Source organism: Phoenix dactylifera, chromosome 11 (assembly GCF_009389715.1).
Source record: "Phoenix dactylifera cultivar Barhee BC4 chromosome 11, palm_55x_up_171113_PBpolish2nd_filt_p, whole genome shotgun sequence".
Lineage (NCBI taxonomy): Eukaryota > Viridiplantae > Streptophyta > Magnoliopsida > Arecales > Arecaceae > Phoenix > Phoenix dactylifera.
Genome location: NC_052402.1, coordinates 9,464,916 through 9,537,004, shown reverse-complemented (window position 1 = coordinate 9,537,004; position 72,089 = coordinate 9,464,916). Strand labels below are relative to the sequence as shown.

The following is a 72,089-nucleotide window of genomic DNA, read 5'->3' as shown; positions in this document are numbered from 1 at the left end:
GGTTTCTTTTAAGGCTGGTCCAAATAGCATCAATCTTAGTGGATCGACATCCCTAAATCAGAAGATCAACATACGCAACCATGAAACAATAATTTAGGTTGCTGCTTCACATGGCAGCGCAGGTGAGAATGCCGGCTGAGGCTCCATGAAGAGAGAAAAGGTCATAGAGACCAGATTATGGCTAAGATCATAATTATGCCAGTAAATGATGAGGGGATCTATTATTTTATAATTTGCTCAAACTCCTATTCAGTTGAGTGCTTGAAATGAAATCCAAATATGCCTCTGCAGATGATACCAATGATATTATCCTGGATCGAAGACACAAAGCTGGTAATTAGTGGCTCACATAAGCTAAGAGCTAGTAGATGCTCAGATCATACTAGAGAGAGGCGGATCCCACATGAACAAGCAACTTGGTACATGCCCTGGTAAGGAACTTATCATACTCAAAATGGGAAGTACAAGTAATTCATTAAGGTTCAAGAAGAAAGAAAACACATCATTACATGTTTATGATGTCTGAATAAAATAGCACTTTAAGGGGGAATTTCTCGTGCAATAATGGTTCACATAAAAGATTCTGGTGCTTGCTGACCAACATGAAGCTTGAGTTGCACATCATCCTCTCACTGAGTTGCAGAAAATACTTTGAAGAACCTCCTAGAGGTTAGTTTTGCACCTCCGTCTCTTTCTTAACCAGGTATCTGTTTAAAAAACAGTCATAACATGAATAAATGCCAAAGACCACAAGACCACAAAAGAACTAGCAATTTTCTTAAATTTTCATTCCAAGAACAGAGAAATGCACATTTTCAATTTATTGACCCTGCACAAAATCACTAAGTTAACGATGTGAATTGATTTATTTCCTGACCAGATTAATGTATCATCAAGTCGGTACCTAATGTTAAGCATTTTGTAGCACTGTATATGAGATACACATTAAGAGGTCACCAATTTAGACCATTTCAAATTAAGGCTTTTACCAAAAAAACAGCCTGTCATGCACCTAACACCCTTTTTTTGTCAGACATGATTATGAATATCAATGTTTGTTTGATGTAGTAGTAAGCAGTAAGATATGGGCTTGCCGGGCAAAACAAACCATGAATTAACAAGCAACTACAAAGCATAAGATGATGACAAGCAGAGTTTCTTAAAACTCAAAAAACATCCATCAATAAAAGTACCACGTAAGAGGCTACAACCATCCCAAGGCTGCTATACTGAGTTGTTAGCAGGAGCCTAAACAAGATTCATGTCATAGCAGTACCAAACAACACAAACAATAATCCACGGGTACCACAAAACCCTGGTTCAATGTGTTAAGCAATCTCCCAAAGTAAACAAAATAGCAACTTATCTATACGAGGTCAAAGAAGCATCCAGGTAAAGGCCTTTCAGTAATTTTCAGATACAGAGCCAAGTAAATTCCCCAGAAAACTTCAGAGCAACGTTCTTACCCTTGGGCTTTTGCCCAACGAGAAAGCTGATAAAGCTGAACAGATTCGTTAGAGACATGGCAAGCTAGAAGCAGGTAATTTCGTGGCTGCACCATCCATGCAAACCTCATGAAGAGCCCTGAATACACACACATGGCTGCGAAACCAAATTGACAATTACTCTAGGTCAGCTAATGGAAAAATGAAAAATCATAATCTTCTAACCCAAGTAACTAGTTAACCTGCAGTCATGTTGCCAGAGATCATTTCTGGAGGCTTCTGCATATCAACCAAACCCTGAAAAAGCAGAGCCACAAAAACAATTTCACAAACCAATCAAGTTATACAATTATATAATGAACAGGTCAGAACATGAATAGAAAAGAGATAAAGGTTTTCATCATAAAAGAACAAAAAAGAAAGAACACATATGGTTGGAACACCAGTACACAGTGATCAAGAATTAGTCAAAAAACTATACAGTATGAGCAGCAAAGTTACAGGGTATCTTCACAATTGACAGCCAAGTTGAATGATTTCAAAAGCAGATATGACCGACTTGCATCGAGTGAGAGCCACCACAGTCAGCTGTCAGAACAACTCAAAAGAATGATAATTTTAAACAGCCGATTGGAAGTATCTGACTTCACTGTGGTGACAAACTTCAAATTAATTATGCACCAAAAAATGAAAAGACTAATGAATTTTAGCATAAAATTTTCTCTTTATAGCTATTTTCTATGTCCCGCATGATGCAAATAAGGTCTATAAAATACAAATAACTCGTTTCAGTAACATTAGACCTGCTGAGGATAATAGTTACTTTTCATCCATATAACATGGAAAAATGTATACCCGATACACATAATACAACAAGCAAATGGAAGCTCTCATTGCATATTTTTTCCCAAATATTTATTTCTAAGTAAAATAACTTAAAACTTTTATTTTTTTCTTCTTTTCTTCTCTCTTTTCATATTCAGCCTATAATTTGGTTTCTGCAAATGTAGTTCCACTCTTAGTGACTGACTAATTACTTGTTCAATTAACTAAATTTTTTAGAGACGAGTTATTTTTTTCATTGTTTTTACCTTCTGCAGAAGAATTTATAAAGTTTGACCAGTAGTTTATTATTATCATGAGTTAGGCTGGTCTATTGTCGTAAATATGTAGGGCCAAACACTTCAAAATTTTTTAACATCAGATTCAGATTTGGACAGCTCAAATTTTATAAGAAAAGAAAACAAAATAAAGGAAAGAGAATTGTTTCTAATTCCACGATGTATCCCTCCCCCACTCTGGCTTTTTGCATCTAGTTTGCACCCCACTCTCTTGTCTCTCTCTCTCTCTCTCTCTCTCTCTCTCACCCCCTCTCAATAGACAAATCCATCAACCTCCTATAAACAATCAACCAATCATTGGCACCATTAAACTCCAACCAATTGTTGCCTGACTACACATACCTACAGAGAACTCCCCACCCCCTACCCCTTCTCTGTTCTCTCTCTCCCTCCCCCCCTCTCTTTCTCTACCCTGTGCTCGAATACTGCCAGTGGTATCACTCGCTACAGCCCACTGTGGCCAATATCCACCACCTCGAGTGCCTGCCAGCAGACATCGTTTGAATATTGTCTTGGGTACCATCACCAGAGTCATTTAAGTCACTGTCTAAGATATATCTTCTATTTGAGGATCCTACCCCAACTCACTGACAGGCAGCAGCTTTGCGCCCCTCCCTCTCTCCTCACACAACTTCTCCCCCCATGAGCCACTGCTCTAGCAGTGCACTCTCTGCCCTTCGGCGGATCAACCATATTACCAACTGTCATCACACAAAGAAAGCTCCCATTCCACTATCTGGCCATTACCTGTCTCTCTTTGCCCCCAAGTCAACCAACTGCCACTATTCACAGACACCATCACCCCTACCTATAGCTGCCCTGTAGTGCTTGATTGCTTGCAGAGAAGCTTCCCCACCTTGGCTGAGTTATCTCCCGGCTAATTGAAGTGGATCCGACCTTTATCAGATGATCGGTGATTCAGCTACTGGTATCGATCTTCAGATGAAAGAGATGGATGAAGAGGGAAAAGAGCTTGATCCAACCACAACCTTCCATTGCTCTAGCCAGGGTTTGAAAACTCCATTATGGTTTTGGGCTAGGTATGTGGAGTTTCGGTGACTTTAAAAATTTTGCTCCAAGTTTTGGAGTTTCGCTCAAAAAATCTATAGAAAATTCATAAAAAAGAAAAAAATAGGAAAACAAAAGAAATCAAGAAGATTATTCCAGAACATTTTAGATATAGCTTCTTCATTGTATAGTTTCCACAATATTAGGCTGAATTAGATATTTGCATTTACGTCAAATTTATGTGTGTATACGTAATTGACTTCTCGAACTTAAGTTATTTGAGAATTCATTTTACTCAGTCGAACTAGAACTCATAAATATAACGAATTTGAGCATTTCTAATGTTTTTGTGTTTAAGTAAATATTTAATCATATGCCTCTAGTTATAGATATTAAATTCATTTTGAAAATGTTATTTTTATGATATTTTGAATCTAGTTGTTTGCGAGCATTTCTTCGAAGGCCTCGACCTCTCAAAGGTTAAATCTATTATCTATCTCCTCTTTTTAAACTAAAAAAAAAGAGAAACTTTTGAAAATATATATTATATAGCCTATATACTTAAATAAGGCATCTAAGGCTAGTTTTGACTGAAATTGGCCAAAACTGGAATGATATTGGTCAATTTCGACAGAAAGTAACTGAAATTGCCGAGATTGACCAAAATCCAAAACTAAGGTTCAACTTCAATTAAACTTAAAACCTAGGCTATAGTGTCCTCTATTAGCTAGTGCCATAGAAAAGGGAAAATAGGAAGTGGAAAGAGGAACTGAAGAGGATATGTTAATTTAGCGGTGTGATCACTAGCATCAACACTATCTATGTAGGAAGATAGGCAGTGTTACCTAGACGCTCAGCATGGTGCAAAGTGTCCAAGTGTCCTCAAGCGTCAGACATGGCAATCTCCAAAAATCTAGGCAAGGAGACATAATATATAATATATATAATGTGTGTGCGGGCGCATGTGCATATACACAAGTATTAGTATGTATCTATATATATAGTGTGTTTATGTCTCTTGAATCTTATGCAACAAAAGAGAGAAACTTATATGCTATTTAACAAATAAATTAATGGAATAGCCATGAGTTTGCAAGTTGTTAATTTATTTTCTAGGTTCATTTAAATTTGTTGAGATACCTAAAATGATAACCAACCATGATATATGTGTATTTAAAATATAATGATATTTCGCTTAAAGTGTTCATATAGGATATAGCTGTGATAACTTTAAATACATAGGGATACTTTGCTTAAAGCATCCATAAAATCTTGATAACTTTATATTAGAAATATAAGAACATTTCGCTAAGTATCCAGAAAGAAAAACTTAAGGACACTTCATTGCAAGTGTGTTTAGCACTTAAAACTAAGAGCCCCTTGCATGACACTCTAAAAAAAGTGCCAAGCATCAGAAACCTTGTTCATTTCAGTAGGACACCTCAAAGTGGAGCATCCAATTGTGTCTTATCATGTCCTACCATGTCCAAGTGTCCAAAAGTGTTAGACACTTCTAGATAGGTTAAAAATGGAGTGTCAAGATAACCCATTACACAGGGAAGCCACCAATGAGGTAGGCTCTATAGTAGCAAGAGGAGGGGGTGGGCACAATAAGGGAAGAAGGAGAATGAAAACCACTTGTGTGAGATATGAATACAGGCAGTTTTGACATTGTAAAGAAATTATCTTCACACAAATCTTACAGCAAAGCCAATGACCAAAAAAAAAAGTTATGAGTATATGAAGCCATTTGCTCTTTAAAGCAGCCCATCCTAACTCAAATTATCATTATTATTTCAACATTGACAAATAAAGTATCTATTTGGAAATAATGATTGCATCTAATATATGGCATTGCCGGTTCTTTTGAATCTTTGATACTTGTATTCATCTGAACTAGTTTAGGTTTAGTTTATAATGTGTTACCACCCATAGTCTAAAAGGACTTTGGAGGATACAAGTTATAACCAGACATATCAATTTGCAAGTGTACAATCTAAAAGGCACATAAGTAAGAGGAATAAGCATCTCAAAAATGCAAAGTTAGCCCATAAAATGAACTAATTTTCAAACAATTGAATATTGCTTGATATATGCTTTGAGAAACCATGAATAAATTACTGACAATGTAGCTTTAAATTGTTACAAAATGCAGATCCAAATCTTCTATGCCTCTACTTGTCAGGAAAAAAAACAGCCATCAGTTTATAGCTTTGTCTAATGGAAGCAAAAACTAGTTGTATGAATCTGATAGCCAACAAACAATACAACTTCAAAACAATTCAATGTTCCAATCCAGTAGCTTACAATGCCTATAACCCCATCTATGCTGCACAGACTTGGTTACCGGAGCTGGATGTGAAAACATGTCTAAGTTCCAAATTCTTCTGTTTTTTAAGGATTTCTTGTTATTCATACCAATGTATCTCACCACATTCACGTAAGGGGCAGGTTTTGGTAGATGGGTAAGCCAAAGTGTTAGGGTTACATAGCTCTCAACCAACAATCTACAAACAAAAGTCCATAAAGTAATATAATGTGCAAATATTAAATTTAGAGTATTATTTATTTTTCAAGGAGCAAAGAATAAGATGATGTCATGCATTTTTTTTCTCACTTAAAAGTGCTCATTTTAATACAATGCCGCAATTTTTTTTTCCTTTGTCCAGTCTTTACAGAAACATGCTGAGAATAAAGAAAGAAACTATAAAAATATAACCAACACGAGAAGTCAGGAATCATACAGCTACAACGAAGCCCCAATTGGCAACAGGTCCCCAGAAATGAGTTGTCTTGGGGCCCACAGGGCTGTTCCAAAAAGCTTTTAAGGCCGCCATTGCAGTAAATGAGCTTCAATACCTGCTTGTTATTGCGATTATAAATTTAGAAAGAGAACCGACATCTTAACATTAGAACCCTCTAGAGGCAGAGACAATGTCATACACAAAACTTAGCATCCAAAGGCCCTTCTCTTAGAACCAGGACATTGTTTCCTCAAGAATTGTTATCTGAATCGTTGGTAATGGATAAGCTAGTGTAATGCACAAAACATGTAACATAAGATTAAAAAACATTTAATAAAATGTTAAAAATGCATTATAAATTAAACTTCACTTGATCAAGCAAATCTGTGACAATATCTGGAACTTGAGTGTGATGTGTCAGAGTAACACAGGGAGGGAGTTTCCAGGAAAAGTTCAGTTAGATAAACTGAATGCATATCGGGATCCGGTAAGGAGCTAGTACTCTACTAACATCGTGTAAAGCTTAGGAAATATATATATATATATATATATTTAACTCAAGCAAAAAGTTTCACAAAGATAATTAAAAAGCACATTAAAATATAAACTTCATGCAGCACGGATTCTTAATATAAACAGCAGTATGACAATAGCTTCAAACATAACTGATTAATTGCATGAAAGCAGGGTACTCTGAGTTACAGGTGATGTGATGACATATAGATATTGTGCCTATACGAATGGAACAGTGCTTCAGTTAGAATCTTTGGCTTCTGAGTTGTGTCTCAAGGATGTATGACACCCTATATTGAAATTTAGCACCTTCCTCTTTTTACACTCTTCCAAATCTAGGGGAATTTCAACAGTTGTTTCCTAGCTGCATGAACATTCTGCAACCAATAATGTAGTGTCTTCTGTCCACCAATGGCCTTCTATGTTCATGCTAGGCCCCTCTCTCTTACTTTAAATTACCTTGGTCGATAATCAGGATTAAAGCTTAGCGGCGTGACATTAGGTTGAGAGCTGACTATAAAACTGGCTCAATTCTTCCATGGAGCTTCATCACTTAAGAGTTTCCACGTTTTGACAGCAAAAAGGTCTTGGATAATGATAAAGACGATGATGATAACAACGAGGATTTTTTCTTTACATAGAAAAGATTTACTGAAAAGACATATCATTAGACATTTTGGGCACCAAAGAACAAAACCAGGAAACCAACATGGAAGCGCAAGGTCAACAACAACTGATCATTTGATATTCTTTCTCAATAGATACCCATCATTTCGTGTCAACAGGCATTTCATCAATGATGATACCTCAACTAGTAGTAACTTCTTCGAATTTGATCAACATATGGGCAAATCGTCAAGAATCCCAGCAGCTCTATGCACAGGGATAAGACTGGAACCTTTTTCGACATGAGTCCCACTTAAAAGTAGGCCATGTGCACTCTCCAATATTTCCATAAGGATCTCAGCTTTGCTTCATATAAAGTGTTCGAGCATGCTAATGCAAGTAATACGAAGAAAATTCCTTTGCTGGTCAGGATACCTCAAGAACTTCAGATTTAATTCCAACATATAGAATATCTAGCATAAAGGAATAACCGGACCATTTCCACACTAAGAAGAAGCCTAATTAGAGCTTTTCCTGAACGCCCATGCATACAACTTTCAAAACAAATTATGGACCATTTCACAAACATGCGCATGATCTGGTTTGGTTATTAACATAAACCGCCGCCCCACCACATAATCTTGTAATGCCAGAATGCATGAAATGTGCTGCCAGCATAACCACCTAATTCAGTCTTGGTGTTCGAACAACCTCGGTGCCGATCATATCAAAAACATAAAAATTGTCGTTTCTAACATTATGGTCTTCTTTTCAGAGCGTCGTTACCGATGAAAGACAAAGTAAAATAAAATAAACATCTAGAGTCGGAATCATTGAATACACGACAACTACGAAACAAGATTGAAGCAAGACCAAATAGCAAGAAAAGCAAAAAATATCAATCTGTGTTCGAAGAGCTACCAGTGGGCTTTGAGGAGATGAGCCGAACTGAAGAGTCGGACGCGTCCGGGGGCAAGGTGGATCGAAAATCGCCGGTGCCCGAAACTAGAATCGGTTAGTGATGGGGATGAGAGTTCGGGAGAAGGAGAGAAAGGGTGTAGAAGATGAGAATGGAACTCCCCAAGATCCGGGCGACAGGAAGAGATCCGGTCGCCACAGGGGAGAAGAGCCGAAGCCAAGAACCAAGGGTTCGAGGATCGGAGGTCGCCGGCACCGGAGACCCGATCGGATTGGGGGATGAGAGATCCAGAGAGGGAGAGGGGCGAGAGAGAGGGAGAGGAAGTGGTTAGTTGACGGAGGAATTGGGTCGGGTGGAAATTAAAAGAGCCGTTCTCGTGCGGCTCAGCCCAACCAACCCATCCAGTGTTGGACTTGTTCCATTGGATTAATTTACAAAAATACCCTTCTAAAAATTGGAAATTACATAAATACTCTTTTAAAATTTATATTATTTTTGTACCTTCAAAAAAAAACTATTTTTGCACAAATATAGCTAATATCACGATTTTTCTAACACCGTTAATAAAAACTATATTTATTTTAATTAAATATAAAATAAAATTTTGAAATTACTTTTTTATCTTTCATCATGATCGTTTTATAAATATTTTTTTTGCATATCTATACATTAAGAATATTTTAATCATTTTAATTTGAAACCGTTAATTTTTAGATGATGTGGGTAAATATGCAAAAAATAAAGATAAAAAATGACAAAATAGTAAAACAAGTGTTTTACGATGGTATACATGTAAATATTATTTTTGAAAAGGTATTCATACAAAATTCGATATTTAGAAGGATATTCATGCAAAATTCTCGTACGGCTCAGCCCAACCAATCCATCCGATCTTGGACTTATTCCATTTGCTCCTCACTATTTTAATAATTATTCATAAATTTCAAAGATATTATTATATTTATGGTGATAATACGCGATACCTGATCTTAGTGGTTAAACTAATAAAATGCAGAAGGATACAGCAGAAATCATATGTTGTGCTTTATGCCGAAGCCTTTCTATTAACAAGGATAGCATTTCGTGTGCCATGCAAATCATTGATCCACCTGAGGCCATCAATTATTTATGATGATGGAAGCTTGATGGATGGCTGTGATCATGAAATTTCATTTGTTGTGCAGATGATCGAGCTAATCGGAGCCATCAGTGGTTTAAGATGATGGATGGTTGATGAATGGCTGCGACCATGATCATGTTTATCTTGAAACATCCAGACGCAGAGAGTTTTGAGGTTCCAAAATTTCTATATAATAGCATAGTATAAAATAATTGATAGTTTACAATAACCTTAAGTAACATAATTTTCATAAAGATTGATTTACCACCTAACTTATGTTTTATTTCAAGATAAGAGAGACTTAACACCTCTTTTTTTTTTTTTTTTACTTTTAGAGCAAATGGTATTCAACATTCTAAACTAGTGCATCGTAATAATATAACATCACCACATCTTGTCATTTATGAAGGCCCTTTCAGCTTTTTCTCTTAGGAACATGGTGCTGGTATAATGAGGGCATGAACCTATTTTGGCCATCGACAACCCGTAGGATCGTATACTTCCTTCATGATGGACGCCTATTTTGACGACAGAGTGGGTACCTAGCTTGCTTGTGTGTGGGACCCATGTAACAATTATTTTTTTTTAAAGCCACAATTGGATTTATTATAAATACATCAATAGAAATTAGAAGATAAAATATAAAAAAAAATCAAAAGAAATATATGTTACAGCAGCATCAATTTTTTTTCTAATATTGAATGTTAATCTCGAGTTTTGGGGAGTGATCCAATTTCTACAAATCAGATGAACATCAAGCTTACTCATGTAAGAGAAGAGCAAAGTGTCCCCCGGTTTCAAAGCAATCTCCTTATACATCTAGAAGAGTCGACTCTTCTCATGGTGATAATCTTTTGTAGAACAGCACACTATCTAGAGTAGATTGAATGGATCGACTCAAGATCCAAAACAAACACCGAATTTCAAAAAATATGTGCAGAAAATTGCAAGAAGAAAATAATAGTGGAAGAAAAAATTTGGAAAAAAAAATAAATTTATTCAAAATAAAATAAAAGCTAAAATAATAAGTTCAGTTCCTCTCATAAAGAAGCCTTCCTTCTCTCTAAAATGCCTTACCTTACCAAAAATAATTCTCTCTCTCTCTAACCAAAAAGAAATTCTCTCTAACTCTTCATGCAGCTCTCTCTCTCTCTCTCTCCTTAATTTATAAAACTACACTCTCTCCTGTTACAAAATAAAAATATCAATATCTCATACTAAAAAGCAAAAACATTAATATTCCACTCTAACTAAAAAATAAACTTAAATATGTTAAGCCTAGGATCAACCTAACTAAAATAGCCAGCACAAAAAGGACAGACTATTCCGGCTAGAATTAGAATAAGAAACAAGGTAAACTAGGAATAAAATCTTAGTACAAGTAGAACATGCAATGGACTTCCAACATTTCTCCTTATTGTGAAGTTCATGCCGACAATGTTGCACTTGTCAATGTCGTGAAATGCCATAGCAACCATTGCTAATGTTACAACAATAACAACAACATCCAATCACTTATTGAACTATATAATTCGCTCTTCAAGTAATTTTTGTTTGTGATATTTTATCTTGCTAAAATTTAACTAGATGACTGCAAAAATATCTTATGCTTTCTTTGGCCCCTTTACAACCTGAATATAGAGATATTTTTTTATCAATTGAAACTTGTATAATCCACATCATCCTTCTAGATTTCAAATTTCATTTTCTTCTTGTAAGGGCATTATTGAGAGTATCTATTGTTATCATCTATATTTCATCCAAGATATTTCACAAATCTTGTCCTATGAAATAAGACTCAACAATAAACTTTGAAATTGGACAATAAGTGTTGTTTAACTTATTGAGAGAAGCGATAGTAGCAAAAGCAGTCATATTGACGCTAGTGAGGTCAAGCATATCGAACCTGTTGAGAGAGATGGTAGTAGCAACAATTATGATGATTCGTCTCTTAAATTATCAAAATAAAAGTCAACACACTCGCACCACCGCAAAATAAATTACTGGAAGCTCTTCAACCATATCAAGCTACAAACACAAAAATCACCAACAAAGCCGCATACCACTTGTCTATACTTCAACCTTGCTTTAATACCATATAGAACAGTGTAGTCAATCTACTCTAGGTACCTTGCCATTCTATCTCTTTCACACCAGTTTTGGACAATTCCAGATTCATCTCTATCTCATATTTGGATAAAAAGTTAAGATACACATGTTTAAATTATAAAAATCTATCTACATTTTGATTATGATGAAATTATAGAAGGATATTGGAAACTACAACATGGACCGGCATTCTTGCTCCCTCCCTCTCTCTCTCTCTCTCTCTCTCTCTTATTTTAAAATCATGGATCTTTCATTCCAAATAAGGCAAACATCTCTCTCCATAACTTAAGGTAAAACCAAATAACAACACATTTTCATCCATAACTTCCTCATTTCTTCCAAGAGTTCATTTGGTTGGAAGTAATCTAGCATCAGAATATAAATCCCATGTCACATCATCATATTTGGTATGAAAAGAGGATGAGAGAGATAATAAAATAATGGTAAATTCCATACTGAGTGGAGATAATTTCAAATTATTAATGCTTGATAGAAACACCCCACTTATAGTATATTACTATCATATTAATATTTATATATTAATATGTATTTATTATTTATATTAATATAATATATATTTACAACATATAATTGCTATAATATAATTATCTATTGATATTAGTTATTTATATTAATTATTATAATCAATACATACTTATACTAATTATTTATATTTATAATTAATATAAAACTTGCAATATAATAAATATATTAATCATTAATATACTAATGGACATAATAATTTCAATAAATATATTATTTATTCTTATTAATATATTAGAATACAGTGACTATTATTTGTAAAAAATAATATAATTCATATATTAATATATAAACTAATAAATAATTAATATTTATCAATAAACTAGTATATATCAAAATTTATTTACAATAAGAAATATTTTTCTGCTTATGTATAATTATTTTAAAATATTTATTACCTCATAAATATATTTTAATATTCGAAATGGCCTATATATAAGTAATTTTATCACCAAGTCGGTAGGCATTGCCGACTTTTAGAGATTAAATTTCCCTCCCTAAATTAGAGGCCCTGCCCCTTCCTCCCGTTGCTTGGGTCTTGGTCTCGTTTCTCCCCTTTGTTGTCTTCTTGGCGACGACGAGCGTGGTGACGATTGTGGCATCGTCCTTGCCCATGGCTTCCTTGGGTCGGTACTCGTGCATCAATATCTGCACCGTAGATGACGAGAACGACGGCGAGAAGGTACGGAGGCGCCATTGCTGGGGGCCCGATAAGCGATCCATGCCCACTTCTCTATTTTCTTGCTTTCTCTTTTAGATTCGAGGTCCTCTTGGTCTCGTTTCTCCCCTTTTTCTAGGCTTTCTTCGTGGCGACGACGAGCATGGTGACGATCGTGGCATCGTCCTTGTCCATGGCTTCCTTGGGTCGGTCCTCCTGCATCAATATCTGCACCGTAGATGACGAGAACGACGGCGAGAAGGTACGGAGACGCCATCGCTGGGGACCCGATAAGCGATCCATGCCCACTTCTCTATTTTCTTGCTTTCTCTTTTAGATTCGAGGTCCTCTTGGTCTCGTTTCTCCCTTTTTTCTAGGCTTTCTTCGTGGCGACGACGAGCATGGTGACGATCGTGGCATCGTCCTTGGCCATGGCTTCTTTGGGTCGGTCCTCGTGCATCAATATCTGCACTGTAGATGACGAGAACGACGGCGAGAAGGTACGGAGACGCCATCGCTGGGGACCCGATAAGCGATCCATGCCCACTTCTCTATTTTCTTGCTTTCTCTTTTAGATTCGAGGTCCTCTTGGTCTCGTTTCTCCCCTTTTTCTAGGCTTTCTTCGTGGCTACGACGAGCATGGTGACGATCGTGGCATCGTCCTTGTCCATGGCTTCTTTGGGTCGGTCCTCGTGCATCAATATCTGCACCGTAGATGACGAGAACGACGGCAAGAAGGTGCGGAGGAGCCATCGCTGGAGACACGATAAGCGATCCTTGCCCACTTCTGTATTTTCTTGCTTTCTCTTTTAGATTCGAGATGGTTCTTGATTTCTAGTTGGGTTTTGTCGTTATATTAGTTAATTTCTCCAATTCCTATTTTCGTTCGTGTTCTTTGAATACTTCGTGGTTCTTGATTTATAGTTCAAGATTTTGGTGTTATTTAGTGATAGTTTTCTGGATTGTAGATATGTTTCTTGATTTTGGGTCCGGATTTGATGTTATAGGTTGATTTCACTGTTATTTTGTGCCTAGCTTATCTGTAGGGTTTTAGTTTTGTCAGATTCTAGGTCTGGATCTTGCTTTAAGTGATTTTTTGATTTTCTTGCATTTTGATCATCTTTTATGTCCTACTACTGGTTGATGATGGGGATTTTTTAATAATTTGTAACACGGTTAATAATTTTCAAAGGAGGGATTTCTTTGATCTTCGTAGGTTGACCTTTTGTAGATTCTTCAGTTTTGGTTATGGTGATGCTAATGAAAAGATGAAATTTTTGTTCCTTCTCTGTAGTTTCCTGGGATCAATATTTGGAAAATAAGTGAAGCATCTGTTTCTTTGGGATTATCTACTGCCATGTGGTTTCTTCAGAAACTGAAGCATTTGGCATTTTTTGTCTTTTTGAAATGGAAATCTGGATGCTTAATCATTGTCTGTTTTTAGGATTATCTGGAACTTACCAGTTTTCTTGAATTCTTTTTCTTTTTGAAATCTAAAATATGTTATCGGTTTCTCTCTTGCATCTTTTATTAGTTTTCAAATCTTGTTAGAGAGTGGATCCGGCTTTTGCTTAATTATACTTGTAGATCGGCTGTTGGTTATGAATATCTGGTAATGTAAGTCAATTGATGCTTTATTTTTTGTGTGTCTATTGAAGCTTCTATGATTGTTTAAGTTTTCTCTATTATTAAATTTTGGATTAATGGGTAGAGGCAGGGGGAAGGGGAAGAAGTTAACCGTAGTAACAAGTCATGAAGATCCAGGGAGTGGTGGTGAAGAGTTTCTTCCTAAATATAAGAGGAGGGGAAGGCCACAAAAGCCTTTAAAAGAAGACATTGATGAAGAGGATACTGGGAAGATTGAGGAAGAAGGAAGGAGATGATGTGAAACCTTCTGCCTCGAGCAAAGATATAAAAGGCTCGACAGTTGAGAATGGGAAGAAGAGGAAGAGGTATTCACAACTCACAAGTAAAAGAAAATTCTGAATCAGTCCTGGAGGAAGATGGTTCTGGGGTGAGATCCAACAATGAGGAGTCAACTAGGTCTAACAGCTTTCGGCAAAATAGAAGCCGGCGAAAGAGCAAACCTTGGCAGGCTGCTGAAGCAGGAGTTGAGTCCAAGTGAGATTTGCAACAGTATCTCTTTTGGGTTTTCCATCATCCTATTGCCAGCTATATCATGCAGATCAAAGTCCTTAGTGGCCTACCTTTTCTTTTCCATGTTCATTCCTATTTTGCTTTTTATCTCGTTTTGTCCATGAATGAAATTAACTGGGAGGTGGCGGTCTGAATACACTGTTTTATAATTTTCCCTGACACCATAAAGCTGCTATAAGGTATTTGCTTTAGCTTAAATGGAGTTTCTGTAGGCTGCAGAATTATAAGCATAAAGTTTGCTTTAGCTTGTTTTATCTCTTTTACGTTTTACCGTTACTATTTGATGTCCTAAATACCTACATTTTTGTCTAATGAATTGTAGCAACATAGTTCATTCAAGACTCTTTCCTCTTCTGCAGTAGACTGCATACCAGTGCTTTGTGGTTCTTTAATTTGAGGTCTTTGGGTATATATGTATATAGATTCTTCAGTTTTCTAGATATAATGCTGTTGCTGCTCCTTTTTTTTTTCTTTTCTTTTGATACCACTGTCGCTGTTGTTGCTTATCTTTAACTGCAGCTATTTTGCTTTCCTTATAGTGCAGCAATTTTGATTTTTTGTCAGCAGGTTTATTTTGCCATTTTCTATTGTCCTCTATTTGTGGTGATGGGAATTAAAAGTGCATTAGAGATGGTTGCCTGTTGTATTGTTTTGGTCCTCTCTGTTGTATCAATTTTTGTACAATGTGGTAACTTGAAAGAATATTCAAAGGCACAGATTCCTTCTTTTTATGGTTTGAGGTGATTCTTTTTCACAGAGTCCAGTTGAAGACAAAACTCACAATTCTATATGGAATTTGAAATCATCTGTAGCATATATTAGTACTCATTGTTTGTATTGTTTTATGATCCAATTAAGCTTGCACCTAGTTTGTCTATGTTCCAAGTCATTGAAATTTTAATACATGCCAATATCTAACTTCCTTCTGCAATCTTTTTCTCTAAGCTTTTCTTTTGCTTTCACTGTATTCGTTTTAGTTTTCTTTGACATTTATGAGAAGTGAGCAATCACCTACTCTGCTTATCTTGCACTATTTATATTTTGTGGATAAGTTCTACTTATTTTGAGTTCATCAGATCAGAATGGAGCCACCTTTTAGTAAGCTTAGTAAGCTAGTGTTTGCGAAAGTATCAACAACTAGCCTAGAGTTAGCACTCTTTCATAGTATGTAACAAACCTTCAATCAAAAGCATTCCCCATGCAAGCCTTTATAATTTTTGGAGTTAAGGAAACCCTACGTTCTTTTCCTAATCTCTCGCAATAGATTATTGCATCTAAAGCTTGACACATGATTATTGAAATTTGGGTTCCATTCTTTGAGTTTGTTGTCATTAATTAAGTCTTGTGATTGCTATATTTATTATCTGAACTTTTATTATCAGCTCATAAACCGGCAATTCTTAATCTATGAGCATGAATATTATCTTGGTTCCCAAGTACAATATTCTTTCTAACTTAATTTGTCACACAGTTTTTCTTTCTTTGTTTGTCACTTATGCGTAAAAAGTGACATGTTCATACCTCATTTTATGCTAAAGGTTTGTAAACTTTATTAGATCTAAGTTCTAGTCATCATGGGACAATACATACCGTGCATGTGCCATATCAGCACACAGCATTGACACTATGCTGGCCAAGGGACGCTGAACCGGTACCGGTAGGCATACCGGTCGCCTACCGGACCGGTTCGTATCGGAACCGGTCCGGTCTTTATTTTTTTTTGGTTCACGGACGCGCGCGGAAATTTTTTTTTTTTGCTTCACGTCCGCGTTTGCACCCTTGCGGACACTCTGTGGCATTTATGACCCTACCCCACGCGGATGAGCTGGCCCGCGCACGCCGCCTCGCGTGGGCGGGGGAATCACGTGCGAGGTGATTCCTAGCACGGGGAACTGCGCCGCGTGAGGGGGAAACCAGCGCGAGAGGAACTGTGCGCGGGCGCGCAGCCCCTCGCCAGCGCACCATAAAACTGCGCCGCACGAGGGGGAAACCAGCGCGAGGGGAACTGTGCGCGGGTGCGCAGCCCCTCGCCCGCGCAGGGCGCTTTGCCCGAGGGCTCACACCACAATGCGTGCGCGCTGTGGTAATAAAAAAAATTGGACCGGTGCGAGCCGGCCGGCTCCCACTGGTGCGGGCCGGTACGCAGCTGGTATGCATATGTACCAGTTGGTATCAGTCCGAAAACAGCTTGAACCGATATCCGGACAGCTGGAATCGGTATCCACGCTGTCCGGGTACCGGTTCTAGGCCGGACTGGTCGGTACCGGGCCGAACCGACTGGTTCGGACTGGTTCAACAGACCATGATGCTGGCTGTATGCCAGTACTTGCTGATATGCAGTGCATGCCAAGCACTGGCCCCATATAAACCATGCAAGTGCCAATCAAGCAAAACACTGACACAGCTGACACAGAAAATTTCAACCCTTGGTTCAAAGTGATCAGTGTCCCAGTTCTCTTGCTTCTCTCTATGATATTTTTCATTTCTCCTTACAGGTTTGGAGGCTTGGTTTGCTTCTTGTATTTGTTTGTTTAACCTAGTTAGTTGAAGAAACATAAATTTTTTTGGATTCACAAATCGCAATCTATTGGTTTTCTCTTATGGTTATCTGTCTAAATGCAGATGTTCTCATCCAGCTTATGTGAAAATGCAGCTATTGATGCGATTTTTTGGATGATATTGATGTAGTCATTTGGCTTTTTTAACTGATATATCATTAATTAAAGAAAGCTTATCCAATTTGCATTATTGTGGTCTCCTGCGATTTTGTACGATATTGATGCAACTATTTTTGGCTTTTTCGAATGACAAATCAGTATTTAAAGCAAGCTTTATCCAATTTGCATTATTGTGGTCTCCTTCGGTGGTTCACTTTGTTTAATTTAGATGTTCGATGTGTTTTTTTCTCTTCTCCCTTTGGAGTTCAATAGAGAACTTGGAAGATTTGCTGGTATATGAATCTTTTTCCTTCGTATTCTCTTGCTTCTTTAAAATACCAAGATGGTTCTTGATTTGTCATTCATATCTGGCATTATATTGTAGTTTCGCTGCTTCCTATTTTCTTGCTTCTTTTTTAGATTCTCCATAGAGTTCTTGATTTATACTTTCGGTTTGGGCGTTATATGTTGATATCCCTATTATTGAGTAATTTGCTTTTTTACTTGCAAACCTGGGAAACTTATTTACTAGAACTGAAGGATGTAGCATGGTCTTTATTTACTCTTTGTATTTTCTTTGAACCATGTTGTTGATGTAGTTTTCAAGATCTTATAGCTTGCTTCAGTAAGTTAGTTTTTGTCAATTGACTCGAGTTCTTTAAGTATAGTTAAACTGGTGATAAAATTGTGTCGTGATATTTTTGGTACCTGCGTGTTCTCTACTTTAGATTATTGTAAATAGTGTCTTCCATTACTATTTCACATAAGCTAGTTGAATGCTCTACACTTGAAAACAATAATAGAAGAGAGATATCAGAATTTGTTTAGAAGTGTGAAAGAATAAGATGCATATCTTATTAAGTAAAAGTTATATGCATTGCACCCAAAAAAAAACATTAGGTTTTAGTGAAGGAAATTTTTACAGAAAAGAACTAATTTAGAAAGATTAGCTTTTGTGAACTTTAACTCAGCACATGTAATGCATGTTACTGATAAAGAATAGGTGAACATTAAATTCATGGCTCAAAGAACAAATGAATACATCTTTTAGCTGTTCCTTTCTGAGGGGCAGAAATAAGTTACGTGCCTGGCAAAATAAAAAAGGTAACCACCCATTTTTCACTCTCCACTTATCTTTCTTATCACAATTCAATTTCTGTTCATGTCGAGCCCCACCGCCCACCCTCCTGACAACCCCCAAAAAAGTAAAGCGTTTAACAACCACTGTTATGAATACCCCTGCTGGGGTACTTCCATTCAATCCTCTTATACCAAACAATACGTATCAGGACTAGTAATGGTAGAAGAGTAGGAAGATGAGACATGTATCTCTAATTTGTATCATTATTTTTTCTATTTTGTTATTTTTCCTATACCTTTCTATAGATATGTATTTTTTTCTGTTTATTTTATCTTTTGCATTTTTCTATTGTTTGGTTTCCTCTTGTTTTTATGTTTTATTTCAAATTATGGATCTTCTAGTGTTTTCTATCTTTTTTATACATTCTGCTTTGTGTTTTCTTTGTGATATCATTTTTTTCTGTTAGTTTATAATATTCTCTTTTGTATGTTTACGTCAACCAATTTTGTTTTGTACGCTTGTTATTAGTTTAGTTAGTTTTTCAATATTCAGTTTTTCTTTTCTATTCTATTGTTTGCTATTTGTTTTATAATTTGGCTAACATTTTTGGTTTTTTGTATTTGTATTCCATTTTTTTTATTTTTGGAAAACTCAGATTGATATTTTTCTTTTCTGTATGATTTATTCTTGTTTTCTACTTATTTTCCATCTTTACATTAACTTCGACAAATTTTGTTTTGTATTTTTGGCTTTATTTATATTATCTAGTTTTTACATATTTGGTCTTTAGTTTTATTTTAGTTCATTTTTTATATGCTTTGCACGCTTTTCTTATATATTTAGTTTTGTACATTCATTTTGAAATTTAGTTTAGATTTATATTTTTTACTCTACACATATTACTTTATATTTACCTTCCATCCTTATGTAACTCAAGTTTTGTATTTTCTTGTTCTGGTTTATTTTCTTTCATTTCTATTATGTGCTTTTGCATATTCACATTTTTCATGTTGCTTTAATTCATTGCTGTTATCTGACTTGGGATAATCTATCTTATTTTTTGTATTTTGCATGCTGGTTTGGAGTTTGTGTTTCTGTGTTTTTGCAAATTCTATTTTATTTTTTTAGACTACTGGTACATTTCCCCATGAAACTCTTGGGAAAGGATGGAAACCTGGGCTTTACTGCAAAGTGGCAGGGTTTAGGTTTGGGGCCAAAATGCCATCTTTGTCTATAGCAGCTCATTGAAAAATCATGAGTTGCAGCCATTTCAGTGAGGTCTTGAAGGAGAACAAGCAACTTCCTATCTTTTATTTTCCCAATCAACAACCAATTAACCTATACAAATGGAAAAAAAATCCTGATGATGCTTATAACGTTTCAGCTCCATGTCATCTTAGAAATTTTTAATATTCTCCAAAAAAAAATAATATTTACTCAATGAAGAAAATAGTAGAATAAAAAATACCTAGAAGGAACAAAAATCATGAAACTGGACATATGAAAAAAAATACAAAATTGTCTATACAAGAAATTAAAAACACAAGAAGAAAATTAAAACAAAAATGAGAAACTTGAGATATAAAGATGGAAAGAAACAAAAAGTAAAACATAACAGAAATGCAAGAGAATATAAACCTGGATTTGAAAAAATAAATAAGTAAATATACAAAGCCGTATAACAAACAAAAAATAGAAATAAAGAAAACAAATTAAAAATAGGAAATGAAGTGAACAAAGAGATGGCAAGCAAACAAAAAATAAAAACGATTAGGATGAAAAGAAAACAAAAATGGATTTATGAAAGTGTAAATAGCAGTGGAAAATAAACAGGAATTAAAATACATTAAAATATAAAAGTAAATTTACAAGAAAATAAAATACATTGACATTCCAAAATATACAAAACCAATTATATGGATATAGATAATGGAATAAACAAAACAACTAGAAAAAAAAACAGAAAAAAAGAATGTGCAAAAATGAATATGAAGACAGAAAATAAATATAAAATAGAACAAAATTAAAAAGTAAAATTAGATTTGCAAAAAAAGAGAAAAGAAATAAAACTCCAAAGACTCCAAACAAATACTAAAAAGCAAAATTTTGAAATCAGACTTTGATCCAACTAAGAAGAATAAATACAATATATTGAGTAACCGAATTTAAGAAAAAAGGAATAGTGAAACAGAAAATCTAAAACAAAAAAAAATAAAACTAAATTTCTGAAAGATAACATAAAGACACAAACGGCAAATAAAAGATAGAAAGTTGCTTCTTTTCCTCCAAGACCTCACTGAAATGGCCGCAACTCATGGTTTTTCAATGAGCTGCTATGGACAAAGTTGGCATTTTGGCCCCAAATTATCACCTAAACCCCGTTACTTTGAGTAAAGCCCAGATTTTAATCTTTTCTCAGGAGATTCTTGGGGAAATGTTGTAGTAGTCTAAAAAATAAAACAGAATTTGCAAAAAGACAGAAACACAAACTCCAAACAAGCATGCAAAACACAAAATATAAGATGAAAGATCCCAAGTCCGATAACAGCAATGAATTAAAGCAATCTGAAAAGGTGAATATGTGAAAGCACATAATAGAAATGAAAAAAAATAAACCAAAACAATAAAATACAAAACTCGAGCTATATAAAGATGGAAGGTAAATATAAAGTAAAATGAGTAGAGCAAAAAGTATAAATTTAAACTAAATTTCAAAACAATGTACAAAACTAAATATATAAGAAAAGCTCGCAAAGCAGATGAAAAATGAACTAAAATAAAATTAAAGGCCAAATATATAAAAACTAGATAATACAAATAAAGCAAAAAATACATAACTGAATTTGTGGAAGTGAACGTAAAAATGGAAAATAAATAGAAAACAAGGATAAATCCTAGAGAAAAGAAAAATATCAAGCTGAGTTTTCCAAAAATAAAAAAAATGGAATACAAATACAAAAAACTAAAAATGTTTGCCAGATTATAAACAAGTAGCAAAAAATAGAATAGAAAAGAAAAAACTTAATATTGAAAAATAACTAAACTAATAGCAAGAGTACAAAACAGAATTTGTTGAAGTAAACATGCAAAAGAGAATATTATAAACTAATAGAAAAAATGATATCACAAAAAAACACAAAGAAGAATGTATAAAAAAGACAGAATTCACAAGAAGATCCATGATTTGAAATAAAACATAAAAACAAAAAAAAACCAAACAATAGAAAAAAGGTAGAAGATAAAATAAACAGAAATGCATGTCTGTAAAAAGGTATAGGAAAAATAACAAAATAGAAAAAAACAATGATACTAATTAGAGATACATGTCTCCGTCTTCCTACTCTTTTACCATTACTAGTTCTGATATGTATTGTTTGGTAAAAGAGGATTGAATGAAATTACCCTAGCGGGGGTTTTCATAACAGTAGTTGTTGAATGCTTTACTTTTTGGGAGGGTTGTCAGGAGGGTGGGTGGTGGGGCTTGACATGAACAGAAATTGGATTTTGATAAGAAAAATAAGTAGAAAGTGGAAAATGGGCGGTTACCTTTCCATTTTGCTAGACACTTAAATTATTTCTGCCCCTTAGAAAGGAGAGCAACAGTTAAAAGATGTATTCAATTGTTCTTTGAGCCAAGAACTTAATTTTCACTTATTCTTTATCAGTAACATGCATCACATGTGCTGAGTTCAAGTTCACAAAAACTAATCTTTCTAAATTAGTTCTTTTTTGTAGAATTTTCTTCGCTAAAACCTAATGTTTTTTTGGGTGCAATGTATATAACTTTTACTTTATAAGATATGCATCTTATTTTTTCACACTTCTGAACAAATTTTGATATCTTTCTTCTATTATTGTTTTCAAGTGTAGAGCATTCAACTAGCCTATGTGAAATAGTAATGAAAGACACTATTTACAATAATGCAAAGCAGGGAGAACACGCAGGTACCAAAAATATCATGACACAATTTTATCACCATTTTAACTATACTAAAAGAACTCCAGTCAATTAACATAAACCGACTTACTGAAGCAAGCTATCAGATCTTGGAAACTACGTCAACAACATGGTTCAAAGAACATACAAAGAGCACATAAAAACAATGCCACATCCTTCAGTTCTAGTAAATAAGTTTGTCCCAGGTTGGAAAGTGAAGAAGCAAGTTACTCAATAAAAGGGATATCGACATATAACGCGCAAACCAAAAGTAGAAATCAAGAACCCTCTAGAGAATCTAAAAATGAAGCGAGAAAATAAGAATTGGTGAAACTACAATATAATGCCAGATATAAATGACAAATCAAGAACCATCTTGATATTTTGAAGAAGCAAGAGAATACGAAGGTAAAAGATTCATATGTTAGCAAATCTTCAAAGTTCTCTTTCGAACTCCAAAGCGAGAAAGAAAAAACCACATCGAACGTCTGAATTAAACAAAGTGAACAACCAAAGGAGACATCAACAATGCAAATTGGAAAAGGCTTGCGTTAATTACTGATTTGTCATTCGAAAGGCCAAAAATTACTACATCAATATCATCCAAAATTGCGGGAGACCACAATAATGCAAATTGGATAGGTTTTCTTTAATTGCTGATCTATCATTTGAAAAAGCCAAAATGATTGCATCAATATCATCCAAAAAATCGCATCAATAGCTGCATTTACACATAAGCTGGATGAAAACATCTGCATTTAGACAAAGGTAACCACAAGAAGAGACCAATAGATTGTGATTTGTGAATTAGAAATCTTGTTTTTAATCAGACCAAGAAATCTGTATTAAAGTTTATTTATTGTTGGGTAGTAGGTTTGTCTGGTATGTTTGGCTATTATTGAAATAGGTAGGTTTGATTTCAATTAGGTCTCTCTTCGTAGTGTTGTCTAAAGCAGATGGTACGGTTGAGGGTTTTTTCAAACATAGTTTAATATTGTGTAGTGGCGGCTGTTTGCTATGTTATATTGTCTGGGTATTTTTGAACTTGTAGTACATTGTTGTGCTTTACAAGGTTAGCTTTCTGGTTGAAAAATTGAGACACTTTCTCCATTTTGGTATGTTTAGTTGCCACGGCAACTTGTATGATTGAATTTTGTTTCCGCTGTTAATATTTGAGTTTTCAAGGTTTTGGTTGCTATTGCTTAATTTATGTTTGTTTTATGGGATTTAGGTTCTTGTAATTTTCATGCTTTGCATAAGTGATTCTTGACTTCTTCAGAATATTGCATTTGATAAGTCTATTTAAATACTTGATATATTCTTTTTATTTTTGACTCCATTAGGGATTTGTTTCTGCTATAGTTTATTTGTGGTTATCTAACATGGATGCTTTCAGAAGCTTACTTGTAATGTCTAATGGATTTTTCTAAAATATTTGCATTAATTACTGTTGGAACTAGGTACCAAAGATCGCTATATGCTTGGTTCTGATGAAGAAAATAGGGTCGAATTTGCATGGTTTATGCTGTGTTAGATTTTTCATCTGTCCATATGATACCTGGTATTTTCTGTTTCTAAAAGATCTGCTTGTTGGGTTATCGTTGTTTGATAAAGATGCTAAGGCAGATGAATGGTGAAGCTAGGAAGAACAAAATTTGAGTAACCTAGGGAAAGCTTGGGAGTTGAGAGTTATGCTTTCAGTGATGTTCAGTTGATGGGTTTGCGTAATGATGTCATGGGTATGCATTTTCTTTATTTTCACCGATATAATTTGAAAAACTAGGCTTAACTAGTTTGGATGCATACCCTCGTACAAGCGATCATGCATGTGGATTTGAAACCCAGGATGAGACTCATCTACTGTGTTCAGATGACTTTCAAAGAGAGGCGTTTAAAGAAGTCCTTTGGGATGCTAATAAGCATCACACCCAACAAATTAAGAGGGAGGCTATATATGACATATGAACTTGCAAGAGATGGTGCATGACAAATTGTGAAACATAGAACATTTATGGGCTTAGGTTATCATTTTTGACCATCAATTTTTTGATGCAGCCATTGGAGATATTTATTCATCTCACATCAACTACAGATGTTCAACATTGAATTGGGTCACTTGGGACCAATTTTCTCCAGTATTTCGTTTTTGTAATTTTTTACAGATATTAAAAAACATTTGGTTTAATGCTTAATGCCATGAAAAATCAAAATAGCTACTTTTATGCTTAGGCAACTAGTAGAAAGATCTATTGGAGAAATGAACAAAATCTATACATGAACTTTATTTACTTGGGGAGAGTGCGGAGTAGTTTGTTAGGCAATATGGTGCATGTTAATGAGGAAAGCTAAGGAAATGGAGGGTTTTCTGATAGCTGCAAAGCAAACAAAATGTTTGGTCTATTTAATTATTTATGCTGTGAAGTTATGGGAACGATGAGTTTTATCAGTGCTCCATTGCCTCGTGAAAGCTTCTCCAATGTTGTAAAGATGAAGAAGAACCAAGTTCTTAAATATGGATATTTTGGAAATCTGAGTGGTGGTTGCCAGCCACTAGGATGTTGATTTAGATCACGATAAAGCTAATAATTATTGCAATAGTGATTGGTTGCATGGAAGCATTGAAACTCTAAACAGTTAGTTGTGCCAGCAGCACAGGTTATGCTATGAACATAGTGGCATGCTCTGGCTGTGGTTGTATAGTGGAGGCCATGCTTTGGTGGGAGTATCAATAGAAAGAAGGCTCTCAGAATGAGTATCAAAAACAAAAGCACCTAAAGGATATCCAAGGGTGACGGCATTGTTCAGAATGTGAAATTTATTGAGGCAGAACTAAGGGGTGGGAAGTGGGAGCAGGCTTAGACATGCATTATGATTTAGGACAAGGGAAGGATAAGAAGGGTCATTGAAAGGATATGGGTGATTAGGATTGGAAGGGTTAGACAGACCCAAAGGCTAGGAACTTCAAATATTTTAATTCCTTGCCCTGTTTGTATTAGGTACATATAAAATATTGATACTCGCTGGATACTTCTAGGATATGTGTTGAGTACTTCTAGTATCTTACTTTTCAAGATTTGAAAAAGGGTTCAGATACTTCCCAACTTAGCCTGTGATACTTTGATAACACCCTAAGAATGAGGGGTGGGGCTTTATTTTCTTGTTAACTTTTAATGAATCCTGGCCTTTTAATGATGAATGGCTAATTTTGGAGATTGTGATGTTGATGTTATTGCATGGAGTATGAATTATGGTCTATTGGTCTAAATGATAACTAAATGGACCTTGAGGATGCTAGTTCTGTTGTATAAAATATGGAATACATTGTTTCGATGGCCTACTATACTTTATAAATGCTATTATATATGTAAGAACATCTGTATTTATTCATTGTTCCAAGCCATATTATATCGTACTTTATTGAGATTTGCCATATTGGTGAATCTGCCCAATATCCATATCATAGTTGTAAAAGGAGATTCAAAGGAAAAGCATAATCATGGGGAGTAACAAATTTTAACCTACAAATGCTAGCGTGACTTGACCCAACCTTCTTTCAATCAGGTATCTGGAAACCTTTCAGTTGGCACTTTCCAGGTCATGTTATGGTTAAGAGCCTAATGGCTCTTTTCAACATATTGACTTCGAGTTGTTTATTCAGAATCAACTAGGAGAAAGAATGGAATATATACAGCTGAAGGGTGAAAATGGGGCAAGAAAAGTAAAGCTGCTTGCAAGGCTAGCAATCATGAAGGGTGGGGGAAGTTCAGTTGATTGGAAGTGTTAAGGTTAGTGTGGATTTTAGTTCGAACTCTTCATGCATGGAAGTGGAAATGAGTATATGAATTCAGATGGAGTTTGACATAACGAGTCCAAAAATTTTGATGGAGTTTGACATTGTGTGTGCACGTGACCATGCATGGTTTCATGGATGCATGCTTGCATATCAAGTTTCTAAGTTATGACTAATGGGATGTGACAAGTGGATAACGTACTGAAGTCCTTATGGAATTGCATGGAGAGATGAGGAGCAAAATCACATTGCCAAGTCATGGAACAAAGTTGATGTTTGTGCCTGCAGGAACCACCAGTTCTTCTACCAGCATCAGAAAGAGTGCAGGAAACATGCTAAGCAGGTTTCATATTTGAAGGCATTGACAACAAATATAATGAATGCATTCTTGTTACTTGCAAGATACCGGTGTTAGATACATATTTTTCGCACATATCATTGTAGATACTCGCAAAATTTTCCTTATGCAGAATCTTGCTTTGCAGGAAGGAACCAAGAATTCCACAGATTAAAGCTCAGGTAACTAGTTAGTTTCTTTTATTCTTTCACCACTTCTGCTTTATTAGGTTAATAAAACATATACGCCAGTCATAAGCATGGTCATAAAATACCACAAACAGATATATTACCTTGATTTTGGGTCAATGTGGATCTATGTTCTGATGCATCAGTTGCATCAGAAAAGGAATCTCTCTATAGTGGATTAGTTTTGTAATATTTTCTGTAGATTGTATCAGGTGAATATTATATTAGACAGCCGTAGGACATACAGTGTTGCATAGCTCAAAATATTGACCAATGAAGGTGTGCAGAAAATAAACTTGACATAACATAAATTAGTATGTTGGGACAGGAGTGCAGTAAAACTATGAAAGATTAGAGTTTTGAATAAGAGTTGTAGGAGTTAAATTAATTGAGGACAATGTGATGGAGAACTGACTTTGATGGTATGGAATAATAAAAATCTAAGAAATACCAAATCTATGTTAAAAGATTAAGGAAGAGAAGGAAAGAACCAAAGCCAACATGGATGGGATCGTGAGAAACCCAAGGAGTTGTTATGCACACGGTCTAAAGGAGTCCAAGTTTAATCATATTATTAATTTAGCAAACTTTTAGTTTCATTAGGTATGTATGTTTTGCTCAAGGTTTTTATTCTTTATATATGAACATGTAATGGGAGATACCAGTTTGCTTCAGATTCAAATAAAACTTCAGAGGTCTCTCCATTTCTTTTTCCTGGTGAAGTCTCCAGGTCTTAGTCACCTAGAATGTGATGACCGTTCCATATGTCTTGGTGACAACTATGGCAGGAACCTTGTCTATTGATTCATAGGCATTTATTTGTGGTGATTACTTCTCCATCATGTATCTTCTCTTCTGGTTATTATTCTTTTCATTATTTTCTAATAAAAAAACCTTAAAAACCATTCTATCAAAACCTGGATTCCTACTCTTAATCCTAACCATGTTATTTCAATAAGTCCCCATGATTTATATTTTACTTTGTTTTTTAATTTAATAATCAACTACTGATCTACCTGAAAATTCCAGCAACCTGTGACTTTGATCACTACTAAAAACTTGGATTGATCCATATGATAAAATCGCCAACAAATTTTATGCCACAAGTTGTAAAATCAGCCATTTGGAACCTATCCTGCTATGATTTTGTTCATCAAACTTTGATATCCATTACAAGCGAATATCTCTCTGGTTACCTGCATTGGTCATACCCAAGTTTCTATGAAGCACTAGTATGTTTTCTTATAATACAAGGTGTACCTAGTTACTATTAATTTTCACTTAATTGTTAGTTGGTTGGGGTTCGATCAAACCTTAGTTGTGAAAACTTTTTTCAAAAGGGTAGTGAAGTCAAAAAGATTATGATCTGCATAACATATTAGACCATTGATCGAGTCTGTGCCTATGAAAGTCCTGCAAACAACTAATATTACTTTGATATCAACAATTGTTCTGCTGTGTTGCCTCTTCTTACTCTGATGGGTAGGAAGTTCCTTTGGCTATAAGTGGTGTTAGTTTGATATCCTCCTATGATGATTATTATATCTGCCCACATAATTTGTTTCATTTATTTCATTTTGCTGTGTCACATCTAGTGCATCCCTTTGTCCAGCAGTAGTTACAAATAAGCAATATTTCATTCACAACTTCCATGATTACTTAAGATCTTGAATAACACATGCACAGATTCCACCAATTATCAGAATTTGATGAAGGAAAATGCAGTTGTCGCAGACGTCTGGCAAGGCACAATGAGCGTCGAAGGAAGCCACCTCCTGGACCTTTGTCATCATGCTATGGTCGCTTATCTGCCTCCTTCCATGGTCTTTTTTTTATATATATATAAAATTCAAGCTTTAGTTTTTATTTGTTGTCCATTTGTTTTTATCCAAGAGCATGATTTCATACAACTGCACACTATTGCAGAAGACCCCAGCAGATTCAGAAGCTTTCTTATTGGTGCGGGCACCAGTACCAGACCACCCGTCACTCGGGTCTATAGTCGCTGTGGGAGGATGGTCCAGCCAGTTTCATTGTAGTTAGAGTGATTTTATTTCATTTTGATGGCCTTTGGGCTTATGTAATTTTTTTTTATGTTTGAGAGCCTTTTGTGAGATTGGCTTCTTTGTAGAAAAGTTTTTGTATTTTGGATCTTATATATATGTTGGACCATACGTTTGTATGGGTTATGCTATGAATGAGGAAATAGTTCTTTTTCTTTTAAGCTCTAGTGTGAAGCCTAGTTCCCTCCTTTTCCTTCCTCTCCTTCCCCTTCTTTCTTCTTCTCATTTTTCCTCTTGCTGTCTGGCATCACTTATGGACTTCAGTTATCCCCGGCTTCCAAGCACTGCAAGAGATACCTGGCCGACCATTAGGGATAATGATTGGGTGACTTGTAACTGGTGGCAGGGTGGTTTAGATCCTCCAACTAGTGCAGTTATGGTGCAGGGGCCTCATCATTGCCTGCAGAATTCTGCAGAGGGAGCCTCTTCTCGACACCAGAGGTTCTGCCGGGTGAATGTCTTTTGGGAGTCTCTGACTCCAGCTGTGCTCTCTCTCTTCTGTCAGCTCAGCCATGGGGAAGTAACAACACTACCACAAATCGAGCTCCAACAATCCCAGGAAGCAGCAGCTTTGACGGTGTCCCAATAGCTCAATCGGTTGCTGCAAACGATTACATTAGTCCTTGGGGTCTTAGAGGTCATGGAGACAGGAGCATCTCACATGAAATGCAGCATCAGATGGGACTGGGACTGGTCACAGAGGCTGGTAGTAGCCAGTTTTCAGGTGAACTTGAGTTAGCTCTGCAGGAAAATGGGCAATGCGTGGACCATGGCTCAGATAAGACATACGATCATTCAGTGTCACGTGATGCACTGGTCTCTATAGACCATCTGATCTGTTCTGTTCTATAATTATGGATCTTGTGACTTTTTTGTTATCTCCAATGCTAAATTTATCTGTGGTAGTTTTAAGATCTTATAGTTCTTAAACTTCACCTAATGCTTTGTTTTGAGCCTAATCTATTAGAAGCACTATTATGTTGGAAACAACTTTAATTAATATTTCTGAACTTTGTGGTGCTATTATTTTCCATATGGATGATATTGTAGGCATGTCTCAATTTTGTTTTCATGATTAATGTTTTCATAGCATCATGGATCAGCCATTGCTAATTGATTGCCGTAGTTTCATCAGACATGATTTACTTCATTTGACCTGTCAACAAACAAGAATTCTTTCATTCTATGCTTTGTTTTTACAATCAAGTATACCTCAGCAGCGATTTCCCCGGTTTTTAAGAATGCTCCGGAATATTTTGCTTATCATGCTCTACTCTCAGCAGTAGGAACTTGCATCCATGGTTTTGCACCTGCTTCAGAATCTTCCCAGAAACTTTATACTTGTTCTAATCTTTTCTACAAACTTTATATGCGGATCACCCTTATTCTTGTGTCACACCTGTTAACTCTCTCTTGCTGACGTGTAAATATTTCAATTTACAAAAGCATTTCTTGAGAGACCAGTCACTTTGGGTTCTGCTGATGTTTTTAAGCAGCCGACTGTTGCTCAAGAGTAAACTCGAAGTGACATAGCTCTCTGTTACAGGAGTTTGGAGCACTTTAGAATAGCACCGGCATGGCAAAGCTTTCGCTAATGGCAACCTATTTTAAGTTGTCTATTAAGTTCGCAGTATCTTTATAGGTTTTGACTATAATTTCTAACGTGCGGCGGTCGTACTGGTAAGTAAGGATTTGTCGCGCCGGCGGTCAGAATGGTAGATATCTAAATAACGTTTTTTCAGGAGGCCGATATTTGTCAAATAACGTACAACTTCCATTAGCAATTGCATCCCTGCAAGGATATTATAACATGCTGAGTGTGGCCGATGCCCGCATCCAAAGGATGATCAGGCTTCTTATAGCTATAGATGTCCCACCTTTATCAAGGCAAGTTGCATGCATCTTGGTTGATAGATTAAACCATCTATTTCGGCGTTAAAATATGGAGATCCAATATCGGATATCAAATATATGATTTCAGGCAATCTAACATGCACAGAATTGTTCTACTTAAGAGTGATGACCTCGTACGATTGCCATTATAAATCTTCGAATCCTTTGGTTCTTCTTGAAAACAGTTGAGTCTATTCTAGGGTTTTCTTTAGCATATGTGGAGTGTATGGCCATCCTCAGAAGATGGGAACATACATCGAATACACAAATCCTAGCTGCCAAAAGATATGGTCCTCTTTGCTGGGTCCAGTACAATCAGTGGGAAGTGCCCCTACTGGTCCTTACTAAAAGAGGAAAAAGATTGATACCCAACATTAATGTACCGTAGAGTTTTAGAGTCTTAATTCTTTTAGGAAAACAAATCATGTATCGTAGGAAACTGCCAAAAATGACAGACAATGATATGCATTAGTTATGACCATTCAATTAGGCACTAGACTACCATCAAGGGCAAGCCAGATGCAACAATTTAGATGCACACTAGATCAGTATTTCCAACAAATTTTTATTATTCTCAAAATGCTCCTATAATAGTCAGAATTTTTAATTATTCTTAGAATATCCCTCCTTTCATATTCTAAACATATATACACCTTACGAGGTATTGCTGGAATTATAAGTAAATATCTATCAAAAAGCAATCTCTGTCGTTTACCAAAAGTAAGAGCAATCTTCAACCATTAAATTAGTTAGAAGCTTCTTATCCATTGAAACAAGATTCCTTATCAGCTCAATCCCACTTAAAACTGAACCAGCATGCGCATTTCTTTTCCTCACCGCCTACGACCCATCTCTCTCTCTTGGTACATCGCCTTTCTATCTCTCTTTCATTCTCTCTCTCTCTCTCTCTCTCTCTCTCTCAATTGAATAGGTGCTTCGCACTATGGGATGCTTCGCACTTTAATCAAGCATTGAAGTTTATTAAAGGGTCCTCTCCCCATATTAAGAAATTTATCCATCCATAACAATAACATAGCACACATAACTACATCATGCCATTTAACAAGAATCCAATGAATAAATAAATGCACCAACCTTATCCGCTCCAGTTATCCATTGCCATTCTTAGCATTGACATACAAACTTGAAATCACCTCTTCCATGAATCTTGGAACTTCCACTCTGAATGAATGAATCTAACGATAGAACGAAAAGGATGAGATATGAACTAATATGCACTTGCCAAGTAATCAACATAGATGGTCCTTCAGTGGTATGGCATATGGAGATGCAAGCAAGAGCTATTTGGCCACAGCATGCGGAATATTGGAGCATTCAAATCTGGTCACCACTCACTTTACATGATCACAATGGAGGGCGATATGCTCAATAAACATAACCATTTCACCAGCCAACAGCTTTTAGGAAATTATCGAACGGGCTTGAAGCGGGGAGCCTGAACTGGGGCTGCCATTGGTATTCAGTGGGACACAGAAGGGTAGTGGTGGTAGTTACGGTGCATGCATATGCATTGAAGTTCTGCTCATGATCGAAGGGACTGCCAACCTGTATTTTGGAGAAGATTATCTGAATACATATTTTTTCGAAAAGGAAAATATAATAAGTATAAAAAGGTGGGCAAGAAAACAAGAATTTTACTGAACTATATTGCTTGTCCGATAAAAGAAAGGGGAGTAGAGTAAAATTGCAACAATTAACAAATTTGCCCATATATTTTCTAGAGTTTTTTCCATGAATATCCTCCTAAATATTAGATTTTGCATGAATACCCTTCTAAAATTAATATTTGCAGGTATACTCTCGTAAAACACTTGTTTTACTATTCTACCATTTTTTATTTTTGTTTTTTCATATATACCCATTCTATCTAACGATGTTAAAAAATTAACGGTTTCAAATTAAAATGACTCAAATATCCTTAATAGGTAGACATGCAAATAGATCACGATCCCGAAAGAAGGCAGGGACAATTGTGCAATTTTATAATTTTATTTTATTTTTAATTATATAAATTTAATTTTTCTTAACACCGTTAGAATAATCGTTATATTAGGAGCATCTGTACAATAACAGAGTTTTACGAGGGTATACATGCAAATATCAATTTTGGAAGGGTATCCATATAAAATCCGATATTTAGAAGGGTATCCATGCAAAAGATCCTATTTTCTATTGCTTCTGATAGGACATTCAGAATGAATATTGAACATGTTTTAGACACAAAAAGTAGATGTTTCTTTAAAATTATGGGTGAATACAAAGAAACAAGAGAACATCAATAACTTCTTTACCAAATATGCAAAACATATGAAAAACAAAATGGATCACGCACCTCTAACTTGACAAAAAGTAAGAATAGCTTCATTCTTCTGAGTTAGGAAAAGAAGGGGAAAAAAAGAACATAGAAGGGGTAAACTCCAAGCAAAAGATGAAATTTTTGAAGAACGAACTTCTGGCTTTCAGTAAGCACTTCTGAAACAATCATGAAGATTCGAGGGCTAAGAGTTCAACTTCTTTCAACATTTTTTGTTATTGTTCCACAAAATAATGCACATCATGATTACATAAAGCACACACATGCCTATTGACATTCTAATGCTTATGTATTTGCTCTTTTTTTTTTGGTTTGGAGTTTACCGTTTGTAATTGTCCTATGCACAAGTGTGAGGAATGTTTCATTCTGTTGTCATCTTGTGAAAGCCCACTCAAGAAAATTTCTTGTTGCTGTCGGGCACTGGTGAAAACAGATAATTTTCGTTGTTTTCCCACCAAAAGAGCCTCACATTGACTAGCCATTTCTTTGAATGGCACATCAGCGGTGCTTGATACTGATAATCTTCCAACTTCCGTTGCTGTCTCTAAAATCTGCACAAGTATATCTTTTTAGCACATGAATGATGAAATGCAGTTATAGGGAGAGTCCTCTGTTATTGTTCTTCTTTAGTTTGATGCATCATTTTCAACTACAGAATATAGAGAATTCAACTTTGCACCAAAGGTTTAAAGATCATAAGAGTTATTGTATAGCCTCATGAAAGAAATGATATATGCGAATACAGATAGATTTAATTTTAAAACTTACTGCTTATGAATTCTATGACATGAAATTTTCACTTAAATATACATTTCTAAAAGCTTTTAGATGTTTTTTTTCCAATTACTTATATGATTATCTTAACAGTTTTACCAAATTATTCGCGTGTTTTTTTAAATGACATATTTTGGTTCATCTAAAATCGATCAGCCAAAGGTTTTCTAATGCATGCCATAGAGCCAAAAATCAAAACCATATTGCTGTCCTAACAAGAATACATTTAGTGAACAAAAGGAGATAATTTAGTGCTTTCACTAGATAGCCATGATATTGGGAAAATTGAACAAAATTGATCATAAGATAAATGCCCAACAAGAACAGATAAGATGGTGTATCTATAGGTAGAACAAGTAGGAACTTCTACTCAAAACTACTAGGCACAGAGATAGGGCAAAGTGCAAAATTATCTTAAAAAAGAGAGGCTATTAAAGCAAGCATGCAAAAAGAGTTGAATTCTTAAAAACTATATGATGAGTAACCATATAGGATAGCATACATGAAATCAGCGCCTGGAAAACTAATTATGGTCTATAAGTACCCGATGCCACAAAAATAAAAGATAACTCCTGTTAGGCTGTTGATCATGTTCTGAACAATATGTTCGATATACTGAAGATGTTTCAGAAGCTGTGAGATGAAAAGCTCGAAATATAAGGTTGAGGACAGCATCCAACTGGGAGGCTTATGCCTGAAATGGCAAGGAAGGGGATGTTGAGCCAGCTTATGCTCCATGATCTATGTTTCACATAATTCCCTGGATGGTTTAATGGAAGAAGAGTTTCAAATTAAGTGATCAGTTGGTAGATATGAGCAAGTGGGTCACCTCATCTAACTCAGCTAAGAAAGAGCAGGCTTATGCTAAAGAAAGTGAGCCTTAACTGGTCTTCACTCTTAATGTATATTGATTGAGAGATGGTTAGGCCTCTAGCAATGCCAGAGCCCTGATAGATGAGCCAAAAGAACTGGCTTCATAGTTTGAAGCTTCTCTTAGTAGTTGGATATTGAAGCCCAACTATACAGAATGGCCCTTTCACATTTTCAAGCTGAATGACAGTGACTAAGCAATTGATGCTGCTAGCTCTGCTAAGCTGCACAGTCATCTCAGAACAAATTCAGCAGTAGTATGGAAGAAGATATCTAGAGACAATGGAACAGCTACATTGAGGAAACAATTTGTAATCAATATTCCTATTAGTTCCAATGTCAGTCTAATTCATTGGTGAAGGGAACAATTAGAGACAAAAGCCATAAAGTCATTCCAGCAATGCAGCATAATGGACTGGCCTGTCTGGGTGTAAGTAGCATAAACGTATCATATAAGTCACTAATCAAGGGACATGGTTAGCTCTGAGATACGTAACCATATCTGCAAATGGCCATACAGTAAGTCATCATTTGAATCCAATTGAGAACATAGGACATGTTGTAAGGAGACCAAGTATCAAATGCTTGGTAAGAATAGGTTAAAAAATAAAGAAGATAAAGGCCAAAAAAAGGTAAAGAAGGCAGGATATCATTAGTAAAAGAAGCTACAGAAATATCAACCAGATCTTAGGAAGAATTATAAAGGGCCTGAGAATATTGAGATCAAGATGTCTAGGGTACAAAATAATTGAAGTTCACCATAAACTTGTGTTGCTGGTTACAAAATGGGCATAGCTGGCTGTTATGGGTTTCAAGGACTGACCAAACACTTGATTTTATGATTAGGTCTCATCCAGGCGAAATTACTGAGGCAAACAGTCCACATACTTCTTTAATAGTTTTGACATTTTAATGTGAATTCTTTGGTAATCTACTTTCGAAGAATGGTGGAAAACAGATAACCAGGTCCTAGTCAACATGCTTCAAAATTTTATTGTACATTATGAATTCCAATGGCCTCACACGCCAATAAATATTGACCCAGGCATGCATTAACTAGTCAATTTCTTGATGAACTGGAGAGTGGAGAATATATTTGGCACTACATCGAACTTGGTACAGATAGTAACTCTATGCATTCCAAAAGCGGTTCTTCTATGAGCATCCACCCAAGTCCATTTATCACTGGCCATTCCCTAACTGGGTCTGGGCAGTAAACAGAAGCACCAAAAAAATAGATTTAGAGATTCAACATACAAAATGATTCAAGTGCACATTGGAGCTAGACTATACAATAACAGAGTATTTCTAAATATGAAGGCAGCAGGAATCTTCATACAGAAAAGGAACTCCTAGCAAACCTCAATTTATTCAAGGTATGTGGAATTTTTATTTTCTAATTTCTTTTGTGATGTGAAAATCTAAATATGAAAGACACCAAGTTGGAAGCATACTGAATCTAGTAGCTGGTTGACGCTCAGGATATTGGTGTCCCTGGACAAATTTGACTTGTAATCTGCTGGACTATCAGATGCTTCTGTAAAGATATCATCATCTATTGCAAAAGCTGGAGGCATGACCTGCAAAAGTTCAAAAGTAGGCATCTTTAGGAAATGCTCACATTGCAAATCATCTGAAAAACAGTTAGTGAGTACCTCTTGAGATATAGAGTTTGTTTTTGAACCAAATGAGATACTCTGTCCAGGTAACTCCATGAACAGAGCCCCCAGTGGGCATACATCATCAGAAGAAAAGTCATCAAGCAACTGCATTCTTATGGCAGATAACTCTGACTGCAGAAGGACAGAGAAGTCAATAAATCATTTACCATTTTTTTAAAAAAAAATTAACAAAAAAAGAAAATTCTTAAAAGGTTTATGATAGCGGTTACTCTTAGTGAATCTTCCAAGCTGTTCACAATCACGGAAACCATGGATTCTGTTGATTGATTTTCCATAATTGCTAGTGCTGAAAGAGATTCCAGAGCGGCATTGTCATCCTCTTTCAATCCATAAACTTTTGTCAACTGTTCAGTTACAGTATTCACAGCCTGCAGTTTGCAATCCTCAACCAAGCGGAGATATGGATCAACCTGGTGGGTAGCAACGTCCTTTATAAAAGTTAGTTTTTAGTTTATAGAGGAATCATGATGAACATGCATATTATACTGTCAGCTACAGCAGTGTCATATCAAAAAACCTATTACCTAAACAATCATCACCAACCCCATGTTGACAGGATAAGGCTCATTAGATACAGATAATACCAGGTCCACAAAAGAAGCAAAGTAATGCCACAAGTGATAATGACTACATAATAGCAACAAGGAAATCGGAAAGTCTATTTAATATTACTTGAACATTAAAATACGGACAGGCATATCCCGTACAAAACATTGATAACATGGACATAATACTAAAAACTGAAAAGAAAATTTCCAATGCAGGACAACCAAGGTCTGGTTTTCAAAGGCATAGGTGGACCTAGGAAACAATGATGCACAACCCTGCTTTCCGGGCAGAGAAATCCTTTATTTCTTATTAAAATAAATGACATACAGTACCTTCCAATAGCTGCTACATAGGGCCTCTTTGTAATTTTTATGACGGCTTTGGTTTGTTAAGAGCAAGATCCGCCGAACCGGTACCGGGACCCGTACCAGTCGGCGCTCGGCACGGTTCGATACCGTACCGAACCAGAACGGGTGAACCGACACGCCCATTTTTTTTGGAGTTTTCAAGAATATTTAATTGGTAATCATTCTTTTTGAACGTTTTCAATAAATTTTAGTCTAATTTGATTTTTTTTTATTTTTTGAATTTTTTTTGATATTTTTTGATTTTTTTGATGTTTCTATGATTCCGGTTTAACCTAGATGATGCAACTTATTGCTTTAAAATGATACAAATCATAAAATTGAACATTAAATATTCTCAAATCAAGTAGTGACGTAAAAATTAAAAAAATAATACAAGCAATTACATACATTTAAAGCAAAGAATGCTGAATCAGCCCATACCGGCCGGTTCAGCCAGTGCTGAACCGGTCCGGTCTTTGACCAGTCCGGTTCGGCATTAAAAAACAGTACCGGCTAAGGTCCGCTGTACCGACCGTACCGACGTACCGGTGGGCACCGGTACGGTACCGGTACCATACTGAACCGGTACTGTATCGGTTCGGCTGGTTCAGGCCAAAAGCCAAAAAAAATTGAGATCGGTATAGGCCGATCGGTACGGACCGGTACGGGTCGGTACCGGTTCGGTATGGGTCGATACAGACTGGTACCGACCGGTACGGATTGCGAATAGTCGGAAGCGAAAAATATAGCTGTATCGTACCGGTTTCGTCCGGTACCGATATGTACCGATCCGTACTGATCGGTACGGCAGACCATGGTACCGGCCCATATCGGTACCGAATCGGCCCGTACCGGCTAGGCCAAATTTTTTTAGGCTTTTAGATGCGTGAACCAGGCCAAACCAGTAGTACCATTTCGAACTATTCCGAACCGGCCTAGTGGCTAATCGGTACGCCTATCGGTACCGATTCAGCGATCCTTTAAAGTCTAACATACATACCGATTTCTAAAATTGAGTCGAATGGCGATGTCTCTCCCAGATATCCGGATCATCAGCATAATCAGGAGGCACATCAGCCACCCCTCTAACTAAGCGGCATTGTAGTCTTGTGTGTTTATTTCATAAGAAATGTGTGCCGGGTTATAAGTACTCTCGAATTTCTTGCTGAAGCTCTGGCTCTAAGAGGTATCCTCTAGCTGATAATACGACCGTAAAGGGATCCATCCGAATATGCTGGCAGTAAAATTCGACCCGTAAGATGTTCCAGACTGCGTAAAATAGTAGCCATCCAAAGATGCCTCAGGTGCACCATATCCATATCCGTATCCGTATGAATCATAGGCTGCCCGTGGCTGCGGGTAATAGAATCCAGTATACGACTCGGAACCCGATACATCTATAGATCATACTCCACGTGCGAGATTATCTGCAACTGCATCATGTTCTCCTGAATGACCTTGAGGAGTCCGTCTCCTATATACAATTTTATCCTCGTGGGCTCTACCAGATCGTGCATCGCGGTCCCTATCCTCTGTATCATGCGTAAATTGAGACTTACCGATGAATTGAAGACCATATAAAAATTTTTATATATAATCCAAAAATATATTTTTAATTTTTAAAAAATATATATAATTCAAAAATTATTTTTTTTTATATCAGCGTGTAGATCGTCTATAGATCTGCAACATATAAAAAAATCAAGTTCCAATCGAAAATTTGGCATGATATCCCTTTATTTTGTAATTTTTGAGCTATTTTTAAAGCCCCCTCCAAAAAAGAGAATTAGATAGGGAAGAAAAAGCAAACCTTATTTAGCCTTGGATTTTTCTTTTGATAGCCTGAATTGGTGTTGTTTTTGAAATAATTAAAAAGCAAAAGTGGCGGAGAGAGCTGCCGCTTTCAAAATCTTGTTGGAAGACACATGATGCTTTAAAAAGCATCAGATGCAGTCCACAGTATCAACCCGGTTCGGAACCGGGTTGACTTGGTGTGAACCGGCCGGCTCGGACACTTACCGGCCGGCTCAATAGAGGTTCTGGCCGGTACGAGGCCGGAACCAAATATATTAGGCGAACCAACACGGTTTCGCACCGGTTTGGTTCGGCCCAGTTCGGCAGACCTTGATTAGGAGTAAAATAGGACTTTTAATAATCGAGTAACTAGTCTCTATGCGTACACCCAGAAACTTTCTTAAAATGCAAGTTTATTAATCCCACAAAACACTATATGGAAAGTAAGGTTTGCAGCCTCATTATTGGATTGTGTACCGATGATTGATCGATATGGTACCATACCATTACTGTTCCATACTGACTTGTACCAAGTTGAACCGTCCTAAATTATTGAGGGGGAGGGGTTAATTTGGTCCATAGCAGGCCCTTACTAGGCTGAACTGCCTAGAACCACTTAATTCCGAGTGGTTTAGCCCAGCAAGGACCATAACCAAGTGGTTTGGGCTCCATTTCATACAGAGATCACAAATCGTTCTAGTTTGTGGTTGGTATTGTATGGTACCAAACTACCAATTGAACCGAGCAGCTCGGTCTAGTATCATATACCATCATAGAAAGGCATCTAAAACTAAAACAACTAAGAGTCAAATTCTAATAACTTAATCACTTGTCCAATTTAACATATACCGAAGTAGGACGTTCTCACTCTAGTTCCACTCAAAATAGAACTCTTAAGCCTACTTTAAAAATCACCTAAATAGAAGTCCTGAAAATGCAAAAGTATCTGGAGTCAACTAATCTTTATTTTCCATCAATGCCTAAAGAAATGAGGTAAATCAAATATTCCTTGCTTTGAATGGCCATATATGATCAAATAACACAATTGTATGCAAAGAAATGATACCATTTTAATAAGGGGACTGAAAGTTTCAGTGAACTGTTTGATAAGGATCCAATGCTCCAAGTGAATTGCATCCGCAATAATTGTTTGGGATTCCAAGTGAAATCTAGCCATCGGATCCTACCCTATGGGGTATGAGTTGAGCAGACTGTAACTTTGTCCACCCTTCTCATTTACCTTGTATATGATGACGGACAGGTGATGCTGATTATATGTCTAGATAGATTGAACTAAAATATTTTGATGAAGCATCAACAAACTGTTTCATGTTGCTAGCTAGGCCTCTAGCAACCAATATGGGTAGGCCTTGTCAAGGATGCTATACTACATGATCCAACTAAAGAAAAAGGAAGGGAAAAAAGAGATATGTTATATGACATGTTATATTACATGATCCAACTCCAAAAAAATTGCTTACTGTCTTCTCAGTGAGTGATGACTTAGCAATTGGAATTAGTGGTACAATATTGAAAGCCTTCGCAGAAAAAACAATCATGGATGTTGCCAAAGTGAAAAGGGATCGGCGTCGTGATGGCGGCATTGTACCTACAGAGGGTAAAAACAACATCAGCTACTGAAATTGATTGTATCAAAAAAAAAAAATACCAATAAAGTGACAAATAAAACAAATCATCTAGGTTGTTATACGATGTGCAGCACGGTCCTCAAAAAGTTAATTATAAAAGCAACGACCTAGTATGTACAAGAAGTGGGTTACTGTTGCAATATTGCCCCTCAAGGCATGGGATGATGCTAATCCCTGGCTTGCAAAGATAGTATAGGAAGTTGACGGCTAACGCTGGATACAGGCACTAAACTGTTCTATTAAAAGCAAGGGCTCACCAATGGATTCACTTAACTTATTTATGCTAGTTAAAAATCTGATGGATTTCATTATCACTTGCTGAAAATTTCATGATTAACTTCACCTTCAGACTCAACAAGTTCTCAGAACCACCCCAGTCTGCATTGCAAACTCTTGGTCCATATCTTCCTTGAGTCTGCGAGGGAGGAGCATCTTGGTGTGTCAGTCCACTTGCATATATATTTGGGATGATGCCCTAATGGAAAGATGGAGTAGTTTCATTATGTAATTAAGTTGCAATGCAAGTATTCATTTGAACAAGGGGTGTTGTCAGATATCCCAAAAGTTGCATCAACCCCCATGAAATTATCCACACGTTTGGGGCCCTAAATCGACATACATGAGGTAAATGTAAATGTGTCAAGCCTATGCCAGCGACAAGTTTACAGTGAGATTTAAATCAAAGTTTCCATAATTAAGAAAATAACTAAAGCATAGAATTATGGATGGTTTACGAAATTTTAAAAGACTTCCTTAAAATCAACGAGTTTCAGCTAAAAATAAGCTACCAATCATCTGCACTACCACTAAAATTAAACCAAATTTTTTGAACTTACCATCTCCTCTAAGTGAAATGTTTCTTAATGAAAACGCAAGCTGAAAACTCCGAACTAATACCTCATTAAATGAATTCTGCATCACAAAAGAATGAAGTTAGAAAAAGGATAGCATAAGTCTGAATAAGAAGGAAAATTTGATAACCAGTCCTTTGTTTGACTGTCATTTGTTGTTTAGCCCGTTCACAGTCAGCATTCTGTCTACTCCCTATAAACAGTTAGGCCAGAGTTCTGCAAACAGTCAGGTCTATTTTTATCACAGTTATATTTGTTATGCGCACAGTTGTGTGCATATATAGCCAGGGACTAACATGAAATGAACTTAAAATCAAGGGGCAGGAATAAAAATTTCAGTCAGCAGGGATCAGACATAAATTGGTGGTCCATACCACGGGTGGACCTCAATTAACCCTAATAAGATTCATTCACAAGATTGAACCAAAAGTATGAAACTTTTATATGCTAACTCATCACTAAAGAAATACTAAACCGAATTGACACAGAATTGGGACAGTTCCTAGTTTCAGTTCAAGTCAGGGTAAAACCAGTCCAAACCAAGTGGAACTTCCTGGTTCCACTCTGATTGGCACCTATCAGTTCCGACCTCAAATTTGGGTAAAAGAGAGAAAAGGTCTTCTCAGTCTTTCTCCTCTCGTTTGAATTCAAGGAAGGTGTGGAAGAGGTGGGGAGTAGGGAAAGCTTGGAGAAAGGGGATTTGTAGCCATTACCAGCCTCGATCTCACAAATAGCCAGGTGAAATTCTCTTCCTTTTTCTCTCTTCTTGTTTCTTTTCTTTTAATGCTTAAATAGGCTAAAAAAATTTAAAAAGGAAAATTATACCAAAATAGGGTGCTTAGCCATTGTAAAAGGCCACTTTGAATTGAATGAAATTTCTAGTTCTGTTCTCTATTGTTCTATAAGTTCGAAAGTTCTTTTTGCAGCTTCTTCCTCCTATCTTGCTGCTCTATTGTTAGGTAGATCTTCCTCAAGGAGAAAGATCATCATGCACGCTAGAAAGTTAACAAAATAAAGAAAATAAAGATAAGGATATTCCTCTATCTGAAATGCAATTGAAGAAGATGCAATAAGTTGACTTCATATAACTAGAAAAACATATGTTTATCACAAGAATGGTATATAATAACATGAGTATATTAGCCGACAATCAGATATAAACCTGTCCTATCATTTCAGGACTGTGTCAATGCTAAATGCAGGTCAGTATTTGTATAGCAACAAACAAAATCAAGTTATGTCTTAGTGCAACATAACTCCACATATAAATAATCTTATCACAAAATAATACATAGTTTTTCAATTGAAATATTGCAACAATTACAAAATCATAGCACCCTAAATATAATGCATTTACCTTAGCTCGAGAAAACAACAGCGCCAAGCAGTAAGTGTGAGCAATGGCTTCATAATTTTCTGGTGTATTCTCAAGTGACATAGCCTGAGCCCACAAGGAGGAAAGAATCAACGTAATCTGACGACTACTCAACCTAAGGGAAATTGGGTCCTGAAGTTGAGTGCATGGGAGAAGAGTCATTGTGATGATATTTGAAAAAACTAGCTGAGACTCTAGATATTTGATGAGTATGTCATGTACCTTTTCCCTGTATGGACTGCTCGAAAAATTTTCTTCTGAAATTGAGGGTAATGAAGTGCCTTTTACGCTACGCATCCGACTTTGAGATGACTGAAGTTTATAAAGTTTTGCATCATTGCTGCTATTCTGTTGTCCATCATCACTATTAGAAACCTTATCCACATTGTCCTGACATGTGCTTTCTCTCAAGGAAAACACGTCTCTTCTTAACTTCCCAAAAAGAGCAGCTGAAGATGAAAAGACAGAGACAGCTCTTGAGAGCGTTCTTTGAAGATCCTGTTTCTTATACAAACCCACACTAGCTGAAGAAGGACGAGGGCACACAGAAGATGGAACAAGCACAACAGAGAAGACACGGTGTGCCCCCACATGTGTTTCACGGTCTGGGTGGACCATAGCTAAAAGCAGTTGATGAAACAGGGATTCAGGAAATGCCTGCAATGTATAATGGAGGCTGGACATAATATCAGGAAATTCGAAAGAAAACTGAGTTTACTAAATAAATTTTTAAAAAGAAAATGATGCCATCAACTTGCCTTATTCTGATAGGACAAATTTGGTACTGATGCTATTATTTGTGCCATACGATAAACTGCAGAAATGGTTGCCCTCGCAACTGATACAGTGCTTGAGATGTTTTCCAACGTCACAGCCAGCATGTCAAGAACAGGTCCTGCGTCACCAACCTGAATAGCAGAGGCACAATCATTATATTAGATATGGGTGCAGACTGCAGACAGTTGCTGCTGCCAAAATTATACACATTTACTGGAAAAACAATGGTTATAGCATGAATTCCTGTAAACATCTTGATCAATTCTAATTCCAGAAGTTGTGCCTGTATAGGACTTGTAATAAGCACAAGCACCTCTGAAATATTTCTCTGTATGAAGCCAAACAATTTTAAGAAATTCTTAATTAACCTACCTTCTTGGTTAACTGATCAAGGCACCCATCTACAGCCTTCTGAAATCTATTATTCCATTTGATCATGTCATCACCCAAGTCTAAATTACTAAGCGTGCACTGCATGCTTCTGCGCAAATGCCTCAGTAGATCACTTATTGCACCAATTATTGCCACAGAACTCTGAGCTTTTGATTGGACGGCAAGACAGGTGGTTATTTCAATAATGTCTAGCTGCATGTCAGGTTGTTTTGAGACAGTCTTGTGTTCCAGATGCTTGACTAACATAGATAATAACAAATGAGTGTTTTGCCCTGCAAGTTAGAAAACATACTGATAAGGTAAATAGACAGGAATTTGTGTACCATTAGCCTGTTAGAAAAAGTCTACTTGGTATTAAATGCCTGAAAGTTGAATGTAATACAAAATCAATAAGATGAACAAATTCTTACCAGAATTTTCCATTACTATTTGCATATCCAGCAAAACACAGAGAGCAAGCCTGCTACGAGGTGACCACAAATTGCAATTATCAAAATACCGAAACAAAGACTCCAAAACACGTCGTACAGTGGTTGCTTCCTTGGCCAACTTGGCCATGTTATGCACACAGACCCTTGACCAGAAGCTGGGGCTCTTGTCTTCTTCCCTGTCCAGATGAACCAAAATGACATGAATGGACATAATTGTTCATCAAAGAAAACTAATTTGAGAGCATGAATGCAGTCTTCTAGGTCACAAAGTCTTACAAAGTCAGATTTAGTTCCCCTCGATCATTTACAATCCTTGTCATGGAAACTGGGAAAGGAGATACATGAGCCTCAGCATTATGGACTTCTTGCACCCATCGGTTTTGGGAGATTCGGTCATCGTCACTATGATCCTCAGAGCTCTTATAGAGGCTTTCATAATTTTCCAAAGCCACTGAAACAACCTATATTAATAAAAGTTTAACAGCAAAGACATCCACTAATGGTAAGTTGCAATGAAATAAAGGCTCTCCATGAAGCATTATTTTTGGATATGAAAAATAGATTAAAAATAACTAAATAACAAATATCGAGGGAATGAGCACATAGGATTCAAAATAGTCTTATCAGTTATCACAGTCAAATATAATGACAAGTTGACAACTGTTTCTCTATACTTTATGTTTGAATGCTAGAAGCAGAGATTAAGTAAAAAGGAAAAAGGTTACATGTGTGAATGACTGAGTTTGAGATTTGAGACTACGACCTCTTTAGTTTTAATCTCTATTAGTATAGCTCTCGAGCTTCTTCTAGTTCACTTTGTTATTCCTAGTTTTACTCCATAGTCATCTCAAAATGTTGATCCCAGCTATCTGCAATGCCTACATATGAACATCAGAATGGCCATCTGCACAATTGTTTCTTGCATAAGTGCAGCAGAGTTTTTCTCATATTACTTCATCTCAAATTGTTTAAAAATTCTTTTCTCAGAAAATATTAAATTATCCTTCGGAACAATTTTCATTTAAAGATGTGTTACATTTGCTACTAGATCTGTACATGCAAAAAATTCAGAGCTCCTCGGTAGATTATCAGGTTAATTGAAACTTAATTATATTAAAAGTAATTTCCTAAAGTTAGGATCCATTTCATAGTTATTGACATATTCTTATGACCATGGCAGTGTTTTAATGGTAATGAGAATATATAAAGCCAACTCCCAGTAGTTGAAAAAAAGGCTAGATGGTTATGGTTACAGTAATTACTTGTGATTTCACCATATCAATAAACCTTGTAAGTAAGAACCAAATAAACAAAATTACAAAATTTATGCTTCATTTCATTCGAAATGCTAAAATTGCAACATAAGCAAGCTTACATTGTCAAATTCTGTGGAGATGTGGGAGTATTCACCCATAAACCAAACCTGTGAATAATAATGAAGGCAAATATACACATCAATAATTAATTAGATCGTGTACAAATAAAAGGAAAAAAATGGTCTACGAATATGCATACTAATGGAGTGCAATATGAAGAAATAAAAAAATTGTGCAAACAAGGAATCCACTAAATGCAAAGTGATTATTCAAATTAATTTCAATTTCGAACATTAAACTTTCATTGTCTCCCAAGAAAGAGCATATTCATAATAACAAATGAAAAAAAAATCAAGAGATAGAAATATTGTTTAACTTATTATTCCACAATACTGACATCTATCGATTTGTTTTCTAATGATATATTGTTAAGTGATTGAGAAAAGGAATAAGATTAAATGCTAGATTGAATGTATGGAAGAAAGCCTTAAATAATAAGCGCTCAAGAATCAGCAGAACTAAAATGGAGGATATGAAATGCACTTTTAGTAAAAATGACAATTGAAATTGAGGGCCATTTATCATGGAGGGATCTCAACACAATCTGAAATCTATTATACAAACAAATGAAAAGATAGATGAAGACATATGCAACAGAATTAGAGCAAACTGTATAAAGTGGAGAGATATTTCTGGGTTATCATGAGATTGATACATGCCTCAATGAATTAAAGGGAAACTAAATAGAACAATAAGCATGCAATATGTATGGTCAAAATGTTGGGAAATAGAGAAGGTTCAAGATAACAAAACGAATGTAGTAGAATTGAGAATGTTGAGATGGATGTGTTATAAAACCTAAAAGGATAGAATGACATATGAGTATGTCACAAATAATGTGGGAGATTCACAAATGAAGAACAAGGCAATAGATAATCAACTAAGAAGGTACGGTCATCTATAATGAAGGTTTGAGGGAATCCAATATGCAAGGGTACATTAATCTTGGTTAAAGGATGTACAAAAATGAGGAGAAGACCTAAGGTAAATGGATGGAGGTTATGATAAAAGATATGAGAAAAAGAACATCAAACATAGCCCAACTAGAGATAATAAGGAAAAATTTGATCAAGAAAACCTAGAATCTAAAAGGAAAAAATTTACAAATCAATTGCCAAATTGAAGGACAATTACCAAATTGCAGATAACAATAGCTAGCCCTTTTCTCAGGGAGTAACATGAGGATGCCCCTAAATTCATCTGAGGGAATTATCTTTAGCTATCATACATGAATTTTCTGGTATCAAGTTAAGTCTTCACCATGGTCATAGAAGGAAGTAAAAACTTCAATGGCACGCTTATCATTTGAAAAATAGATTTTTCAAGCTGTTTAAGAAGTAACCAAACTGAACTAGTGTCGGCTCACTTAGAGAAACAAAGTGGATTAAATACCTAACCCAAGTACCTGTTAGTTGAAGTATTTATAAGCAATTAAACATGTTAACAATAAACATAGCCTCAGGAACCAAGACCAAAAAAATGCAATCATGGCAATTTCTACAACAATCGGACCACCCATCAAGGGTTTGCAGTGTCATTGACCAGCAGAAATCTTCAAAAACCAGAAAGAGAAGTATGTGGATTTTGATTCATTCAGTGACTATGAATTATATAATGTTCAAATTCTACATCAAAGCTGATTTTCACATGCTATATGTCAATTGGATTACAAACCCCAGAAGATAATTTAAATGGCTGAAGGATAAAGGAAGCAAGCTATTCAAAGATAATCTTAAAGAAGAAAACCAACTAACCAAGTATGTTGGATTGTTGAAATTGAATGTTAAGAACCACCAATCATGTACTGAGAGAAGGCAAAATTGTAGTTGAAAGGAAATTTTTCATTTTCAGTTTGTATATACGTATTTTATAAGTAGCCAATAGCTCTTTGGTGAGGTAATATGGCAAACGGAAGAGAATATAGAAAGTTCAACTCTAACCATTCATTGTCCAAATGATGAGACATAGGCAGATTTCTCACGTTTCAAACAGGTCTTAAGTCTTGATTTAGTGAGAAACATCACATCAAAACTCGGCAGAACCTTTCAACAGCACAAATATTTGCAATGGCTCAGGCAGAATTTACATCATTCTCAGGGTTGAAAATCCACTCTTTTGAGGAATAATGGCACCAAGCCAGACATCAAGGATTGTCTCAACTAATATAGAAAGACCTATAATGAAGCAAAGTAATGTCCAGTCTATGTTTATAACTGATACAAATAAAGACTTCATGATAGGACTGAAATGACAACATATGATTAAAGGGTGAGATGCAAGGTCCGCCGTACCGGTACCGGTCAGCGTACCGGTGGCGGCCCGGACCGGTACGAATCGGTCACGTACCAGTTCCGTACCAGTCCGAACCGGTACCGTACCGGTCACGTACCGGTCCCGTAGACCATACTGAGATGAGGAGAATTTTGCAGCATCTTAAGCTGATAAAATGTTCATTTGTTTTATAGAATAACATATGAGGAAAAGAAATGAACATGAACTATACATGTTTAATCGCATCATTCGATAACAAAACAGATTACACCTTGCTGTCCAGCATCTGTCTAGGGAAGAAATTGTACTGGCAAAAGAATTAAGTGTAGCACAGGAATCATGAAGTGTTCATCTTTGTCCTAGTAATCAAACTATAAAGGAGGATGGAAGTTGTACATCTTATTCGGCTGCGCTTGTTGGCTTTGCTGTTTAGAATATCTGGAAGGACCAGAGAAAATTCAAAGGAGTTCAAGCATGCCATTTTTACTAACTGAAACTAATTGCTAATAGCAAGAGTTTCAATACTCCTATTCCTGGCTGCCTTAACCTCCTAGAGGTGAGTTGTACCAAAAACCCTCCTAGAGGTGAGTTAGTAACAATCAGGTTTGGCATGGTAACCACACAACAGATGCTGTAAGGACTAAGGAGAATGATGATTTGATTTTGAGTTCTCCAACCATTGCAGTAATCCAATATTATGGAGGATGTGGTGTTGTAGCCTCTGATTGATGGCTTCCTTATTGCGGATGTGCTAATATTCCTGTCAATACTGTGGAAAATGATCCAAGAAAACCTTAAGCAAAAACAAGTTTTCTACGTGCTGTTACATTCATTTGTAAACAAGATATCCTCTCTACCAAGTATATGGTACAATAAAACTTATTTTCTAATGCTTACTACTCTTTTCGCTGCTCCTGTTTCTACAATAATATGATGTTGCACTATAGACATCTGTATTTTTAAATAACATTTATTTGCTAAGTTGACAATTTTATTTGCTATTTAGATCTCTTCATTAAATAGCAAAATATCAGCTAATGCTTGATGTGAATGTCCTCTGTCACTTTTTGCATGTTACTATAATAGAACATAGATGAGGCAAAAACACCATAATGTTGTTGCCCATAGCAGAAAATAGGATCTCAAGTTCTCAACACATACTAAAGGTATTCATATTTTCAATACAAGACTTGTAGCAAGGTATTCAAAGTTTCAATACAAGACTGGTACCTTATCTCATCAATAAAGAAAGACAATAGAGGAATGGAATAAAGCACAACAATTAATTTTTATTTCAACATCTGATGAATCAACAAAGCACTGTTCATCAAGGTTCGCCGTTTCAGTACCAGACCCCATACCGATGCCACACTAGCACTATCGGTACGGTATGATACAGGATCTTTTTACCGTACCGAGTGTCAGTATGCCACCCATATTGGATACCAGTACCGAACTAGTACGGTGCGGTACACCATCCGTACCAAGTACTAGTACCAAACTGGTACGGTACGCCCCCGTACCGCCTAGTTCGGGATGGTACAGTAAACAATGTTGTGCATAATACTTATATCTACAACAATATTCTGATGAATCAACAAAGTGTCATCTACTAAACACATGAGAGAAAACTAACCATAGAAGAAAGGGCTCGCAGGCCTGCTGCACGCAGATTGTGTGCCCTCTCATCCTCCCCCATTTCTTGAGCCAGATGGCAGAGCTTTGGTATAATGCCTTCCAAATTGAACATGTAAGTACTGTCCCTCTGAAATTAAGAGTTTCTTGTAAGGAATGAGCTACCTAGCTTGACTAGATTATCAATTGTCAGATTAGAGTGTCTGTCATATTTTCTTGTTCCCAAAAAAGATATACCAACCTGACCATTTACAAAGTCAAAAAAAGTATTGCATCCTATAATTCGCATTTCCTCCTGTCTTGTTTGATCCAAGAGAGTGCATATAATGGTCAATAAACTGCTAGCAAACAGCGGCCTGCAGCGAGTTCAGTTTACTGATCATCATTCAATTTTACAAGATTGTTATTACTTTCATGAAAATAGAATACAGAAGTTTCTGGTTTTCTGCTTTAAAATATCAGTAAAAAGATAATTATAACTTCTATAGGGAAGGAGGAAATTAATTATGCAGCTTAAAATTACATATCAAAGAAAAAAAATGAAAGAGGGCAATAAGCAGACCCAAAGATCAAAATCAACTGTAGAACACAATCCAGCTCCACAGACAAGAGAACTAAATGCATGCAATTCGAGGAAAGAACAGGAGAAGGTTAAATACAACCATGAAGGAGCTCTTCCATGCTATAAATGAGTGCCAGTGGTGACCAATTATCCAAACAATCAGAAAAGGTCAAACCTATAATTCTCTATTAACATCGCAGTTAAGAATCTATTAGAAAAGATATGGATGAAGACATGAAGGGCTTATTTAGTTATCCATGGCCATGTTCATCCAGCTGCATATCACGTCAAAGCGCATCTAGTTTGAAGACAAGTTTAATTTTCTGTACCTTTCCTAGCTAATAGATAATGCTAGGAAATAAAGTGCTACAGAAAAAATTTTCTCCAAATACTTTATTTTATTCCAAATTTTTGCTTTACAACTCTCAAAACAAGTTGGTGATATACCAGGAAAAGTAATGTTTTGTTCCATGTGAACTTAGAAATAACTTTGGCTTTATCATAATTCAACAGATCCCCTTTGAGAATAATTGTCACATCTTCTTTTTCTTTTGATAATAAAGGAGCACCACTAAAGAGAAATAAGCTTGCTGGATATGACCCTTCAAGGCATCCACTGAAACAATATAAAATAAAATGATTCCATTTTATAATGTGCCAGGCAGCTTAGATGGCATACATACAAAGGGCATGTCATGAGACTTCCAACTTCCAAGAGAAGATGCTCTTATTGCTACATCGAAGAATTTCAGAAATATAAACCAATCTCTTACTGGTAGCTTCCTTCTAATAAAATTAGAAGTAAACTAGCTAGGATGAAGAACATGAATAGAATAAATGAATTATTCTAATAAAGGTGAGTCCATAAACATCAAGGTTTCAAATTCTGCCAGAATGGGATGGTACAAATGGTACCATACCGTTCCAGATGGTTTCCAGCACCAGCACACAGTGTGTTGGTATGGCATGCAGTCCTGTACCATGTATTGGTATCTGGTACTGTAACATTCAGGCAAAATACCAGTACAAGGTCTGAAACCGGTAGTTGAAACCTTGATAATTATCGAGGAAAACACAAACTCTATAGAGAGAACTTCTTGGCTTTTAGCTTAAGGAGGAGACTCTCCTAAAAAAGTTATTTCTAAGAAAGGTGTTCACTCAAAGTAGCATCTCCATAATACCTATTCTCATACTTTTTTCTTTCATACTTTATCATATCTTTTGGATTATGCTCCTATCATATCGTAGCACTTTAAGGATCTATAAGTTGATAAAAGGATAAGTATCAATCTGAGTTAATAAGAACTATTAACGATCATTCTTTGACCAGCCCATCTTTTATTTGAATCCATAAAATTGCTGACCAACTCAAATGAATAGCTGCAAAAGATACTATCCATTCATCTTGGTGTGATGGTATTTCTTGCATTATTTAACTCAGAAGATCCCACCAATTGTGCTTGATAAGTTAAACTTTGGAATTTCAAAAGGGAATGAGTTCGAGATATGGTGTCTCCACCGGTGACATGTTATTTAGGCCCCCATATGCACATTGCCAACGTGGGTCATGAAAGGTCCATATTCCTCTTAATCTTAAAGTCAACAAGGCACCCTCAATGTGCTTTGACTCCTCAATTACAATCATCAACATTTCTTAAATCTCCACCATTAATCCATATTGTTGTCTATGTTCATATCATCTCTATGAGTTGAGTTATAAGCTTCTCAAGAATCAAGATAAAAACAAATATACAAGAGAGCTACAATTTGTAAGAGGACAAAGGTCGAGAAGAAAAATGAAGAAGGACGAGAAAGAAATGGATGTGGAAGGGAGACAAGTTTTCTATAGAGCAATCGATATTCACTTGATACTTAATATTCAATTACAATATGATGTGGAAGACAATAGATAAAATCAGAAAATCATATTCAAATAAAAATAGTTGTAATTACTTGTCAACTCCTTAATCTAACTTATAATTAAGTATAGGATATTAAAACACTTCAAAACCATCCAAATTAATTGATTAATTTAATAATATAACTTACAATCAGTCTTCTAACAAAATCTTATCGCACCTAAACTTTATGTGTTCTTCTAGGTACCATAATAATATGAGGTTCCAATATTTTTGGTTATAAAGTGGACCTCGGTATGGAAAACTTTTTTTAACTATTTTATGCACTTCAAAGGCTTGCATCATATGCATCCATCTTTGAATTTCTGCATCTTCATTCTATTCCAGACCACACACTTTCAAGCAAAAAAAAGGAAAAGAGTACACATTTAAGAAAATCACAGAAACAAGTTAATACAAAATCCATAACAAATCTTGCACAAATAAACACAAATATGAGCGATAGTGCTAAAAAAAAGGGATCATAAGCATATCATCCAAGCCTTTTCCCATCATGGGGTCAGTTGTAGAAGAGCACAACTCTCATTTGAGAAGACTCCACAGAAGGAGTAAGTAGATTTTATGGATATCCTTCTAATGATTGGTTGTGAATTCCAATCCAAGAAGGCCGTCACAGTTTAAACTTTAAACTTTAAACTCATGCAGCTAACCCTCTAAAATTTGCTGGATTTGCAAATAGTCTAAGTGATGGAGTAAGATGATACCTTTTGATATAGAGAACGAAAATTCATCTCAAGGGCACAGATAAGCCAAAGAGACAGATCCAATTGTAATAACCCTGGAAAATTTTCTTTTTTTATATATAAAAAGAAAAGAATAATTATTAAGTAATTAAAGAGGGGTAATATAGGAAATCAGGATCTAATGGCATGATGAAGATGCATTGATATGATAAGGGGTAAATTGGAAGGAATCAAAAGTTAATGGCATAACAGTATATACGTTGAAGTGTTAGGGGCAAAATGAAAATTTAATAATGTTAAATAAAGGGTGAACAGTGCTTGATGTGATTTAATTAGGGGGTTTGGTGGTCTCAGGCGTTGGATTTGAAACAGAGAGGGAGAGACACAGAGAGAGTGGTCTCAGGCGGTGAAGGAAAAGAAAGAAAGAAAAGAAGAAGAAGAAGAAGAAGAAGAAAGAAGAAGGGAAGGGGATTCGAGGTGGAAGGGAGTCTCGGTTGCACTGCCAGCTGAAGGAAAAAGCGTAGGTCTCTTTTTCCTCTACGCAAAGACCTCGATTTTTCGAAAAGAAAAAGGTAAATACCCGTCCCTACCTAGTATTCTAAAGAATTTAGGCTATAGAAAGGGTAGATGACAGTTTTAGAGGTAATTAAAAGAGGAAGAATCAGATTTCGACAAGTTTTTCCGGCATTGCGGAAAAACTGTGTCGAAGTCCCAACTTCGGCAAATTGTTTCGGGGGTCAATCGGCCTCCAATAGCAATGCATCTTACCTCTTTGAAATCCCCCATGAGTGTAGAATGTTAGGTAAAAATTTCATAAAATTTGGAGTTTGGAAAGTGGACCAAAACCGGGATGAAGTAACCCGCTGTCGGTCCGGGGTACTGTTCATCCGGGTGGGAAATAAGAAATTTCATGCCATAATAGGGTATTAAGCCTAGATTAGGCTAAGGAAGACCTTATACTCATGCAAGGGAGTCCCTAATACACATAAATGGTGAGTTAATTAACAAGAAAAATAAAAAGAAAAGAAAGAAAAAGATTTAGGGAAGGGGGAAGTTAAGTCAACTAAAGCTTTCTATGTTATGATTGATACATAGATAATAGGCCCTTGATACAAGACTAAGAGCATGATTAATGTATGTTTCAGCTAGGCAAGAAGTTAGGGAGCAAGAAGAAGAAACCTCCTACTGCCTATCATAAAGTTTTGAAGGCGTATCGAGGCCGTGGAGGATTGGCAGGTGAGTGGGAGTCATGTACTTTGCACCATGAGCATTCTTAATTCATTTTCATGAATGTCGCCAAGTGTGAATTGATTCCACTTGTGCATATTGATTGATATTGTAGTAGATTCCTCTATAATCTTGTTTCTCCATGCTTGATTATTTTGTACATGCATTTGAGGAAACATTGAGAGGAATTACAAGGGGTAGATGAGTAGTTAAATTGTTTCCGAATTGTGAAATGACTTCTTTTGTAAATTGATTTCATTTCCTTTATTTCAAAGACTTGTAGAACCTTTTCAGTGGTATATTGAGTTGCATTGCACTCCCATGATTCCTCACTCCCAACCCTGATGTTAGTTATGATTGGGTCGTGGCCGAGTGAGTGGTAGTCTTGATTATGCTCCTTTTTAGTAGAGTATTGGAAGGATGCATTATGGCATTTATGCATGGCTTGGCAGTATCTACAAGACACCTATAGTCGATGGGGTTAGACATCGGCCTGTGTACACATAGTAGCCTTCTGGATGGGCGGAGCCCAATCCCTTCCTAGGGGGGACACGACCCTAGGCGTAGGATCGGTCGGTCCTGCGACTTATATATCTGCTTGCCGCCGGGCATAGTAAGAATCCGCGAGGTGCAGTATGGCTTTCCGCGGATGTAGAATTTCCGCGAGGTGCCATTTAGTATTCAGATGTGAGATGAGTCTCACGGTTTTCTATGGATTTCTGTTCTGAATACTGGCCAGCATTTATATTATCGGTATGGTGTCTTATCCTGCATATGCATGTGACAGTAGGAAGTTGTTGTGGTTCGCCTGGGGCGTAAGACCCACCTCCCGACAGCTGTCTAGTGATGACTTCGCATATTGACACCCGATTTGTATGTTCCAGCATTATGATCTGTTGAGCATATTCATGAGTAGCATATATGTTTACTTGATTATTCTATATATGCTCCAGATGAGTTGATTGTGATTGTGGTGATACTGTGATGATTACTCCATATTTCTTATGTTGAGTTATGTGTATCCTGTTATTGATGACAGCTCATATGTTCTTGAGATTTCACCTCGAGCCATGATTATATCTTGTCTTATGTGCATAGTACTCTCTACTCCCCTCACTGAGTATTCATATACTCACTCCCCAGTTTGGTGTTTTTGATTTCAGAACAGGTGTTGTATAGAGAGGAGCAGGGTTAGAGGTTGCCTGCTAGCTGTGCCGCTCCATAATATAATGTAGATAGAGGTTTATACCTTTTGGTGTATTATAAACCTTCTGTTGTATGTAGTGTATAGTTACAGTCATAGATCCTGTTGTGGATATGGGTTGACCATGGATGGATTGGAAAGCAGGTATATATATATGTGCAGATCAGTTGTGTGCCTGTGATAATGTATTGCTATATATTGTCCAGGTTTATTATGTGACAGATTATGTGATTGCTGCTCTGACAGGTAGTGTTGTTGTATATATTGAGATAATCCTGACAAGTCAATATAGGAAATATGATCATTTTGTGCATGCATCATGCCAATTTTTTTAGAATTTATTGATGATTGATAGGTAGTAGGATTCTACGTGGTGGCTGGTGGCTTTATGCCTACCCGCACCCTAGGACTGTCGCGGCGGCCCGCCGGAAGCGGGGCGGGGGTCGTGACACCAATGCACTCTCATACAATATATTATTTCTAATTTTTTTAGAAGAGATACTTTAGTATAATTTCCTATAAAATATATGCAAATTTTTCTCTATAATCAAGCCTCCGTCTATTATTAATAAAGTCCCAAAAGTTTATCTTTATATTAGCAATATCAAATATGAATAGACTTGCATCCACTCTCAATCAGAGAAAGAAATTGCCACTACAGTAAAAGGCTGCAAGTCAACTTTTTGTATGTATTTCTCCTTAAAAATATGTACCACAAATTGGCTTCTGCGTGAAACTCCTTGACACAATAACGAAGACAAAATAAAGAACTTAATTATTCATTGTTGGTTGAATTACAGCCTCCAGGGGAAAATGCCATGGTTGTAAAATTTGGCTAAGCAGCACTTAGCTTTGAGCCTATACTTCAGGCCATCATAACCGAGCAGATTAGACCATTTCCAATTGCCAATATGAGCAACTTCATTTTAAAAGTATATATATGAAGAGGTAGGATACCTCCACAAGTTTTCTGTCTTTCCTTGTGTTTTCATTTTCTGTCTCTCACTTTAATCTTTCCTTTCCTTGTAAAGCAAAAAAATTCATTATAGACCATAGTATCATGATTAACAACCATTTTTTGAAAAGCTAACCAGATCTTTAAGCTTCAGTTTGATGAGGGAACTAGGTTAAAAGCTTAAATTGGCAAAATCATGTCCTTTTACCATCTTTGTATAGCATATGTACTAAATGCATTTACCTCCTTTCATGAGAATGGAAAAGGTACACAGTACACATCCTTATAAGTATCTCAACTACATATCCCATTTAAGGGATATTGTAAACTGGAAATTTTATAGCTAAAAGATAGGATCCATCCTATTAAGTACATGGCACTTTGTTGGAAGATATTTTAAAAATAAAAAAATGCTTTAATTATCAATCTGAGGGGAACGAAAGGGCTTTCTTGATAGCTAGTGTTCTTTTCAGAAATTATGGCGAAGCTTCAAGTATCATTAACCCACGGATGTATCCCTAGATGGATAAAAGTCATTATCAAGGGGTCTTATTACTAAATTAAGCATATGAATGCGTCATTGAATTACATTGACCAAAGCAAGATTTTAAGTGCCATCACATGCCAGTCCATGCTAGTTGGCATGTATCATGCCAAGCCTGACACAGGGTTAGCATGATACCCACTAAATCATTTCTTTTAATTTTTAAATTTTAAAAAAGATTTTTAAAAAATGGCCTTATTTAATATTTTCTGTTTCAGCATAGCACTTGTTGGTCAATGACCCTTGCTGGTCAGTGATTGGCACTCACACTAGCAAAAATACTTGAAACCTTGGGCCAAAGGTCAATATAAGTTTGCTAAGATCAATGATATGATTCAGAATGTAAGCATTAAATGTATACTCATAATGTGTTTAAAACAAAGATTAAGGACCCGTCCATTCTTTTAACTCTTGGTGGTACTGTATTTTTTTTTTTTTTTTGCTACGACAGGTGATTCATATAACACGTGCACGGATACACCCAATAAAGTCAGAAAACAAAATGTCATGGAGCTCCTGAGGTAGCTCCCTATCCCCTATCCACACGGTACTGCTGGTGTGGTTGGCCACGTAGGTGGCCACCCAGTCCGCAACCCCATTGGCTTTTCTAAACATATGCTTAGCTTGGACAACTCCTCCATCTCTCAACATCATCTAGATGTCACGAAGTAATGGATGGTCGCCGACAGCAACCCTTGAACCCCCTGGATCCAACTGATGACCGTAGTTGAGTCACCCTCCAAGATGACTGAAATAGCTGATAGCACACGCCGAGCATGCCGAAGACCCGTCCAGGCCGCCCTCAGCTCCGCACCGAAAACCGTGCAATCGAATAACTGACAACCTCCTGCTGCCACAACCCTGGAATACGAGTCCTTGATGACAAAACCCGCTCCACCCATCGAGCCTTCATATAGTACCGACATCGAAGTTGATCTTGAGGAAGCTAGAGGATAGAGGTTCCCAGGTGAAGAACATCGTACGGAATGTTGCCGAGGCAGAAAAAAAACCCCAGATATTCCGAGCTATCAAAGGGAGTGTCTAAGAAGGAAGCATGACTAATCTCTGCCGCATGCACCCGGGCGTTCTCCGCTATGAGCCTTGGCGACATGCTGTGCTCACCAAAGGTTCGAGCATTCCTTGCCAGCCAGATCTGGTATGTTGTGCAAGTTGCTTTAACCGCCTTCTGGCGTGTCAGAGGGTTGCCTGACAACCGACGGATGCTCTCAAAGAATTGGTTCCCCTAAGACCAACCCTTCTGCAACAACCCTGCCAAACGCCATGACTCCCTCGCCCATAAACACTACAACAGCGCATGGTCCACAGTTTCATCAACTTCGCATACCCCGCACTCTGCGAAAATCCTCAAGCCTCGTCCGCTGAGTACTGCTCTCGTCGGATGCCGGTCCTAGACTACCTTCCATTTGAACAACGCGACCCTCGGGTGAAGGCCCAGGCGCCAGATCCAAGCACACTGCAGCCCTAGCTCGTGCTCCTGCCGGAGCACCCGGGAAAGCTTCCCCACCCTGACTCCGATCCTAGTCGAGGTACTGCACACCTGAACATCGGGACCCGCACACCCCGGTAGTGGAAGGGACCGGACCCTCTCGGCAAGGTATGTACCGAACCCTCTCGGCAAGGGACCGGACCCCAAGCTGCCCCGCCGAGGTCGAGGAGGTCGCATACCCGCAGTCCCTCCCCTGCCTCGACGTCAACCATAGTCGGCCAGTCTCAAGGAGAGGGCGTCCACCCACGAGTCACCAGCCACATCGATGCTCTGTCTGTCGCCTATCAATCATCTAGTATTGGACAAAGAGAAACTGTCCTAAAACATTCAGGACCCCAACTCTCTCTAGAGTGAGATGGACCAAGACCTTTATGTCCCAACACCTGGGAAGGTCTAGCATCACAACACACCAATTTTTTAATCTACTTTTATTGTTTATTTTTCCTCTTAGTTCTTGCTTTCAATGGATATTTATAACCGACCTAGCCATCCTAATATATACAACCCAGTTGTAGACTGGGTTAGGCCTCGATATCAAGATTTAAACCCTTGATTTAAAAGATAATTTTATTTTCTAACAATCGATGCAAATAAGTCAGCAAATAAGAACCACATGAATATGAAGAGAAAACAATATGTAAACTGATATGCGATGGCTAAGTTTAAAATAAGGTGGGAAGCTTAAGCACTTTTGAAATTTACTAGTCTAACCAATTTTGAGAGCTCTGATAGTGATTATTAAATGTTATATGCTTGTGATTACTGATCAAATGCTGCAGAATGGCTTAATTTGTGATTACAACCTCCCTCTAGACTCATATACTAGAAAGCCTCTTTATTCACCTTCACCTAACGACCTAAACTTACAACAGTGAAGAACATATAAAGTCTGTGTCCTTTTCTGTCCCTTTCCTTTGATCTTTTTTGTTATCTATATGAATGGTGTTCTGTCATTTATCTTGCTGATTTTTTTTAGAAAAAGGAAAAACAGAAGCTAGCACTTTACCAGGAATAAAAAACTGTAGCCAGAACATCATCAGCAAACAAAATGAGATAATGCTAATTATGAGGAAAGAGCAGATGGTGGTGAACAACTTATGAACCCAAACTAGAAAAGCATTTGATTCATCAGAAGTAACAACTCACATTTGCTCCTTACAAGAAATTAATAATTTACGATAGATGCACATGACAATTTTTACTGAGCCAAAGTGCTCGATTCTCAATTCCTTGTAGCACCGTTGTTCCAAATAATTTGTAATCTGCCAAAATTATACAGATATAAATGTAACACTGGATAAGTTTGAAGAAACAAAACAATGTAGTCATATGCAAAAAAACATTACAAAATTAGGCAAGGTGACAAGTTAGAAATTAAACTTGCAAGAATATGCTCTCTCAATATAATGATCTTTTACCTGTGTCAAATCTCTATACAGAAAATAAAGAGTACAAAAGTATGATAAATATTCAATGATTACAATCCCTATAATATCAATTTAGTTATTCACATTAATCATTTCGGGTCACTTTTGTTGTTGCTATCAACTATAAAGAAACTAGTTAACACTACAAAATACAAATAAAATTTATCTTATAAAATCATTAAACCATCATAAGAATTGTGAATGACTAAGCTAACAAAACTTTGACATCTTCCATTTGCAGAGTCCAGAATGCCAAAATTTAAAAATCTAATATATTTCCTTGTTTGATGCAATTACTGCATTAAGTGAAGCCAACTATAAGGTGAAACCGACTGAAGGAATGAAATTCCAATAATTGAAGAAAAAAACTTAAAGCAATTTGTTGACATATAAGGAAGATAACAATTCTTAAGAAACACGTATATCTTCCATCCTTTTGTCAATGCTGTTTAAATGATTCAGAAAGAAACTTCAAGAGGTTCAGCCAAAACATATGAAAATTCACAATTTGAGCCTTTTAAAGCAACAAGAATCAAATGACATCAATAAAAGGAAAAGACCATATAATTTGCTGTATATTATATAACAATGAGAATACAACCTCATTTTTCATATTATGGCAGAGAGAAAAGAAGGATAACTACCTTTGGGATGCGCAGTGGATTTTTAGAAGCATATTCACATAGTTTGCCTATCTTGCGATCATTTGGTTCTTCATCCTGCAACAAAAATGATGTACAACTAAACAAATTATTTTGGTAAATGCATTTATATAAAATTCTGTTTATTAGTCGCTACATGAGCAATCATGCAGCTAAAAAGTAAAATAATTTATGTTTTTATTAATTGTTCAACTGAAATTTTTAATGAAAACAATGAGAAGCCTGCTCCTTGTCAGTAAGAAATGTCTTCTATCAGTACCAGATCATGATGTCTAGTCTCTAACATTGACACAAGTACCAGATAATCAAGCTTAATAGATGGCAAATGGCAAATATTGCATGATACAGATTGAAAGATTAGGATGCAGTTCATGAGTAAAATCTACAAACAAAAGAGGCAAACAGGCAAAAACAAGCCAAGTGAGTCAGCAAGCATACAGAAATGGAATATATTGCAGAGATATTACCTACATTTATGGCAGTAGTTAGTCCGAGAGTTCTACAAGATGGCCTTAGACCTGGAGCTTCTAAAGTAATATGTTTGTACAATGCACTAGCAGAAATCTCACTTCAGAAAAATATGACAGTATAACCCCATGATCACGTCTTTTAGACTGCATTGATTTGATAAATATCTACAAGCAACTCATATAATTAACAAAAATTCAATGAAAATATCTGAAATATTTTCTAGTGTGAGATGTAATGACATTTTGGATGACGTCCTCACTTTAAGATGGCTGTGCAAATTTCAGCAAGACCGCAAGCTTCTTTTTTATGAACTTTGGAGGGGGTTCATTTTGTACCATCTAAAAGATATTATGATCAATAAAGAACATGGACTAATCGAGCCAACAAAATGAACTAAAACACCAATCAAATAGTACATTGAAAAAAGAAAAAGCATAAAATAGAAGACTTAGAAAGTCTAAAATAGCATGTCTATGTCATATCTGCAGACATTGTGATAATTCACTAGTCAATAGTGTACTAGATCCCTAGCTCATATATTCTAGAATTCATAGCATAACAGCCCAAAGCGAGCAGGCCCTAACAAGGCATATCAATCATTTGGGAATCTTGTGACAGCTAATACACTAATTACCTTAGGTTCTATATCTCACCAAGGCTATCAAATTCCTAACCCCTGCTCAACTGAATTATTGCACTCCATTCCTTTTGCAAGTTAAGTGCATGAAAACTAAGCTCAATTACATTTAAGTGAACTACCTTTGTCTTTCTTCAAAGGATGGCCGAGCTGGTACTGCATACGCAGCTACACACAAGTCAGGTACCAAGTTTGCCCAATCTAGGGTTTCATCCACAATTCTAGAGAGATAGGCAGAGAAAGAGAGGGAGAGAGGGAGGCATAGAGGTCTAGCATCTCAATGGTGGCTTTCAGAGAAGACAATTGTGGTGGATGTGGTGGAGGAGCCTGTGGAGATCACGAGCATCAAGGACGACCGATGATGGTGGTGGTGAATTCAGCAAGCTTGGTGACCAATCGAACTGAACCTACCGGCTCTACCCAATTTCAGGTGGTATTGAATTGGTTCACTCAGGCCAAAACAGTCGCACATATATAAAGTTTTCCCTTGACCCCTTGATCCCGATTTTCCACGACCCGGCCATCGATCGCCCTCAACTGCTACTGCTAATTACCTCAACCAAGCGCCTCATCCTCCCCCTCCCTCTCTCTATCCTAAACCACCCGCTCTTCACACTTGACATCTTCCACTACAAGCCCTCCAAGATCCCCAAATGGGCCAAAGCCGCCAAACCCTTCCTCAAAATCGCCCATTGCTCTCTAGGACCTTGACAACTTCACTATTGCTACTTCCTTTGATGTTGCCTACCTACCATCCTGCACTGAATTGCCGCCTACAAGTACCCCCATGCCTCTCTTCCTCCTTTCCTCTCTCTAGATTTGCGGTACCAGCACCCAATGGCACAATACTACATACCCTTATAGGTACAATACCATACCTTATCGTACGGACCTAGTAGCTGACCAGCATAAGTCACGATACAAGTACTGCTAACCTTGGAGGAGATGGTCTCAAAGATCTAGAGGTTGTCACGAGATAGTCCAACATGGCAGCAATTGAAGAGATAGGCAAGACGAGAAAGAGGGTTGAGAGTTGAGACCAAGAACAATACGGGGGGGACAGAAATTTTATAAGTGTGAGTCAGTTCAAAACTTCAAACCAAGTGAATCATGTCAATAACTTCTAAAACCAGGCAGAACCAATTAGTCTGATCTAGTATGGCCTACTTTAGCTCAATTCGCCTCTTTCCCTGATTCGAAAGCCCAAACAATCTTAGTTCTAACCAAGGATTGTTGTGCCGGTATCGGAACCCGTACTAGTTGTTTGGAGGCACAGTTCGGTATGGTACCATGCCATTCTGCATCAGGCTTGTACCAACATAGCAAAGCCAAGGGAGGGAGGGCAGAGGAGAGAGAGAAGGGGAGAGAGGAAGAGAGAGAGGGAGGGAGGAAGAGAGAGGAATCACCAGAGGAGGGCTGCGGAGGGCCAGGGAGGGGAAGAGGAAGGGTTATGCCCTTGATTTCATGTTTCGTTCGAAACAGGGGCCTCAAGGGGCCTTTTTTATTTTGAAAATTTTAAGTAAAGTTGGCAAAATCTTCCTATATGACCTTAAACTGACCTAACCCAACCCAAACCAACTATTTGCCACCCCTATTCAAGATGCTCTTGTCAAAAATTTTGTTTGTCCATTGATGCAACCTTTAATGCAATACCTTATTTGTCTATGTTGTTGCTAATGTGATGTTATTTCTCAGTGGATACAAGATTGTTTAGTCAGTCTAAATGCTTTGGTTTCATTGAAGATGAATCTTACTCTTTAAATTTTTAAGCATGTTTTGTGGCCATCACTGCCTATTAGGAAGCCAAAGTCCTAAAGTAGACTAAGTTTAGAAGCCAAAGAGGCAGACTACCATGTATTAGGAGGTGCACAATCTTTACTTTTCGATTGAAGCAGACTTGGACCTTGTTGCTTTTCTTAGGAAAATGTCCTTCTTAGCTGCTAGTAGGTCTACAAAAGTTATAACCTACCATTTTGGTAGTCAAGTGGAGCACTAACATGGTCAATTAGTCTCTTGTATTTTCACCCCAAAATGTCATCAAGACATTATGACCTTTGTTTTTAAAATGATTGCAGTCTATGATGCCTTTTTTCATGGCTCTTTCTCTAAGGCAAGGCCTTATTCCATCCAAACACCTTTGAAAAAACCGGATTAGAGCTATAATAGCTTATTCTTGTCGAACCTATCAATTCTAAAAATAGATATTTCAGGAGGAACTAAAGTAGACTAGCTCCAGGTTTAATTCCCATCTCACTCATACCCCTCGATCATATTCTCCCCTTCAATACAAACCCTTTCTCTCACTTTCTCAACAGATCATGGCATCACCTTCCCCCTCCCCCAATCTCATAGCCACCTTTGAGTTGACGAGGCCTCTTGAAGTGTTGAGGTTCTGCCTTCTGCACCCATTGCCAATGATGGCAGCCATTGGCATCCCTCAATACTTGGTGCCCCCTCCCCCAATCTCATAGCCACCTTGAAGTTGAGTCTCCTCCCTAAGCACCCATTGTCAATGATGGCAGCCATTGGCATCCCAATACTTGGTGCCTTTGATGGTAGCTTAGCCATCCCTTTCACTATGTTTCTTCACCTAATCCAGCCTCTTCTGTGTTGTCCGCCATCCACCATCATCCCCTCCTCCCTTACACCAACTCATGCCATGTCATCCCCTTGATCTCCATATTCCCTCTTTTTATTCTAGCAAAGTATTTCAAAATCCCAGGGTTTTTTTTTTGTTAATATGAACGATAAGGGGTCTATGATGCTTTGATGCACGCCAAAATAGGAAGAGTAGCGGGTGAGCTGGCAAATGTGCCAATAGGTTTAGGATTAGGGTTCTATGAGTGAAGGGTCTATGCTAGCAAGGCTTTGTCAAGCTCTTGTTAATGGAAAGGAAAATTTGATGTCGGGGGTTCTATGACTGAGAAGGGTAGATGTTGGTGAGGCATTGGTGATGTCCACTACACCATGTAAGGATCATCTAGTTGATATTTTCTTAATGCATGTAGAATAGCAAAAAGAACATTTTGGTTGTGAAGATTGCAATAGAACAATATCAGCATACATTGGTGATTCCTTTTCACAAGGAATTTTACATTGTCAAAACTCAACTATTTTCAATGTTTATGCATAATTTCTTTATTATTTTGAAAATAAATTCATTCTTTTTTTGGAAAGTAGCAATGAGCTCCACCTTTCGAAATGTCACGAATTACAACTCGAGGACAAATTTTAGTTTTTATTATTGTTATATTTGCACTTATGTATCCTAACTGTGGATGTGTACTAGAATTCAAAAATAAAAAAGCTATTAATTAGTTCAGTATTCAATATTGACTATCCACGATAAACTGAATATTGGGTCTCGTTGCAAGTTTAATCTAGAGCTTGACAATGTTATTAAACATCTTAGAAGCAAAATTTTAAAGGCTTATAGATAACACTACACACCATCCAGAGTTTGCACCAAGTAAAATGGTAACATCTATCAATAGAAAGAGCATATCAACATAAAAGAAACAAGCAGCATTTTTCTTTGATACAAGAAGAATTGGCATGACACCATGAAAAACCAGTGAATTTACCTGACTGCCGTCATTCTCATTGACAGTGAGAACTAAGTGGTTCAAATTTAAAAGTTACGGAGAAAACATCCAAAAGCTAGTTATCTGCTGGAACAACAAGTATTAAACAATGAAGGAACAGACAAATACATAAAAACAGACCTGAGATCGAGGAAAAATGTCAGATAGAAGCTTCTTGTATCGCTTCACTGGCTGTCGAGACCTAGCTCGCAGTGAAGGGCAAAAGAAACATAGGCTTCCACAAGCAGGCAAAACCTTCCTCGACATCACCCCCATCTTCAACAGTAGGTAGCAGCACTTTAATCAGAGCTTCTAGATCTCAGGATTGCCAACATCCATTAACAAACGACACATTTCATCTCTTCTAGTAATAAGACCAGTCAAAACAATCCAAGAAAATAATCCTAACTTGAGCAAGAAAAGCTTTCATTTTAAGTCTATAGGTAAATTCAAAAACCAAAATTGTATAGAAGGAGCTCTGCCAGCATTATATTACATGTTACTATCAAAACTAAAATGAATTTTAAAAGAACAATGGAAAAAAGATCAAAGTGTTCTATCTGTTTCACATCCTATGAACCAATACCCCATAAAAGCTTAAATCAACTCATCCCAGACCCTGATGCAATGAAACTCTTCAATATTAAATCCTGGATGCAATAAAAAGACCTCAATGTATCGGCTTGACATCAACGGCTTGACATCAAAACCTACCCAAAATAATCAGGGAAAAAAAAGGGAAAGGCTCAGCCTAATGACATCCAAAGCCTATCAGAAAAAAAGGCATCGATTCATCTCTTTAACGACAATTGTACCAAGTCCACAATTGCTTCAAAAGAATGCCAACGATCAACAAGAATCAAGAAGTCGATCAAGAACAAAAACAAAAAAAAACAAACCAAAATGTGTCAAGATGAGGAGAACCTAGACACGAGAGGGAGTCGATACGCAGGACAAAATCATGGAAGAAAACTACGCGATTCGATCTAAACTGCAACAAATTCTTGGAAATCTACCTCGAGGGAAGGTGCCAAAGAGAACGGAGCGGAGGGAGAGACCGGAAATCGCTTTCCCCCTTCGTCTCCCCCTCTCCTCTCCCCGCGTCTCGCTCCCTTCTCCAAACCAGCGGACCACGCGGAGAGAAGCGAGGGAGAGAGAAAGAATGATGGCCGGCTATTTAAACGAGAGCCGAAGAAAAATTCCGTTAGATATATATGCTTATTTTTTCAATGAGAAGGGAGGCGAAGCAGCTCGAAATCTTGAACGGGCACCAATTCATGCACCCGACAAGTTCCCCATGAGTCGTGGCACGCGAAGATTTGTAAAAATTCTTGAAGATTATGTGGGCCCGGGGAACTTTGGTGTAAATTGATGGGCTCCCCGCAGCACCGTTAATCCAGGGCGGGGTTTGTCCGATGATCGAGCTGCAACGCCGTCTGGAAGACGACGCGATACACGCCGCGCTGATTGGCTGACGGTCGAACCTGACCGTTAGGGACTGCAGCCAGCCCGCGTGGGTTCCAGTTGGCGCGCGTTACCTTCTATGCTTCGTTCGTTGGGAGAGCTGAGCAGCCAGCAAAGCAAGATGCATTATTTATATATTAATTATGTTGGTAGAAAAGGGGGATGATCCTTTCAGAATTTATTGATATGGAAGGGAAAAGTATTTTCATATATTTTTCCTCACTTTCTAATATATAATTTCAAGTTTATAGGTTAATTTCAAGTTTCATTCTTAATAATTTCAATCTAACTCGATTAGTAATGAGTTGATGTGGGTCAAGCTTGTCAGTCCTCCAAGCTCAAGCTATATATTTAAGGAGTTAATCATGTCTGCTAATTTATGACTCTAACTTGATTATGTCCCAACCAAATCTTGCTGACGTGGTATCAGGTTGTCAAGTTAAGTGAAGGACGGTCACCTTTAATAAATAAACTAGTCACATCGATCTCCATTATATCCAATTAAACCCATTAAACAAACCATTGTGCTCTGGCATTTCAGAGCACCAGAGCTTCACGAAACTCGGACATTGCGTTGCCGGGGATGATTTTTTTTTTCTTTTGGTGCAGTACACCGACTGTTCACACTAGCCAAGCATGCATCCAGTCATATCAAAAAATAAATAAAATATAACTTGGTGGAGGAGAAATAGTAAAACTCTGAGTTCATATAAACTCGCTAATATGATGAACAGTATAGAAGACAACTCAGTCAGCAGTTCTGTTCGCCTCACAATAAACATGCTAGAAGATTATGTGATCACATCTTTTTTTTTTAACAGCACTTATGAGAGTCTTCTGCATTGGATAAGATCATTTCAGAACAAATATTATCTCTGATTATTGGACAAGATCATTTTAGAAACAAATATAAATGGTTGATTTTAGTTGTGCTCATCCCTCATACAATATAAGGCCGATGCAAATTCAGAAAAATTTTCATAATTTCCACCAAATTTTAAGTCATTACAACCTCTATCCTCCTAATTAAAACACTGCCCAATGCACACCTTTCCATCTGCCAGGAAATTTGAGTGAGGTTGGGTTTTCAGGTTTGATATAACGTACACTTTGGATCAAGATTTAGGTAACCCTATTAGCGCTCAGGAAGGTTCCGTGGGGTTGAGTTGTGTAAGGTGAACTAGTGTCGTAAATTTTAAATATTACTTTTGTTTGGTTTATTGAGTTACCAGTGTAAAATTTTAAATTTTCTCCACCTATCTCCGGCCCAATAATGATCCCTACCTTCGGCTTCTCAAATTAGCGTCAGTGGAAAAGGAACGACTGATATCCAGGGTGGAGAGCACCGAAGTTTACCCCCTCCAGGACTTTTGTTTGTCCCCATGAACTGCATTTTATAGTTTGATTCATGGGGAGATTGGATCATTCATGGTGCACTCTTTTTTTTTTTTTCTTTAGTTTATAAGTTGGCTTAGCCACCAAATATTATTGAGTTGGAGGTATTTATGTAGCGACAATAAGTATGCAGACCCGAGCGGGCACGTGTTTAGTCTCAAATCAGTTATTCATTATAAAAATCTTTGATACTTATACATGATTAAGAAACTCAAAATATGCTTTCCGACTAGCTTTGTGGAGTGAGATTCTGGACTGTGACGAATTGTATTAGGGTGGACTTGGTCCGTGATCTATATGAATTAAGGAAAAATGCAGCACAGGCTCATCAAAGCTGATCATAGTCCCTGTAATTAGATTTGGATGAATTTAAATTCTTAGCATGACGAGGGCATCAAGGCTTGAATAGAGAGAGGTATGTGAGAATCCATGCGGGCATGTGTTTAAGCTATATTGGATTCAGGTAAAGCATCATTCAAACAAAGAGTTAGAAAAGGATGAAATACAGAAGAGATTGGTGCCCACATTTGCGCAACAAACAGGCTGGAGATGAAGATATGATCAACAGCTTCTGAATCCATGTCACAAAAAATGCAGCCACTAAAATTCTTTTGCAATCTCTTATGTCAGAAATCCCTCGCATTGGGACTATTATAAAGGGCAACCCAAAGAAACCCTTCTACTTTTTGGAGGGGCCATGAGGCTCAAGATCTTTTTGGCTAGAGGTCGTTTGATTCCTCTAGAGTTGAGGAATTTATAAAGGGAATTTGATGAGAAATTACCACTGCTCCCCAACTATTAGATGATTCTGTCGGAATTGAGATAAATACCTGAAAAAGTGATTAAAAGTTGAAACTTCTGCTGTGCCTCAAAGGATAGAGAGCCACACATAATGTTCATCTTGAAGAAGTTGGGTTGAAGAGGGATGATACAGGTCCAGATTTAGCCCAACATAGCCAATATAAATTGGGGAAGAGGTTTTTAAGTGGAGCGCAACGAAGCCATTTCCCACCTTACAAGAGCACCTGCTCCAAACCAGTGGCAATCCCATGGTGCATGCCACCTTACAAGAGCCCAACCTGGTCAACAAAATTCCCAACCAAAATCCAAATCAATATGATGATGAACCTCTCAAAGAAAATTAAACCCAATTCAACTCCAAACTTTCAACCGAAACATAACTTGGGCGTGGTTGGGTGAAGTCGATTTGATCAAAGTCCAAGTTGAATGCAGACATTACATTTAGGAACCTTGTTTAAATTTTGATTTACTTGGACCGAGAGCACTAAAATCAAAAGAGGTAGTGCTTCGGCTCAAAATGGGTCAGGTAGATAGGTATTATATAATTTTGATTTGGCTCTAATTAGACCGGGTTACCCATGGTCGCGATGTAAACTCAATCCAACTTGAAATTGGATTGAATTTTTTAGCAAGCAACCAAAGTTAAGCGTATATTGCTCCAAAACAACTAAATCTAAAGGTTGAATCAATCTGATTTCTGTCTGACCTGCCCCAAGTTACATATGTAAACCTGCAAGAGCAATAGTCCAAAAATGGTTCTTGGTAGCAAGTTCTATTTCTCTGTCCTTGTATGAAACAGGGATTATCCTAGTAGTTGCACCAAGCAATTAAAAGTTCTAAATCCATTTTTTGAATATAATGAAGATAAAATTTTCTTTTTAAAAATATAAAAAATTTTGCCTAGTGAACTCAGAGCTGCGTGAGAGGGCATCTCATATGCGAGATGAGTGTTAGCTGCGGAAAGCATTATTCTTGAGGGAGATTCTGTTGTAGTGGTGGAGTGGTTATTGGAGGAGGGGCAGCGGGGGGATGCGCCTCCACTTCTTGGCAATATCTAAAGCTCGTTTGGTTCGCGGGAAAAGAAGGGGGGAAAGTGTGGTCAACGGAAAAGTAATGAGATGCCTCTTGTTTGGTTGGAGTTTTTAAAGGAGAAAGACGGAAAAGTTGTATTCTCATGGGAATATGATTCCTACATTTCGGGCTCGTTTGGTTCGCGGGAAAAAAAGGGGGGAAAGTGTGGTCAACGGGAAAGTAATGAAATGCCTCTTGTTTGGTTGGAGTTTTCAAAAGAGAGAGACAGGAAAGTTGTATTCCATGGAAATATGATTCCCACATTTCATGGAAAAGTTATTCACATGAGAAACATGGAAAAGTTAATTTCCCATGAGGTTGGAATCACTCTATTTTTATTTTTTTCCCAAAAGACCCTTCAGCACTAAAGAAGCATTAAAGAGGCATTAAAGACCTAATTTTTATTAAGGGCATAATAGGAATTATATATAACTTTTCTAGGAAAGTGGATGACCAACCAAACATAAGCACTTTGGAATTTTGTCACTTTCTCATGGTCAACCAAATTTGCCAAAAGTACTTTCCTAGACATCCTCTTTCTAGGAATCTGTTTTCCAGGAATCATATTCTTAGGAGGAAAAATGCTTCCTGCGAACCAAACGAGCTCTAGTGGTTGGTGCAGAGGTGTAAGGATTTTCAAGCCATGCACGTGTATCGAAAGACAAACAGAGTTACAGACTGAGTTACCTCGTATGCTATGCTCACACGAGATTAATATGAGCGACCGGTGTACTAAAAAAAATAATCTATGGGCTCGTTTGGTTCGCAGGAAGCATTTTTTCTGTCAAGAATATGATTCATATGAAGCAGATTCCTAGGAAGAGGATACCTGGAAAAGTACTTTTAGCATGTTTGGTTAACCATAGGAAAGTGACAGATTTCTAGAGTGCTTATATTTGATTGACCATCTACTTTTCTGAGAAAGTTATGTGTAATTTATATTATACCCTTAATAAAAATTAGGTCTTTAATGTCTCTTTAATACAGAAGGGTCTTTTTTGAAAAAAAAACAAAAATGGAATGATTTTCGGCTTATGTGAAAAACTTTCCCATAAAATATGGAAATCATATTTCTATGGAAATATAACTTTTCCGTCTCTTTTCTTTGAAAACTCCAACTAAACAAGAGGTATCTCATTACTTTTTTGTTGACCACACTTTCTCTTCTTCTTTTTCTACAAACCAAACGAACCCTATACTTGTGCATGCTCCAAGGGAAGAGCCAAACCTACCCATTTGGTATGCAGCCAGGTGTGGAAGGGGATTGACTTAGGACATGGGATTCAAAACGATTAGATCCGGGCACGTTGAAAAATGTTGATGTCTAAAATTTCTTGCACCCAAGTCTGAATTTGGCAAGGGATTGACGTGTAAATATTATCTCCATATGTAAATATTATCCCTATTCCCGTTTTCCACGCTCTCCTCGTAATCTCCATGGCGTGTAGTATAGGGGAGCAGTACATCTTTGTACCGCACACATGCGTACGCGTTGCTCCTCCCTCATTGTCTTCGAACCCTGCTTCTTTATGAAATTACTAAACAACCATTGTCGCCGCTTGAGGTTTATGGGGGAGTGTTAAGTAGTTTGACACAAAGGACCAAGAACTTGTGCTTAATTACTTTAAAATCGATTGCATGCCTAAGAAAATACAATATCGATAAATTGTATTTTATATTAAACAGCATAAGTATGTCATCGTATCTAGTAATGAATACAGGCTCGAATATTAGATAGAAAATTAGCATATAACTCATACAATATGTTTGTATGATTTTTTTCTCTATTTTTTAATTATCTTAGAAATGAAATATAATAATATAATATATTATAATAAATAAAAAGCTATAAAAGTTAAAGTTTTGTTGGTCATTATGCAATAAACTGTAATATTATCCTCCTTTTTTTGACTATTTTTAAGATGCAATATGATATTTTAAAAAATTATAATAAATAAAAAAAATTCCAACTAAATTT

General features: G+C 36.8%; 3 protein-coding genes across 12 annotated transcripts; 1 reads left to right on the top strand and 2 right to left on the bottom strand.

Moving 5' to 3' along the window:
* Nucleotides 1–404: 404 nt before the first annotated feature.
* On the bottom strand, nt 405–8,715 carry LOC103703293 (mitochondrial pyruvate carrier 1). Of its 2 annotated transcripts, XM_008786101.4 has the most exons (5): nt 8,359–8,711; nt 6,319–6,433; nt 1,688–1,742; nt 1,467–1,602; nt 405–707 (listed from the first exon to the last, which is right to left on the bottom strand). In XM_008786101.4, the coding sequence occupies exons 2-5, from the start codon at nt 6,409–6,411 to the stop codon at nt 671–673; spliced, it is 321 nt and encodes a 106-aa protein (XP_008784323.1). In that variant the 5' UTR covers nt 6,412–6,433; nt 8,359–8,711; the 3' UTR covers nt 405–670. The 2 variants fall into 2 exon arrangements, with proteins under 2 accessions (XP_008784323.1, XP_008784324.1); XM_008786102.3 differs by lacking the exon at nt 405–707 and having other exon boundaries at nt 1,463–1,602; nt 8,359–8,715.
* A 5,783-nt stretch (nt 8,716–14,498) lies between these two features.
* Nucleotides 14,499–29,157, top strand: LOC108511153 (squamosa promoter-binding-like protein 2). Of its 3 annotated transcripts, XM_039131524.1 has the most exons (4): nt 14,807–14,907; nt 26,894–26,927; nt 28,620–28,732; nt 28,860–29,157. In XM_039131524.1, exons 1-4 carry the CDS (start codon nt 14,814–14,816, stop codon nt 28,970–28,972), a joined length of 354 nt encoding a protein of 117 aa, XP_038987452.1. In that variant the 5' UTR covers nt 14,807–14,813; the 3' UTR covers nt 28,973–29,157. The 3 variants fall into 3 exon arrangements, 2 of the variants coding, with proteins under 2 accessions (XP_038987451.1, XP_038987452.1); XM_039131523.1 differs by lacking the exon at nt 26,894–26,927 and having other exon boundaries at nt 14,499–14,907; XR_005513869.1 differs by lacking the exon at nt 14,807–14,907 and having other exon boundaries at nt 22,180–26,927.
* A 2,691-nt stretch (nt 29,158–31,848) lies between these two features.
* Nucleotides 31,849–66,565, bottom strand: LOC103703292 (protein SEMI-ROLLED LEAF 2-like). Of its 7 annotated transcripts, none has more exons than XM_039131521.1 (20): nt 66,397–66,565; nt 65,522–65,656; nt 60,671–60,745; nt 59,746–59,861; nt 50,240–50,354; nt 50,000–50,128; nt 46,092–46,139; nt 44,993–45,177; nt 44,696–44,892; nt 44,265–44,557; nt 43,874–44,023; nt 43,338–43,772; nt 43,098–43,247; nt 41,726–41,801; nt 40,722–40,849; nt 36,760–36,978; nt 36,524–36,661; nt 36,323–36,448; nt 33,548–33,775; nt 31,849–32,455 (listed from the first exon to the last, which is right to left on the bottom strand). In XM_039131521.1, the coding sequence occupies exons 2-20, from the start codon at nt 65,654–65,656 to the stop codon at nt 32,294–32,296; spliced, it is 3,105 nt and encodes a 1,034-aa protein (XP_038987449.1). In that variant the 5' UTR covers nt 66,397–66,565; the 3' UTR covers nt 31,849–32,293. The 7 variants fall into 7 exon arrangements, with proteins under 7 accessions (XP_038987449.1, XP_038987450.1, XP_008784320.2 ...); XM_039131522.1 differs by having other exon boundaries at nt 36,760–36,960; XM_008786098.4 differs by having other exon boundaries at nt 65,522–65,709; nt 66,397–66,535.
* Between the last annotated feature and the right edge of the window lie 5,524 nt (nt 66,566–72,089).

Excerpts from the sequence above, each read along its gene's own strand:
- LOC103703293 (XM_008786101.4), bottom strand. The coding sequence starts at position 6,411 with ATGGCGGCCTTAAAAGCTTTTTGGAACAGCCCTGTGGGCCCCAAGACA. Across the intron at positions 1,603-1,687 it reads CTCTGGCAACATGACTGCAG|CCATGTGTGTGTATTCAGGG; the intron begins GTTAACTAGTTA and ends TTGGTTTCGCAG. Across the intron at positions 708-1,466 it reads CGTTGGGCAAAAGCCCAAGG|ATACCTGGTTAAGAAAGAGA; the intron begins GTAAGAACGTTG and ends TTTTTTAAACAG.
- LOC103703292 (XM_039131521.1), bottom strand. The coding sequence starts at position 65,656 with ATGGGGGTGATGTCGAGGAAGGTTTTGCCTGCTTGTGGAAGCCTATGT. Across the intron at positions 59,862-60,670 it reads ATCCACTGCGCATCCCAAAG|ATTACAAATTATTTGGAACA; the intron begins GTAGTTATCCTT and ends TAATTTTGGCAG. Across the intron at positions 44,024-44,264 it reads TTGATCAGTTAACCAAGAAG|GTTGGTGACGCAGGACCTGT; the intron begins GTAGGTTAATTA and ends TCTGCTATTCAG.
- LOC108511153 (XM_039131523.1), top strand. The coding sequence starts at position 14,720 with ATGGGAAGAAGAGGAAGAGGTATTCACAACTCACAAGTAAAAGAAAAT. Across the intron at positions 14,908-28,619 it reads GAAGCAGGAGTTGAGTCCAA|ATTCCACCAATTATCAGAAT; the intron begins GTGAGATTTGCA and ends ACACATGCACAG. Across the intron at positions 28,733-28,859 it reads ACCTTTGTCATCATGCTATG|AAGACCCCAGCAGATTCAGA; the intron begins GTCGCTTATCTG and ends ACACTATTGCAG.